The sequence below is a fragment of the Pantherophis guttatus genome, chromosome 4 (genome assembly GCF_059756535.1).
Source record: "Pantherophis guttatus breed Tessera chromosome 4, ASM5975653v1, whole genome shotgun sequence".
Taxonomy (NCBI): Eukaryota; Metazoa; Chordata; class Lepidosauria; order Squamata; family Colubridae; genus Pantherophis; species Pantherophis guttatus.
Window position 1 is genome coordinate 51,184,812 of NC_142066.1, and position 72,089 is coordinate 51,256,900.

At 38.3% G+C, this 72,089-nt stretch overlaps 1 protein-coding gene across 2 annotated transcripts; it reads left to right on the forward strand.

Moving 5' to 3' along the window:
• Positions 1 to 5,708: 5,708 nt before the first annotated feature.
• TNS4 (tensin 4) lies at positions 5,709 to 53,243 on the forward strand. 2 transcript variants are annotated; one of them, XM_034415760.3, is made up of 13 exons: positions 5,709 to 5,907; positions 13,453 to 14,040; positions 27,925 to 28,327; positions 29,931 to 30,355; positions 32,023 to 32,109; positions 34,479 to 34,619; positions 36,897 to 36,989; positions 38,302 to 38,379; positions 38,690 to 38,758; positions 42,969 to 43,137; positions 45,093 to 45,161; positions 48,060 to 48,086; positions 48,928 to 53,243. In XM_034415760.3, the coding sequence occupies exons 2-13, from the start codon at positions 13,569 to 13,571 to the stop codon at positions 49,055 to 49,057; spliced, it is 2,163 nt and encodes a 720-aa protein (XP_034271651.1). In that variant the 5' UTR covers positions 5,709 to 5,907; positions 13,453 to 13,568; the 3' UTR covers positions 49,058 to 53,243. The 2 variants fall into 2 exon arrangements, with proteins under 2 accessions (XP_034271651.1, XP_034271653.1); XM_034415762.3 differs by having other exon boundaries at positions 34,479 to 34,586.
• The last annotated feature ends 18,846 nt before the right edge of the window (positions 53,244 to 72,089 follow it).

Consider the following 72,089-nt stretch of genomic DNA (forward strand, 5'->3'; position numbering starts at 1 on the left):
TCTCCCTACCCCAACCAAATGTGTACAGTATGACAAAAATCTTGCCAAGAAAACTGCAGTCCAGCTAATCCAGCTGCCAGAAGTCAGTACTGACTCAAAGACAAAGAAAAAGAAAGAGGGGTATTGCCCAACTGGAAATCATATAGCTGAGCCAGGACTTTGTTTTTCCCGAGTATGTGTGGGTTAGAGATTTTAACTTGGACCAAGCATTTTTGTGCAATACCATTCTTGTGGCCTTTTGAAGACTTGATAAGGCCTGTTTGTTTCTAAAAGTCTCAGGAGCCTTGCTGAAGTCAGGTTAGCTTGCTTCAATTCATACAGCCTTCTGAAGATTTGTTAAAACTTAGATGTTTCAAAGGGAATTTTATGGGTTATTTTATAAAAACTCTTACTTGTGAATTATGCATTGAATGTACTCTTTTTATTAATATTGCAGTGGTAAATGGTTACTGTGCTCCTATTTACGGTATATCATTTACAGGTAGTCCTTTACAGGTTGACTTCGACTGGTTGCTTAGCAGCCATTCAAAATTGCAATGGATCCCAGAAAGGGGACTTATGACCTGGATTCAAAGTTCTGATGCTGGTCGTCCATCCGTCCGTCCCCCCCTCCCCCATGGTCACATGACCACACTTCAGGCACTTAGCAGCATGGATGCATTTATGGATGTTTGCAGCATCCTGCTGTCATATGCCCTTATTTTGCAATGGTTTGGTGAAAACCAGCACTTACTTTCAGTCTTCAGCAAAATGCACCCTAGTGAGCAATGGGTTCGCTTAATGACCAGTTTACTTTCTGATCACTATGTTTGCTTAATCAGAGTCATGAAAAAGAGAATAAAATTTGGTCACGTGACCAAACCATTTTGCAACCGTTAAAGCTTACAAGCATAATGCGCAGGCTCTATTATAATCATAACTTGTAGACTACATGGACAGCCATTCAGACTGAAGTAGTACAGTACATATATAAATATTATAAATAAATAAACAAGAATTTGAAATTCCAGAACAATTTCCTGCCTTCAGAAATATCAGAATTTTTCAGCCAATATGACCAATATTTCTGCAAGTCCAAGGGCAACTGCTCTAGACTCATACATTGAGAAAGAGCCTATAAGTAACGCAGAAATAAATTTTGCTCAACAGATTGCTCACATCTATTCCAAACTGGACTCCACACTGAGAGTCAAGTATGTTCAGAATATTTTGGCTGGCATGCATCCAATTTTAATGGATGAGTTTCTTTTTGTTCAGTCTCATACTTTTAGACCTGTAATTATCTTAGTTTATAAAAGATGCCAGAGGCAAATTGGTTGATTAAATTGCAGAGATTATAATCCATTCTTTGAAGGAGGATTACATTTCATTTCCACTGAAGGAAGCAATTATAAATTCTTTATTTTAAAACCTTCCACTGTCTCCTGATGACTAGACAACTATTGAACCATTTATTTATTTGTCTATGGCCCACTTTTCTATTGAAATGAATTCTCAAAATGGCTTCAAATTTCCCTTTCATGAATGGTTCTTGATTGATGGTGGCATACCTCCAGATTTATTGGATAAGGCTGATTATTTGAATCTTTATCAATCTAAATTTATATTAATTATCAGTCAGTTTTGGCTTTCTTTGCAGATAACCTACATTGAGAATTAGACATATGCTTCTCAACTGTATTTATAACATCAGCTAGAGAATAATAGAAAAACAGAAAAACAGAGTTGGAAGGGACTTTGGGCATCTTCTAGTCCAGCCTCCCTGTTCAAGCAGGAAACCGATATCATTTTAGATAAACGGTTGTCCAATCTCTTCTTAAAAACTTCCAGTGTTGGAACACCCACAAATTCTGATGGCAAATCATTCCATTGATTAATTGTTCTATCAGGAAATTTCTCCTACATTCTAGGTTGCTTCTCTCCTTGATTAGTTTCCATCAATTACTTCTTGTCCTGCCTTCAGGTGCTTTAGGGTTGACCCTCTCCTCTTTGTATTAGCCCCTTAGCTATTGCAAAAGTCTATTATGTTACTCCAGTCCTTCTTTTCATTAAACGATACATACGCAATTTGTACAGCTGTTCTTCACATGTTTTAGTTCCCAGTCCCCTAATCATCTTGTTCTTCTCTGCACTCTTTCTAGAATCTCAGCATCTTTTTTATATTATGGTGACCAAAATTGGATGCAGTATTCCAAGTGTGGTCTCACCATGGCATTATAAAGTGGTATTAACACTTACATGATCTTGATTCTATCCCCCTATTAATGCAGCCTAGGATGTGTTGGTTTTTTGGTAGCTATAGTACACTGCTGGCTCATATTTAAGTAATTGTCCATTAGGACTCCAAGATCCCTCTTGCAGTTACTATTATTGATACTATTCTATATCTGTGCAATTGGTTTTTCTTGCCTAAATGTAGAACCTTACTTTTCCCATCATTGAATATCATTTTGTTAGATAAGGGCCTTGAGCCTATCTTGAGCCTATTATCTTGAGTGTTGGCTATTCTTACCAGCTTGGTCTCATCTGCAAATTTGATGAGTTCCCCATCTATCCCCTCATCCAAATCATTGATGAAGATATTGAAGAGTACTGGGCCTAAAACAGAGCCTTGGGGTATCTTTCTTCCCTCCATGTAAATGCAGTTCCTTTGAGGACTACAAGTTGAGTGCAGTTGGTCAGCCAGTTACGAATCCATCTGGTGGTGATGCTGCATAACCCAGATGCTGAATTTAGATGGAGACAACATTTTATGGTGGTTTTAGTCATATTTCAGATAACGTTTCCAGAATAGGATTGCTAGGTATAAAAGATGCTCAAAGCCATCTTTTCCAGTCCATGTGGATTCATCTGAGTTTTACGTTCTCCCTCTACCCAGATTCGATGGAGAATTCATCCACAACTTTTGGGTTCAGTTATATCACTATATTCATGGTATTATGTGTATATCTACATTCGAGATACTGAAAGTCCTGAACCACTGCTGAATGCAACATTAAAATGAATCTGAGGAAAAATAAATTGCAACTGAATTGAGGTAAGCCTTACTGATCAGCAGACAGGCTAGTTAGCCTGTGATGGTGAATACAATCTCATCTGGATAGAAAAGCAGTTCTGCTGAATAAGCAGATATTTGGGGTGAGAGAATGATCCTATGAAAAATGGAATGGATTTTCAAAGGCTAGATGAATGGGGGGTGGGGTTGTCCAGTTTGGTTGGTATGCCAACAATATTTATTTATTTATTTATTTATTTATTTATTTGATTTGATTTCTATACTGCCCTACTCCCGAAGGACTCAGGGCGGTGCACAGCCAAACAATAAAATACATACATACAAAATTTAAAAGTGGAATTAAAATCAAATTAAATAGTTTTGGCCCAAACAAATTAAAACCCCAATCAATTTAAAACCAATTTTAAAATTTGAATATATAAAATACTAAAAAATATTAAAAATTTAAAAATCTTTTATAAAAGAGGGAGAAAATTAGGCCAGGCCCGCCTGGTGAAATAAAAAGGTCTTTAAGGTGCGGCGGAAGGTGCGCAGATCTGGGATCCTCCGTATCTCTGGGGGGAGCTCGTTCCAGATAGTAGGTGCCCCCACAGAGAAGGCTCTCCCCCTGGGGCCACCAGTCGGCATTGTTTGGCCGACGGCACCCTGAGGAGCCCCTCTCTGTGGGAGCGTACCGGCCGGTGGGAGGCTATTGGTGGTAGTAGGCGGTCCCGCAAGTACCCAGGTCCTGAGCCATGGAGCGTTTTAAAGGTGGTAACCAAAACCTTGAAGTGCACCCGGAAGACCACCGGGAGCCAGTGCAGCTCGCACAGGAGGGGTGTTACATGGGAACGCCAGGTCGCTCCCATTACCACCCGCGCGGCCGCACTCTGTGCCACTATCTTTCTTGAGGTAAAAGATCAGATCGTATTAAGTCATGCTGTAATTATGTAGCATCTAGTTTACAATAATGAACACGTAGAATTCTAATTATTAAAAATTAACATAGAATGTACTTCCACATGATGTTTACTTTAAGACCATATACTATTACATTTATCACATGTGCTTCTTTTAACTTGTTTCCAACTGAAGGGGCCTATTTTTACTGACAGAACCCTAAATAGTTGAGGGCCAAGATAGCAGAAATACTAATATCATTTGCACTTGTGAAAAACTCTGCTGTATGTCTCGTCATTGATACATATTAGATGTATAAAACTCCTATAAAGGAGTTTTGGTTACAATGTTTGTATTACAGCATTTAAGTCAGAAGAACCCTCTTTTTCCTGTACTTTGGGCAGAGAATATAGATAGTCCTCGATTTATGACCACAACTGAGCCCAAAATTTATGTTGCTAAGCTGTTAAGTAAATTTTGTGTCAATGTACAACCTTTATTTTCACAGTTGTGAATCACTGCAGTTGTTAAATTATTAACATGTTTGTTAAGTGAATCTGGTTTCCTTATTGACTGTCAGAAGATTGCAAAATGTGATTACATGATTCTGGGACAGTGCAACCGTCATAAATACATATCAGTTGCCAAGTACCCGAATTTGATCCCCTGACCATGGAGATGCTGAAAAATGGTCATAACTCACTTTTTTTCATTGCCATTGTAACTTCAAATGGTCAGTAAACAAGTGATTATAGCTTGTAAACACAATATTTGTTTTCAGTATAATTTTCTGAAAACACTCTAGTGCAGTGATGGCTAACCTTTTTGGCACCCAGTGCCCAAAGTACATGTGCATGTGTGTGAATGCACATGCGTGCACACCCCCAAAATGCAATGTGAGTGTCCCTCACGCATGCGCCCTGCCCACGCACATCTCCCACGCATGCTCACATTCTCCCACGCATGCGTTCGCATCCCTGTGCATCCCCATGCATGCACCCGCCCACCCTCACATGCACACGCAATCTTCACATGTGTGTGCATCCCTGCATGCACCCTGCCCCCCCACTCATGCGCAGCAGAGACCCAAAGACCACTGGCCGGCGGGAGACATGCGTGCATGCGCGGTGGAGCTGGGCTGGGGCGACAGCTGGCATGCCCACAGAGAGGTCTCTGTGTGCCATCTTATCATTATCATAAACAGCCATTTTATCTATGGCTGTTCACTGCCTTGAGTCCTTTGGGAGAAGGGCGGTATATAAATTTAAATATTAAATTAAATTAAATTAAATCTGTGTCACGTGTGTCATAGGTTCGCTATCATGGCTCTAGTGTGTTGTTTTATTTTTATAGTTGTAATTACAATTGTGAATAGGTTGCTTTACTTTATTGTCATGCTGGTTTTAGTTCTGAGCACATTATGTAGAAGAATGATATATGCTTATAGCATATTTGGGGAGGAGGGCGTGTGTGAAAAATAAAAGCTAACATAGTGCTTTATTGTTCCATTCAGTCTTCTAAAAATTCCAAGCCTGTTATAATAAACAAAGAACACTCTATACATGCTAAGGAGAAATTTATGCCTGTCAGGGAACTGAACAGAAAATTGTTTTCTTTCCTCCTTCCTTCATTAGAAATCCAGATAAGATTCTCACTCTTCTTTCAACTGTTCAGATTTACTGCTATATTGCTCTTGGTTAATTTTTCTTTGTGTGAAAAGATTTATGTTTTCCTGCCTGCTTAAGGTATGAGCTACGAAGGACAGAGTCTGCCTGGCTAATAGCCAGGTCCACAATCAACACTTTCAGTTTTTCCATCACTCCTGGATATAAGCCTAGAGACACACCTAACAAAAATCCAGGTGTGGTTGCCATGAGTTCACCTGGCATAGGCGGGACAGGGCTACCATTAAAGGAATAGTACCCTCAAGGCACTGAGATTTGTTCACACTTTCTTTTTGCCACACTTTGGAGGCTGAGGGCATCAGAGAAAAGAGCAACCACCGAGTTTAGGTAATGGAGAAAATAATTTTCGTTTTCTTTTCTTTCTGCTTGCAATCTGCTTTCTCCTGTTCTTCATAGTGACTTGTTACATCTCACTTTTGCATTTAACAGACTGTATACCATTTCTGTCTAGTAATGATAATAATAAATATCAGGTTTAATAATAAAATCAGGTTAAATGAATTGTAATCTGCAATATCACTTATTTAAAGTGTTAGCTTTTGTTGTTCAGTAGGGGAAAACATATTTTTTTGTGAGGGATGTTTTGAATTCAGAGATTTAAAAAGCACACTAAAATAAACCTTAGCTGAATGTTTCTCCTTGAAGAAGATCCTGCATTAAATCTGTATTGTACAAAAGCAGTACATAAACACTGCTTTTATATTTACTAAACCTAGACATTTTCTGAACATGCAGATGCCAGTCACATGAGGAGTCATTTTTTTCTGGACAGTACTTGTAAAACATCTGGATAATACTGACTCATATGCATAAAAAAGTTAAGCAGGTTTCAATGTGTATGTTGAATGTGCGAAGAGGACAAGTGAAATCTTAATGCCAGTTCTATCTCTTGTAGAATTGTGGGTTCATTTAACATCAGACATTTAATGAGTGTTTCTGCTCTAGCAATTTGTAGTATCATCCAGCCTTTACTGTAGCATTATACCACATTAGTGGTACTCTATGTTGTCAGTCCTAACAACTAATACAAATTACACAATTTGTTCTTTCACAGGATCATATAAAGTCTTATATGACATAACTTGCCCACTTTGATTTTACCATATAGTCATTGATTTCCTTACTAAACTAGCAAAGGTAGAAATTGGAGTTTGTCTTTTGTTTGTTTTAAAGCATTTTGTTATTATCGGTAGAATATAATCACTCCAATTCATACAGTGGCAAATGATTTTTTTTCTTCAATCATAACTTCAAAATATTTTAGCATCAATTAAAAGATCAGTTTAAAAAGTGGTAAAATGATGCTCTGCAAAGCCATTGGTGAATGTATACCAATCAATGAATGATCATACCAATGAATTATATCCATGGTGAAATCCAATTTTTTTTGCTACTGGTTCTGTGGGCATGGCTTGGTGGGCGTGATGTGGCTTGGTGGGCATGGCAGGGGAAGGATATTGCAAAATCTCCATTCCCACCCCACTCTGGGCCCAGCCAGAGGTGGTATTTGCCGGTTCTCTGAACTATTCAAAATTTCTGCTACCGGTTCTCCGAACTACTCAAAATCTCCACTACCGGTTCTCCAGAACCTGTCAGAACCTGCTGGATTTCACCCCTGAATTATATCCTTCCCTTCCTTTTCCCTCATCATGCATCAACAGCAGAAGACTGTGGGAAAAATTCATACAAACTTTTGATGATACTAAGCAAAGTTTCTCTATGTGTGTACTTGTCTCTATTTAACATACAATTCAATTGAGAACATTTGTTCAGGATCTAATTCTAGTGCAACCTTTTCAACCCAGGTGGTTTGAAACCACATTAGCATATGGACCAGAATATGCTGAGAAGTGAAGCTCATCTGGAGGGACCATTTAAGGAAATTTAATTTGGTAGTTCCATTTTTTCTTTTTTTTCCTGAAACTGGAGCTGCAGAGTTGCACAGATCCGTTTCTCAATAGCATAAAAGGAAGCTGGGTTGTGGGGGGGAAATGACTATTAGATTCCTTTGTGGCTCATCTTGCTGGAGAGGTGTGGCAGTGAAACTGAAGAATGTTAGTTACCACAGCTACCAAACCTTGTTTATGTTTTAATAGAAATAATAACTGTGTGTGTTATCAAGGATATAGTCTAATTATATAATCCTTAAGAGTTTCACATATTTGGGAATTCAAAGAATATTGAAGTATATGTGTGGGTTTGTGTAACTGGATGCCAGGCTTCCTGTCTGTCTGCCCGCAGATAAAAAGATGTTGAGCTAGATTGATTTATAAGGTAATCCTACCATTTAAAACAGGGAGGCTATTGCCTCACTGGGATAATTTGGGTGGTGTAGCGAGGTATCAAATTATCATTATTTCACTTATTTGGCTCCCTTAGAGGATGTACTTAGAGGAAGTATCATTTGCTGGACCTCAACTAGTTTAAATATGAACAAAGAGCCCTTGGATCTGAAAATACGCATGAAGTGTGTGAAAGTCAGGGACAATGGCTGCCTATGTGTGTCTATCTAGTAGGTTCCATTGTGCAATTAAATTAAGAACATGTCATCAGAAGAAGTACAATAAGTATCACCATATCCTCACTGAAATTATTCCACTTTCTTCACATGAATCACTAAAAGCCAGATAGTCAAACATTACAAGTATAAGGTAATAGGTAAGAATATGAACAAGGGGTGTCTAGTTCAAACTTCACCTCATGCTTCAGAAAAAGTTTGCTCTCCCAACTCAGTCCCCCTATTGCAATATAGAGATAATATTGTCCTATTGTGGAGATATCTGTATGGTATTAGCTCCTTGCTTGCATTATGGAAACGGATCCAACCCATGGAGAAGTCCAGACTTCTTCTTCCCATGGAGCCTGTCTGTAAGTGTACCTGTAAGGCTAGTAAACTCTTAACTAGAGAAAAGTCATTTCTGTTGTCTTTCCACCTGCTTTTGCCTTCTGCATGAGGGAGGCAGGGCAAACACACCCCAAATGTGATCAGAATTTGGGGTCCCTTTATAATGTCTAAAGAGAGTATGATGAAATTGAAAACTGGTTATGCTTGGTCATTTGGCACAATATATTTGTTTTGTTTTCACCTGGAAGGCCACATTCTTCCTGGTACCATTCCAACAACTTAACCACTGCTCCAGACTGAATCTTATGGGGATCCCATGAAAAAGAGGAAAAAATAAAGGCTGTGAGGCCTTCCTTTCTCAACTGGAATGAATGTCTAATTAACTGTGCTCTCTTATCTACGTATAAAAAACTTCAAAAACAAATTCTGTATTCCCAAAATGAGATAACCTACAATTAGTCTTTTCCTTGCATAGCTCCTTCTCCCAGTCAGGTTTTGATCAAAATTAGGATACATTTCCTAAGGACAAGAATCATCCACACTGTTTTGAATAATGGTGGTTTCCTTTATTAGAGGTATTTTAATGTGGCTTGCATAGCCAGCTTGGAGTGTTTCATTATGCATTTAGCATTGGGTTGGACTAGATGCCTCCAAGCGTAACATTCCACAATTTTGTGAAGTTGCAAAACAGCCACTTCCCATCAATACAAGAGTTTCCAAGTAATAACCATTTTCAGTCATTCCTCTTGACCCTTGTATATAAAAAACATGGAATTTATAACATGTAGACTAATAAATGTAGCCTCCTTCTGAAATCAAGTTCGACTCCTGGACAGATCAATACAGTGTTTTTGGCTCCCATTCAGTCTTCTTCTGGAATATTTTTTACTTCCCAGTCTAGCCTAGAGCCTTGGGGTGATCTCCTGTCTAAATGCAAACCAAATCCAGACCTGCTTAGCTTTTCCAGACCTGCTTAGCTTTTTCAAGAACAGCCAAGGACAGTTAAATGCTGCCACCTCTATTCTATTGCCAGGATCTGATCAAAATTCTCAGACAGTTCAGTCTGAAGCAAGCAATTGCATGCAACTCTATACATAAAGCAGATGATCAATTGTTGAGGGGTGGGCAGGAGGGGAGCAAGAAGGAATAAATTGGAGAGGAGCAAGTTTAAAAATTTGGTCCTCTCTCACCATCACTTCAACTCTTACCTGTTTAGCATACATATGTAAAAAGGCATGAGGAGTATGGATGGCCCTGAAAATGTACAGATTAACTTTGCAGATGAAGAGAACAAAAAGGAATTGTTTGTTCGTGGCCAACTGTTATATAATTCCTGGGACATCATGTTCTGACTGTTTCTCAAAACTTTACATTTACCTCATCCATCAGCCTCAAAGCAGTTAGTCACCTACTACTAGTCATAACATGTCTATCAAGAGCTTCTCCACCATGGAGGAACTATAGCCAGTCCATCACTAATTCATCTGCTTCTGAAGAACATACTTAAGTATCTGATTTTTTTAAAAAAACTATCATCATTAGATTTCTCTGACATTATAACGAAGATATTTCAAAGATCAAGGGGGCAAAGCAATAAAGCAATAATGCATACTATGGAAATTGATTGGGTAGGAAATGGATTCAGGGTAGTTGTGACCAGTTATGCTTCTGTCTTTGTATATTGTTGCACTAGCTTTATTTTTTTTTCCTGTGCTGTTTATGCACTTCTAAAAATATTTTTTTCCTAATTATTTTATAAACTTTCCACATCTACTTTTTGCTTACATGACAATTATACAATCTCTGAGGCTTAATGTTTAAATTTTGATCTGTCCATCAAGGCCTGTCTTAATTCCTCTGGGGCCTAACACTTGCCCTTTGGGATTTTCTTTAGTTTTGATTAACAATCTGTCCATTGGATTGGAATCTGGATCCAGAAGGTTCTTTGACAAACAAGCTTGTTCCATGAAAGGAGTTGTAACTCCATAGTGAACAGATTTATCTCTCAAATTGCATACCAGTTCCCAGAAACAATCATAATTTTTCAGTTTCATTTACTGCTAATTTTGCTGTGGCAGTCCTTTCCTGCTGAACATATTCATGACTTAGATATCCTGAGCTAGGCTCATAGAACAGTTGCATGGCAGTCATTCAAAATCTAAAACAACCTAAAGATTGTTCAAATGGCTTTGAAACACAGCAATTCTATTGATTACAGACAATTCCTCCATGAAGTCAGGATACAATAATTAAGAGATTTTTTTTGGTCTATAATAAAGGAAAACAGCTGCTTGTTTCCTTATTTCCATTTCTCTTAGGAATTTACATTGATTCATTAATTATAAAACAAAAGCAATATAAAATATAAAACAGCAACATTTAAAAGCCCAAGTAAATAAGTTTTGAGTATTTATCTTGTTTTGTGAATTTTAAAAAATTTCTTCCTAAACTTTGTAACTTCTCTTATGTATACTATTGGGATTCTTAAGACAGAATCCCAATAGTAGTTCCATAATACTTGCCTTGATATGAATAAAGTAAAATAAAGTAAAACATCTCATTAATGATCAGTGGATCCATGGCAATGAGATGCCTCACCTAATAGCAGGGAGTGGACTGTAGAGGAACAGACAGTCCCCTAAATAACTTGGATCTAAGCCATATAAGAGTTTATACGGTATTGTGAGTATCCTGAATTGGATTAGAAGGCTATCAATTATGAAGGAAGCTGTTTGAATATATGAGTGATATAGGACCCCAAAGAAGCAGTACTTATTGCATGTGTGCTTGGATGACTGAAGTTTTCAGAGTATCTTGAAGTGCCATCTTAAGAAGAGTGTATTTCCATAGATCTATCCTACAAATAGCAGTGCTTGAGTTCCTAGAGTGAGGTTTCTCTCTTTCAGGTACAGAACAGGGGCAGGTTTCAAAACCCGTCGCTACCGGTTTGCTCATGGACACATGTGCACGCACATGACGCTTCTGCTCATGCCCAGAAGAGTGGGTGGGTGGAGCCTCCCACCGCCGTTGCTACCGGTTCGCCCAATCTGGGGCGAACCGGTAGCAACCCACCACTGGTACAGAAATCTGACAGCTGGTAAAAGGCTCTCTTGCCTTTGAAAATATATGACTGTCCATTGGATTGGAATCTGGATCCAGAAGGTTCTTTGACAAACAAGCTTGTTCCATGAAAGGAGTTGTAACTCCATAGTGAACAGATTTATCTCTCAAATTGCATACCAGTTCCCAGAAACAATCATAATTTTTCAGTTTCATTTACTGCTAATTTTGCTGTGGCAGTCCTTTCCTGCTGAACATATTCATGACTTAGATATCCTGAGCTAGGCTCATAGAACAGTTGCATGGCAGTCATTCAAAATCTAAAACAACCTAAATTAAAATGCAATTAAAATGCAGTTAAAAGTTATTTTAGGGGCTTGGGGAAATAGGAAATTGTTCACCTAGTGCTAAAATGATGCTAGTTGTTGCAGTGACATCTTTGAGGAGGGACTTCCCTAAATGGTTACCACCATAGAAAAACTCAACCCTTTATAAAGCCCACCTTATCTCCTTTGGTGCAAGGACCTGGAGAGGCCTCAGTAGATGATCTTAAGATTCAGATAGAACATGTAGAAGAAGGCACTTCTTCAGGTATCATGGCCCTAAACTGTTTATAGGTTAAAATCAGTTAAAATCAGCACTTTGAATTGGATCTGAAAATGAGCAATCAGCCAGTATAAATGGGAAAAAATAGTATAATATGTTTATTTTAGTCAGTCCCAATCATTCTAAACTAACAAACTATTTTCAAAAAGAGCCCCATGTACAGCACTTTGCAAAAATCTAGCTGGGAAGATACCAAAGCATGAATGTTTTAAGTCTGCTTCTCTCCACATAATGCCACAATTAGTAAATCGCCAAAGGTGATAAAAGGCACATGGTGCCACCAAGATGACCTGGGCCTCTGGTGACAATGGAGAATCTAGGACCACTTTCAAAACTGCAAACTTGCTGCTTTCAGGAAATTATAGACCTCTCTGGGGCTCAGCTAGCATCATCCACAAACAGTATCTCTCTCTTTCACCTGGGTTGAGCCTCAGTTTACAGACCATTTCTGTGCCAATTCTGCACCTGAAAGCAGACTAAAAAGCATCAGGGTAAATAATTTTGCCTAAGATCTCCTGCAGCTTCAATATACTTCTCTTTCTTCCAGCTTGGCTAAAAATTGAATATAGAAACAGTTGAAATACACTGAATCCAAAGATGGCTCCTTAAGCAAGAACATTCCCACCACAACGTTGGTATGGATGACAGCAGTGGTGAAATCCAATTTTTTTTACTACCAGTTCTGTGGGAGTGGTGTGGCTTGGTGGGCGTGGCTTGGTGAGCATGGCAGGGGAAGGATCCTGCAAAATCCCCATTCCCTCCCCACTCTGGGGCCAGCTAGAGGTGGTATTTACCAGTTTTCCAAACTACTCAAAATTTCTGCTACTGGTTCTCCAGAACCTGTCAGAACCTGCTGGATTTCACCCCTGGATGACAGAGTCCTAACAGTCATCTCAGGACAGTCATCTCAGTGGTGTACTCAGTGGCGTACTATGAAGGAAACAGTTTCCTTCATAATGCGCCACTCATCCCCTGACTTTTCCTTTTCTTGACTTCTCCTGTATAGCTTCTGTTTTAACATCCTCCTACTTAATATAACAGTGCAACAACAATGAGAGATCCTTCCTTTAAATTTTGAACAAAGAGCAGACAACATGCAATTTTAAAAATTCAAATAGCAGACCCATAATGGAATCTTAAACTCCCAAAACTGTAAGGGGAGGAAAAGAGAGAACTTTAACATTTTTTTTTCCTGTACTGCATCATTAATTAAAAGTAATCCTTCAAATTCATTTTGGCAGAAAATGCATTGGTGCAAATAATTCCTATCCTTAGAATTTATTTGTGAACTATTTTCTTTCCCTCTCCCTACTCCCTTCTCTGAGACTAAAGTGCACTTCTTTCTTTCTTTCTTTTTTAAGGTCCTATGCACATGGGACTTCTCAATAAATGAATCAGGATCCAACTAAAGTTTACAGGTATTGGCAAAATTGGAATCAATCACAACATAAAGACAAGAAGACTTAATAGCTTCAGGATGTCAAAAGTCATCCCAAATCATGTGGTACGGGTTGGGCAGACAGTGTGCATTTCACCCAAAGAAGAACATGCCTGTTTGCAGCACCCAAATGATGGTTTGTCCTGTCACACATTGCCAATGCAGTGTTTTTATTATACAGTGGAAGGCTGGGACAGGAAGAACTTGTTGGCTCAAACCCAAGGATGTTCACCACCTAATAAATCTGTTAAATCTACTGCAATAGTCACACCTGTGCCTTCTCAACATCCTGAGGACAAACATCAACAGGAAAAATCAACAGAGCCAAATGAAGACAGCTATCCAGCCTCTCCTACTTTGGATATATCTATTGAGAACTTGAATCGCTTGATCTTGGAAATTGACCCAACTTTCAAGCCTCTGCAACAGCTGACTCAGGCAGACAGTCCCCTCCAAGCTGTTCCACAAAGCAACACCAGTGTGGTGGCAAAGCATGAACATGATACATCAGGTAAGATATGGAATCCCTCAAACATAAGAGATCACTCTAAAAGTAATTCTTTTTCCCACTATCTAGAGATTTTAGGCCTAGAGAGTTGAAATTGAGTGCAGAGAATTCAGAAAGATGCACCACTTGTCCTTAAGCCCTGAAAATTTATATGAACAATCAAGAACAGTTTCTAGAAGGTGGAGTGGAACCCTAATCCTAACCCTCTCAAAAACACTGCAACGAATGTGCAATTTCTTGCATTAAAATAATGTGTGTGGAAATGATCTTGCTACTAATAAAAAGACATCAAAACATATATGTTTTTTGAACTCTTGATGGATTTTGTCTGAAAATTATGGCAGATAAGTGAGGGGGGAATTACAAATTGAGACTTTGTTGCTTTGGCAACCCATTGAATTCTACAGCTAACATCTGGCAATCATGTAGTAAAAGTTTTCATTCTACCAAAGACTATATATGAAGGACCCAAACCCTGCTACTCTTCCTCTAGTCATTTAATGAGACATAGAATGGCTATTCAGTCATATGCTGGCAATCTTTTAATCCATCAGCTGCCACAAAGCTGCCTGGCTACTTTCTGCCTTTTTAATTATTTTACCATGAAAGTGGAGGGAATCAGCAATGGATTTTTAGGGTTTCCAGAATTATACTAGACCAGGGATCTGCAACCTTAAAACACTCAAAGAGCCATTTGGACCTGTTTCCCACAGAAAAGAAAACACTGGGAGCCATAAAACCCTTTCCGTGACTATTTCTTGAGCAGCCACAAAACTAGCAAATGTAGTTGAATTAAATGTACTGATTTCTTCTGAAACTTTTTTTTCTTGGATCTATCCATGGTTGGCCTACCAGGGGTTGAAAAGCTCAATAAATCACGTGCCAGTGGGTGTCACACATTGGCGGTTGTGACACATATTCTGAGTGACAGGGAGCTGCAGAAGAGGGATGAAAGAGCCACATGCAGCTCCAGAGCCGCAGGTTGCTGACTCCTGTACTAGACAGTCATAGGGAAAGAATCTCTCTGCTCCTTTTTCACCATAAAAAGGGAGCAGGGATGCCCATAAGTGAGTCAACATTTCACAATGCTGCAAAACCCCAACCCCAACCCTTTCTATGGGTGTCCTGTCTATAAAGGAATGAAAAGACTCAGGGTTTCAATTTTGCAATTACAGTCATTTTAGGTTTATTTGTTTTTTTACTTTCCCCAGGAGATGTCCCTAATACTAGGGGTGAAATCTACTAAGGACAAGAGTCTCCTTTTTGGTTATCTCTGTTTTGGAAATCAGGAATGTCAGTTTAATCCCAGTAAAGGATCTGACCCAACAGGGAAGGAGTTATATTTATTTACTACTTTTATTTATCAAATTTATTTGCTGCCCATCTCAAGGTTCAAGGCAACTCTGAGTGCCTTATCAGGAAATGAATTAAAACCAAACTAATCCAGGACTATTTGGGACTACATTTAATATTTGTTTGTTTGTATCCCACCTTTATTATTTTCATAAACAACTTACAGCAAGTATATCCAACACACCTTCCTCCTCCTGTTAAATTTAATCCCCTCTGGGTTGGCTAAGGAGGATTATTATTTTTTTTTACAGGTTAAAGAGTTCACTTAACATACACATCTTGTCAGATGTAAATGCCTTATTCTCCAATGTGTAAATAATGTATATATGGAACATCAGAGGTTAACTTATTCTTTGGACTTTAATGTATTCATAACTTACCACTCCCATTCCTAGCTCCACCCCTTGTATATATAAGGAGCCACCCTCACCATTCTCGTTGCTTCTACCTTGAATATTCAGTGAATATAGAATGCCTATCATAATTAAAAAGAAATATATTTAAAGCTTTAACTTCTATTATCTTTATTGAGTCTGATCCTGAAAATATTGCAACAAGCTGGTAGCAGAGGATGGTTAATTGACTCAATAAGTAATTAAAAATGTCCAAGAAAGATAGGCCCAACACCAGGGCCTACAGCAAAGAAATAGAAACTGATCAAGAGATGATCAACGAATCCACCAATGCGATTTCGAGAGAATCCGAAGAATACACCACTGAAGAAGAAGAACTAATGAGTGAAAATAATGACCAGAAAGAAATCGAAATAGAAAATAACGAACTCAGGTCAGAGATATTAAAGATACTAAAAAGCCAAAAGAATGATGAAAGTCTCATCACGGACCTCCAGGAGATGCTGAAGAACAGCGGAGCAGCGAGAGAGAAAAACGTCATTAAAGAAAAACCCAAAGATCAAAAAATCGTAAGTGAGATGACTACTGAGAAAATAGTTGTTAAAAAGAAAAGATGTGATCCCGCGCGAAATTTTGAATGGCAGCCATCTTGGTTTCAACGAACTTCAAAAGAGAATGGAGCAGAGCCAATCAAAACGCTCAGTTCAAAATTTCTGGCGCGAAAAACACTATCAGACGAAGAAAGTGAGAAAGAAGTCTCAAACTCTTCAGATGATCCAAAATCAGAAAGTGAAGACGATTTAACAAAATCTCAAGTAAAATCAGCAATGAAAACGCTTTTTGCTGCTTTTGGGCCAAGACTGAAAATTACCAAGACATCTACGAAGAAGCAAGAAATCAAACCGGCGACTCAAGACCTGCACGCTCCCATCCTGACTTCGAAAGCGACGACGCCCGAGCCCAGAGAGCCATGCCGATTTCGCCCTACACCACAGACAAAATTGAATACCAACGCACACAAAAAGAAGAAAAGAACCGTCACCACCACCAGAACCCCAAAAACCGAGCCAGAGACCGACTCATCTGAGGAGGAGCGGATCGAGAGAGCTGAAAGGGATAGAACCTTCCACGACGCCACCAAAGAAGAAATGAACAACGCGCATGTGCGAAACTACGTAGACGACCCAGAAGGGCTTGAACTGGCCAGAGAACCGCGCAGACTCATTGCAAGCATCCCAATGCCGTTCTGTAATTTCCTGCACTTGAGAGATCACGGACTGCCCCAGGTTGTAAGTAATGGACAGAATAATGTAGGTAACTTACCCAGTGACTTCCCAAAACTTAGAATTGATGGCATTAATTTACAAGAGTGGTATCAACAGCTTCAGGTTATTTTCATGAAAGAAAATTTACTATTCTTTATAACTAGCCCTCCAAGAAGACCTTGGACTTTAAAAATAGATTGTTTACATCATAGAGCATTTTTCATAATAATATCTAGCGTGTCTCCTGCAATGTATCATAGCATCAAACCAAACCTAACTGTATCAGAAATAATTCAATGCATGTTTAATCTATTTCACAGCGATAGCGTAGCTACAACCACAAGAATGTCTAAGGATTTCTTTTCCTCTAGAGTAAAACCAGGGATTTCTATAAGTGAGCATTTGATAAATCTAAACAAAATAAGAGCTGAGCTACAATTGAGGGGGGAAGTGATTTCAGATCAAACAATGAAAAGTGTTATTATCAATTCACTTGATCCATCATGGGATAGCTTTATGTCACACTTAGATACCATTAATCTGGGATATTTATCCATAGAAAGTCTATCTAACAAATTGATAGCAGAAGACAATTCAAGAAAAAATCGATCCAGTAACCAAACAGACCACAAACCTTTTAGGAAAGTAGTCTTTCAAGATAAACATAATGAGGCCTTTAGATGCTACAATTGTGGATCCAGGGAACATAGTAGAAGAGACTGCTCCAAAGTCTCAAGAGAGAGACATAGACCAGAATATAGGAGCAAATATGATTACAGACAATCTTCCACAGATAGACACAAATATAGAAGCCCACCAAATTACAAAGAAGGTAGAGGGGGTAGAGAAAATTCAAAAGAGAGGAAATCTGGGTCACTGAATGGGCTAAATAAACAAGACAGCACCAGAACACAGCAGGATGAGAATAACAATTGGCTTATTGATTCTGGTGCAACAAATCACACCACCAACAACAAAAGTATATTATCTTCATTTATAGAAGATAAGTTTGTGATAAAGGTAGCTAATCAAGAAAAGGTTCAAGTACTAGGCAAAGGAAATGTGACCTTGCCTGGTCTAGGGAAAATAGAGGGGGTATTATTAATCCCAGAAATACCTCACAACATACTAAGTGCCATAAAATTAAGCAGAGAATCTGATATCAATATAGTTTTCTCAAAGGGGAAAGCAACTATAGAAAAGAACAAAACAAATGTAGGTACTGTAATGATAAAAGGAGGTCTACCCTATTTGATAACTAAAGAAAGATGTTTACATAACATTGATTCAAATATGGAAGATTGTATTGAAGCAGATGATGAAAATGTCAGTAACAGTGACAATGATGAGTGTAGAATAACTCATGATCACAAAAATACATACAAGGAAAAGAAACCAAAAATAGGTAAACCAATTCATGATGAGTGTGCTCACATCTTACACAGGAAGTTAGGACATGCAAGCTTTCCTGTAGTACAAAAAATGACTGAACACGCAGAAGGTGTCAAAATAAAAAATTGTGAAAATTATTTGGAATGCTCAGTATGTAAGTCCACCAAACTAAAAACCAGTCCCAGACCAAAAAAATCTAACAGATCAACTAACAATATTTTTGATTTGGTACATATGGACTTAGTTGGTCCATTAAGTCCCTCAATTACCTATAGAAAACGTTACTTCCTAACTATAGTGGATGACTACAGCCGATATGGTTTTGTTTACACATTAAAGCACAAGGATGAAACATTTCAGAAATTTAAGGAATTCTACAAACGTATAGAAACACAACATAATATCAGAATAAAGCAAATTATGACAGATAGGGGATGTGAGTTCATGTCTAAAGAATTCTCCCAATGGTTAAAGGATAGAGGAATGTTACATTTCACGTCCAATCCTTTTTCTGCATTTCAAAATGGAGTTGCAGAGAGGAAAAATTCCACACTACAAACCATGATTAGGTGCACATTAGAGGATGCTGGTTTAGGCAAACAATTTTGGTCAGAGGCATTACATTATTCGAATTACACTCAAAATAGAACCTGGTCCAGTATTGTGAATAAGACACCATATGAGGTGATGTACAATAGAAAACCCAAATTATCACACATGCACATATTTGGAGTCACTGCAGACGTACACATACCTAAACAATTGAGGAGAAAGGGAGAAAACGTATCCAGGAGATTAAGATTCATGGGATACGAAACTGGAACCAAAGGGTACAGATTTATTGATAGTAATAACAAATTTATAGTATCCAGAACAGCTGTGTTCCATGAACAGGCCAATTGGTCAAAATTGCACCTTAATGAAATATTTCCTAATAAATGTAAAGATACGATATCTTGCGAGGAAGGAACAACAGAAAATCAAAATATTAACAAAAATAAGAACAAAACCAAAACTTGGACTAATAGTCAGCATAAAATAAAGACAGACACATTAACAAAAAAGGAAGCTAGATATTTGCATGATAACCATAGCAAGCCTGAAAGAACTATTAGAAACAATAGAAACCAAATACCAAATAAATACAAAGATTACATAATGCATATGAATGGAGAACAAATAACACCTAATACATATGAAGAAGTATTGAAACTTCCACATGAAGAAAGAGAAAAATGGGAACTAGCTATGGAAAAAGAGATGGAAAGTTTACAAGGATTAAATGTATTCACACCTGCGATCGCACCTAAGGATAAAACAATTATAGGTACCAGGTGGATTTATAAAATTAAGAACTTAGAAGGAGGCAATACCTTATACAAGGCTAGACTAGTTGCACAAGGCTATGCACAAAAATATCCAGAAGACTATACTGATACATATTCACCCACAGTGAGAACTGAGAGTGTCAAAACAGCCCTTGTAGTAGCATCTGCACTCAATCTGGACGTATTCCAATATGACATACAGACCGCATACTTACATGCAAAATTAGATAAGGAAATATATGTAAGAGCACCACACAGTCAATACACTAATAAGAACGAAATTTGGTTATTAAATAAGAGTCTGTACGGATTAAAGCAATCCGGCAAAAGATGGTACGATTGCTTGGTAAAAGTACTTAAGACCATGGATTTCAGCGCCACCACTGCTGATAACTGTTTCTTTGTAAAAAAGAGTAATGATCATATTGAATTTGTATTAATTTACGTGGACGATATTTTATACATTGGAAAGCATAAAGAGAGCAGGGAAATCTTTGTAAATAAGTTAAATGAACACTTCTCACTGAAATCTCTGGGTAAAGTGAATAAATACCTTGGTGTGCAAATTAACAAAACTAAAAGGGGATTCAAACTTACACAGAAAGATAAAATCATCGAACTCCTAAACAAATGTAACTTAAATAATGCTAAAACCTGTGACACCCCTATGCAAACTGATTTTCTTAGAAACACTGATGAATCTTCCCCTGAGTTTAAAGACAACACATTTTACAGATCAGTTATAGGTTCACTCCTTTATATATCTAATTGGACTAGGCCAGATATTGCATTACCTCTCAATCTATTGTCAAGATATGTTAGTAAACCAACCTTGTATCATTGGGAAGCTGTCAAAAGAATTCTAAGATACCTGAAGGGTACATTAGATTTTTGTTTAATGTTGGAACCCAATAATGACAGAGAACCAAAAATTACTTGTTATGCTGATGCAGATTGGGCTGGTGATACATCATGCAGAAAGAGTACTTCTGGTTATGTTTTTCTATTGAATGATTGTCCAGTTTACTGGTATACTGGTAAACAAGAACTAGTAGCCACTTCTACTACAGAAGCGGAATATGTTTGTTTGTCCAAAGCTGCAAATAACCTTGTATGGTTCAATGATCTGATCACTGATGTTTGGAAGAAACCCACCTTACCATTTATTATGCATGAAGACAATAAAGCGGCCATTGAAATATCCAGATCCGATGCAATTGGACAAAGGTCCAGGCATATTGATATAAAGTTTAAGCATGTGAGACAACTGTCTCAAGACGGATTCATTAAAGCAATACATTGCGATACTTCTGAACAATTAGCTGACATATTAACAAAACCCTTACCTTCTAAACAACACAAATATTTAACTTCTAAATTATATGTATTATATTGTCCTGAATCAGAATGTAATTGGTGTTGTGTAACGAACCGGCATTTAGAGGGGGATTTGTCAGATGTAAATGCCTTATTCTCCAATGTGTAAATAATGTATATATGGAACATCAGAGGTTAACTTATTCTTTGGACTTTAATGTATTCATAACTTACCACTCCCATTCCTAGCTCCACCCCTTGTATATATAAGGAGCCACCCTCACCATTCTCGTTGCTTCTACCTTGAATATTCAGTGAATATAGAATGCCTATCATAATTAAAAAGAAATATATTTAAAGCTTTAACTTCTATTATCTTTATTGAGTCTGATCCTGAAAATATTGCAACACATCTCTTGTGTATGAGTCAGTCAAGTATTTATGCAAACAGGGCCAAAACGTTCCAAATAATGTAACTTTCTCATAAAAGTAACTCAATCAAATCTTCACCAGGTGGTCCCATCCAAACTTTGTACTGTATTTGATGTGTTTGAGGGCAAGTTCTGTGATGCAGTCTCACATGGTTTGCTGTTATGATTCTGTCTTACAAAACAGATTGATTTATTTCAGTTCCAACAGGTTGGATATGCCAGTTTCTTTGTGTCTTCCCCTTGGGGTTTGGCTGGCCCTAAGGCAGGGGTGTCAAACTTGTGGGCCATGGGCCGTATGCGTCACATGCTGGCAACGCCCACACCCAGTTTAGCGAAGGGGGGAAATGTTGCAATATGTCACATGACGCCGCCATGACGCCATGAGTTTGACATCCCTGCCCTAAGGCTTATTCAGACCAATCTTCTTATACAATGAGATCCCAGTGACGCCTCACAGAGTATTCCAAGTGGCAATTGCCAATGCCAGCAAAGAACTAACTCTTAACTTCCTCCATAATCTATTTGTGCATGAACATATTGACATGTAATCCCACAGGTTGGGAAACTCTCCAGTTTGTACAATATTTTTGGCTTTGTAGATACAGATATTGCATTAGTTTACTTTTTTAAAAAAAATGAGCTAATAAATGCTTCAGCCAAGCAAATTTCCTGTAATTATTCTAGAATGGAATAATTTTTGCACCAGAAAAAGCAGAGATTCAGAAAGTGTAATATATTCTATGGCTCATGATTGTACTATTAGAATTTCATCCAGGTTTGGTCATCCTCACTAAAACAATGTTGGTTTTCACAAAGAAGCCTTACTGATTTCAATGACATTGCAGTAAATGTGACTTTCTCCTAATCAGTTAAATTTTGCCATTGTTGTAGATCATAATAACATTTAAGAATTTACTGTGGATAAGGCAAAAGATCCAGCTTTTGTCCAGATACGCAATGTCCATCATCCATTTGTCAGTAATAGCATGCCAGGTACACACACACACCCTCAAGCAGCCACAAACAGGATATGAAAGCAACACAACCCCACCTCAAGAACATACCACAGACTGTCAGTAAGATAGTTGCAATATTGTTTTTATTGTTTATCAAATGGCAAGATGCTATACTTTTTATTTTGGTTTGGCCAGCATAGGAAATTATTGTAGCACACATAGTACTTATGTACACATACAGACACCACTCTAATGGCAGAAAGCGAAGAGGAACTAAAGAGCCTCTTGAGCGGGTGAAGAAGGAGAGTGCAAAAGTTGGCTTGAAACTCAACATTAAGAAAACTAAGATCATGGCATCTGGCCCTCTCAATTCCTGCAAATAGATGGGGAAGAAATGGAGGTAGTGACAGATTTTATTTTCCTGGGCTCCAAGATAACTGCAGATGGGGACTGCAGCCAAGAAATTAAAAAACACTTGCTCCTGGGGAGGAAAGCTATGGCAAATCTAGACAGCATACTAAAAAGCAGAGACATCACCCTGCCAACAAAAGTGCATATAGTCAAGGCGATGGTTTTCCCAGTTGCAATGTATGGCTGTGAAAGTTGGACCATAAGGAAGGCTGAGCATCAAAGAATTGAGGCCTTTGAACTATGGTGCTGGAAAAGACTCCTGCGAGTCCCTTGGACTGCAAGACGAACAAACTGGTCAGTCTTAGAGGAGATCAACCCTGACTGCTTCTTAGAAGGTTAGATCCTGAAGATGAAACTGAAATACTTTGGCCACCAAATGAGAAGGAAGGACTCACTGGAGAAGAGCCTAATGCTGGGAAAGATTGAGGGCAAAAGAAGAAGGGGACGAGAGAGAATTAGGTGGCTGGATGGAGTCACTGAAGCAGTAGACGTGAGCTTACCATCCAGAGGATGGTAGAGGACAGGAAGGCCTGGAGGAATGTTGTCCATGGGTTCGTGATGGGTCGGACACAACTTTGCAACTAACAACAGTACTTTAAAAGTCATTGTCATATGGAATAATCAAATCTTCAATAACTTAAAGTTTCGTTATGTGCTTTCACTAAGCAAAATTAGTCTCTAATGCTGGAATCCAAGCTGCAGATGACTGCAATTCTCATTCTAGTTGTATAGACCAGGTAATCATTTTCAACCTATCAATCCCCACCAGTAGCCAAATCCTTAAGGCAAGGCAGGAAGATAAGCATGACTCATAATGCCATGTTAAAGTTTGTACTTTGGCATAGTTTTTGGAATGCAGAATGCCTGTGTATGACATCATTTGCTAGGGTGTGCTCTTCTTATAAACAGCTAAGTTGGCCTGCACTGCAAATATATGCAGTAATTACCAAGAAAAAGATCATGGACACAGCCACTTTTTTATAGGTGCTTCAGGCAATATATGTACATACTATACTATACTATACTATACTATACTATACTATATACTATAAAAGATAAAACATCTTTATATTTTCAATTTAGGATTCTAGCTAATATATCTGGCTAGATATATGAAACAGATCAAGATCAAGTTTAATTGGTATGTCTTTGCAGGTTTTTGAAATCAACATGCTTTAAAGCTGCCTGATTCCAAACTGAACTATTGATCCTTCTGAGCCAGTATTCACATAAGAGTCATTTTACATCTTTTGCATGTACAAAATGTGATCTACTAAACGTGGGTGCTAAGTAATAAAGGAAAGAAAAGGGATGACATGTTCAGGTGTTCTAACTGAATTACAGGTCATTTGTCCCTGGAAAAACAAAATGTCCCTTTGTAGATCAGAATGTGTTAAACCCATGTGAGGCATTTTGAACAGAAGAGCAATCCATTAGGAAAATTACCTATCTCTTATTTTTCTTTGTATTCTTTCTTCAAAATCATATCCATATAAAAGTTTCTTACATGTATATTATATACATCTAGCATATTATACATTTTAAAATCTTAACTGCCTAGATTGGTATGTCTTGTGATATCAAATTTAAATGAAAAGGCTTTAAGTGGTTTTTGAAAATTAGTGTTGGTTCTTCTTTTCTAAAGCCAATTGCTAGGGGAAGTATTCGCAGCATTAGCAGTAATATAAATTAACCTTTTTGCTTTGAAATGCAGTTCCGCGTTAGAAAAAAATTGAATGCATATTTACTAATTGTATAACACATATTGGTAAAGGTCAGCATGAGATCATTGCTTGGTTGGAGTCAAAAGCGCAAGGAGATGGCCTTGTGCAATCTCCTTTAACTTGTATCTGATATGTTCTTTGGGAGTAACCAGATGTTTCTCATTTGCTGTTAGAACAGGCAGGAAAGGAGAACAACTGAAGCTTGCATCCCCACCCTTTTATACAGGTGCCAACAAGTAATGGACTCATTGACATGAAGTTTGCTTGGATGACTCTACAAAACACATTGTTGGGAGACTCTTTGACTTCCACGTCTGGCTAGAAGGTTATCTGCACCTGGAAAAAAGAAGAGCTTGAAAATTGTATTTATCTACCTAGATAATACTTCTAGCTTCAGTATTCTTGTGCTGGAATGAAAGACCAATCACAAGCATATAAGATTGTCTCACAATGAATCAGACAAATGCTGTATCTGCATTTACAAGCTTTGTTCCCCTACTAATGATTGTTCTTTGTAGAAAAGGCAGGTTATAGATTAACTTGAAATAATGATAGTAGATGTTCTAATAGAAATGGTAATAGGGTTTTACAACTCCCAGCATTCTTAGCCATATTTCTGCCATGTCGGGGAAATGCCATACTATAGAAGGCTGATCTATGTACCAGCAGTTATGATGACCATTAATCTCTGCCAGTCTGACCAACTGTCAATGCTAATGCGTATGATCCAAAATCTCTGTAAGGTTAGAGCTTCTTTCTTTCTTGGTCTGTCTTCAGTAGACAATCCAGTACCCCTTCTCTGCTTTGAAACTACTCCCGCTGCCACTGTCATTTTCACAGCCCCAGCAAGCATGGCCATGGATGATGATAATTGAAATGCAGAACATTTATTTATTATTCGATTTTAATCCCACCATATATTACTGATATATGATTAGTATAGTATGGTATGGTGTGGTGTGGTGTGGTGTGGTGTGGTGTGGTGTGTGGTATGGTGTATGGTATCGTATGGTATGGTATGGTATGGTATGGTATGGTATGGTATAGTATAGTATAGTATAGTATAGTATAGTATAGTATAGTATAGTATAGTATAGTATAGTAATAGCAATAGCAATAGCAATAGCAATAGCAATAGCAATAGCAGTATACTAATGTAAAGGAATGCAATGCAACGCAACGCAACGCAATGCAACGCAACGCAACGCAATATAATACAATTGTATCGGGTATCTGGTTCTGAAGGAACTGGCAGATGAGATCTCAGAACCACTGAACTATATCTTTCAAAGATCCTGGAGCACAGGGGAACTGCCAGAGGATTGGAAAAGAGCTGATGTAGTTTCCATCTTCAAAAAAGGAAAAAAAATAGATCCAGGAAACTACAGACCTATCAGCCTGATCTCAATACCAGCAAAGATTCTGGAAAAGATAATCAAACAATGAATCACCGAACACCTAGAAGCAAACCAAGTAATAACCAAAAGCCAACATGGGTTTGTCAAAAACAGATCATGCCAGACTAATCTTATTGCATTCTTTGACAAAGTGACAAAATTAGTGGACCAGAGGAATGCTGTCAATATAATTTACTTGGATTTTAGTAAAGCATTTGATAAAGTAGACCATAACCTACTACTAGATAAAGTAGAAAAGTGTGGGTTAGACAGCATCACCGCCAGATGGATTCATAGCTGGTTGACCAACCGTACTCAACGTGTAGTCCTCAATGGAACTGCATCTCCATGGAGGCAAGCATCCAGGGCTCTGTTTTAGGCCCAGTGCTCTTCAACAACTGCATCGATGACTTGGACGAGGGGATAGATGGGGAGCTCATCAAATTTGCAGATGACACCAAGCTGGCAGGAATAGCCAACACTCCAGAAGATAGGCTCAAGATACAGAAGGATCTTGACAGAATTGAACATTGGGTGCTATCTAACAAAATGAAATTCAACAGTGAAAAAAGCAAGGTTCTACATTTAGGGAAGAAAAACAAAATGCACAGGTACCGTATATGTGGTACCTTGCTCAATAGTAGTAACTGTGAGAGGGGTCTTGGAGTCCTAGTGGACAACCATTTAGATATGAGCCAGCAGTGTGCAGCAGCTGCCAAAAAAGCCAACACAGTTCTGGGCTGCATAAACAGAGGGATAGAATCAAGATCACGTGAAGTGTTAATACTACTTTATAATGCCTTGGTAAGGCCACGCTTGGAATATTGCATTCAGTTTTGGTCGCCACAATGTAAAAAAGATGTTGAGACTCTAGAAAGAGTCTAGAGAAGAGTATCAAAGATGATTAGGGGACTGGAGACTAAAACATATGAAGAATGGTAGCAGGAACTGGGTATGTCTAGTTTAATGAAAAGAAGGACTAGAGGAGACATGATAGCAGTGTTTCAATATCTCAGGGATTGCCACTAAAATGAGGGAGTCAAACTATTCTCCAAAGCACCTGAGGGTAGAACAAGAAGCAATGGGTGGAAACTAATCAAGGAGAGAAGAACTAAGAAGAAATTTCCTGGCAGTTAGAACAATTAATCAGTGGAACAACTTGCCTCCAGAAGTTGTGAATGCCCCAACACTGGAAATTTTTAAGAAGACGTTGGATAACCATTTGTCTGAAGTGGTGTAGAGTTTCCTGCCTGGGCAGGGGGTTGACTAGAAGACCTCCAAGGTCCCTTCCAACTCTGTTATTCTATTCTATTCTACAATGGGTGGTTTGCATCTTCTTCAATCTCAAGCCCTCTACCAGAGGCCTGCAAGTTTGAGGGTTCAGTGCAATATCTTAGCTGTTCTCTGCCCTCTTCTTGACAGAAATGTCTGATGTTTTTCCTGGGATCTATTGGAGCCACTCTCCCAACTTAGGAATCACAGCTCTGAGTGCTCCTACCACCACTGGGACAAGTTTGGCTCTACTTTCCACATCCTCTCCAGTATTCCATCAGGTCCTGGTACTTCACTCCTAATATCCTATATAATTTTTTCTTCTTGAACACTAAGATTTCTAGCATTCTTTTTCACACGGGACTTTTCATCAATTCCACAAGTAAATCTCTCATCCCTCTTGTATTCATCATATGAAAGGCATATTTTCCCAAGGCTTCTATCACGTTAGTTCATTTGTTAATTTTGATTGCCCCTCCCCACCTATGTGCTGCTGGTTATAAGGTATTGACATGCATTAAGTACTAGTATTCAAAATCTGCTTTTATATATCTGTTGCTTTGTAAATGTAGTAAAGAAATTTATATACTGTCTATGGAGAATGATTTAGGACTGTTGAACCTAAAGGGTTCTAATTGATTTTGTGACTCTTGCGATTCGTCTTATTTTCTCTTGTTGTTTTTACCAGACATAAAATATATTGAAATGTCACCAAGCAAAACCAAGTATCAAGAGTCTTGGCAGAGCTCAAGAAGTCCTTCCAGCACTCCATTTTCTGTGTCTTCCCCAAACCGGGGTCATTTATTTCCACGTGGAGGCAACCTTGGCTATAACTGCGATGCCGTTGGTAATATTTCTGGCAGTGCACAGCATTTCTCCCCTACAGGAAGGCAGTCACCAACTTGCATCCAAGTATCAGAGAGTATCTCCATTCCACAACGAGATCAGAAGAACTTTGCATCCTATGGTTCAAATTCTTCCCTAGCTTCCTCTCCGGGCATCCTGCAGCTCAGGAGGATGGCACAACGATGCAGTGAGGCATCAATGCTTTCAACAAGTCCTGGGTCAGACACCAGTTACATTTTTGGAAGGTAAATGCACTATATAAAAGGGATTATCCTGTGTGATTATTTTATGTTTCTCTGTAATTAAGTATCATTGCCTGAGCTACTTTGCAGTTGCTGGCTTACAAGAAGACTATCAGGCAGGAAGGAGGAAGAAAAAATGTATAGCAATGATGGCAGGAGAAAATGGTAGCAATGATGAAAAACTCAGTCAGAGCAGAATAGTGCTGTGAACAGACACCTTGGCCTGGTCACACTACCTCTAATCCAGCAACAATTGTGCACATTTAAAGATGGTGGCTGGAAAAGATGACTCAGAACTGGGAAGTGACAGGAGAAAGTAGGTTTCACCTATTGACTTATTTGGTTAGAGAAGGTGTATTTCAAGGCAGCTGCTATGTTATTTTGTTTGGGCATAGCCAAAATTTTTAGTTCCTCTGCATCCCTCACTATGTCAAAATAACTAAGAATCAGTTTTATAAAATCAAGGTTAGGAAATGCCAAGAGCCAAATCAATACATACCTAAGCAAATCCACTAGTGCACCAAATATCTGCTGCTTAAATCCAGCAGAAAGATCTTAGAGTTGGAGGGACCACATAGACCACTGAATCCAGATGCCTATTTGGTTCTATTAATTCTGTTCACGTGCCTTCTTCTTCGGAAGGTTGATGGCCAGAAATCCCACTTTGTCCGCATTGACTATGGAATAGAAATATGTGGTTAAAGCCTAGATCACTTGCACATTCTATCATTGGCCAAATCCAGGTTGGTTCATCAGTTTTAGACCTGTTTTTCTCATCCCAGGACAAGAGAGTGCTTAGAGACTCATTTGCGCAACTTGCTATTGAACACATTTTTTGTTTCCTGTACTGAGTTATTTAGTCTTCATAGAAGACCATAGTGCCTATTACAGCAGAGTCTTTAGAAAAGGTCCCAGGAAGTAAATCAGAAACATAAATTTGACTTTCCACACTGGATTCAATGCAGGAATTCAAATAAAGGCATTCCCTGTAGATTTAGTGAGCATATCCACTGCGGAGGAGCATATCCACTTCTCTAGGAATTTATTTCTACAGCCAAACACTTCAACTGTTTGGGTTTCTTTCCTAATGTCCAAGTGGAATCTGCCTTCCTATAACCTAAGACCATTATTTGGTTTCTCGCATTCTGGAATAATACAAACTATATGTTTTCTTGATATATTTTCCTGCTTGAGCGGAGGGGGGCTGGACTAGAAGACCTCCAAGGTCCCTTCCAGCTCTATTCTGATTGATTCTGATTGATTGATGATGCCCCATTAGTTGAGGAATATTGTCAAAATGTGCCCTCTCCAAAGAAATATCATCTACCTCCAGTTGTTTCCATTTAGAATTTTGAAAAGATGGGTGTTTAAAGAAAGCACCACTAAATAGCTGGTCACGGGAAGATGGAACAGTGGTTTTATCTAGATGAGCTTCTATTATTCTTTTAGACATGTTTAGCAAAACTGGGCACTACTAGAGAGTTCTAAAATCTTGTGTAGTGTACCTAGCATGCATGATTTGCTCCCATATGAATATTTGGAACTAACAATAGTACAACCCTAGTCTTCTCTAACTATTTTTGTACTTTTTGTTTCTTTTTTGCAGCAGCAGCAGCCAGTCATTGTCCAACCATGAATCTGACACACCTCTAACTAGGTCAATAGGAAGTCCCTCCTCTGTTGAATCCCTGACAGGGAGTTATGTTACATCCAACAGCCCTGGTTCTTCCTACCCCAGAGCCACATGCTCCCAGAAACAGAATTCTCCTCTAACTCAGCCATACCAGAAAGGACAAACCCATACCTACACCCACTCTCTTTCATCTGTTACAAACTCCCCACTCCCAATCCCTATAGTGCTCATCAATGGTCTCCCAGAAGAGAGTGTGACAGCTACTCAACTTTCCAGGGGCTGCTCCAGTTCCTTCAAAGATAAGATGCCTAAGACCAATTCCAGCAGTTTTTCAGGAGTTAATGGTTTAAACAATTCCTATTCTGACAACTCAGGTTCCTCCACTTCATCTCTGGATGGTAAGTTGTTCCATCCCTATGGCTTCTTTATTTCCAATTGGGCTGCAAATGAATCTTTTATTTGAAAAATTGGAAAGGAATACAACTTTTTGGAACAAACAACCTTTCCCAGATCATGTAATAGGTGGTTCACACAATCTAAATTGCAATTCCTTCCCCAGCCAACATGGATGATGGTAAGAATTCTGGAAGCTGAGGTCTACATAACTAAAAAGTACCAATCTAGAGGATGGGTGAAATAAAATTTTCCTGCTGTGAGTAGTAGAGGAAATAATTCAAACTAAAAATGGCAGTGTGCCTGCTCATTCAAAAATCAGGGAATAAGGCCAATCTGTATATTATCCAAGCAAAGCATCTGTACAATCAGCCTGCTTAAATTTCCTAAATTGACCACATATTCCCTATTTGTTAATTCACTACCCTCCCTCCTCTTCGCCTGTGGGCCTTTTGAAATATTTCAAGAAACCTAGTGAGAGAAAAAGCACAAATCAAGATGAAGTAAATTCATTTCAATGCCCTTTTTCCTTGTATCTTCCATCTGACAATCATCTTGACAAGGAAGCTAACGGGGAATACCAGTATCAGAAATGGACTTCCTTTGCTTTCTCGTTCTCATACATACTTCTCTCTGCTACCATCTGAACAATATTACCCCAATCAAGGAGGAAGGGGTAGTTGCAGACTTGCAGTTTCAGTCTGTATCCTCTTTCCAGAAAGTAGGACTATCAGAAAAACAAAGTGGCTGATCAGGGACATCCAATCAATAATTCATCCAGAATGGCATATTGTTGCTTAACAGTAGCCAGATGTTCTAGGAAAACACTCTGTTAATATTAAATCCTGACATGTAATATTGGGGTTTTGAATGTTTGCTAGGAAATCTAATTAAACAGTGTTTACTTTTGAGGGAGAGGAGGGCAGTACAAAATCCAGAAGCTGGGTCCAAGACAGAAAAATTGATTTAAAATGCTGGCATGCGATTTAAGGAGATTCAGTTTGCGGATTCATTATGAATATGAAAGTTGTGTTTTTAGCTATCACAACTAAGCAGTCTCTTTTAAAATTAGTTGTGTCACCATGTAAAAGAAAAAAAACTTTTCTAGCCTTATAAAAAACCAGTATGATGACAGCTACCCTCTGAACATTCGCAAAGGACATTAAAAAAAAATCCCTCAAAATGAAAGCTGTAAAGAAGCGATGGAGCAATAGTATGTGCAATGTATGTAAACATAGAGTATGGTTTTCATTGAACCATCTATTCATTGAACCATCTTGATTTTTAAACCCTTCCCCAGATACCTGTGTGTTAATTGCAAAAGAAAATCAAAGGAATTTCAATTAAGTCATTTCTAACTTACTGTCTGGACTTCAGTGAACCTAGGATCACTGGGAATTTGGAAGGATTTGGATGTCTGCCATTATCTCAGTGTGGTCCATCCATCTCAGTATTTGTAGACTGAAACGGATGGAAAACAGTGAGATAATCTCTTTTTCCACTCCAGCTTCTTTTATTTTATAAAACCTCCCTTATATGCAGATTTTTTTCTAAAATTAAAAAAACCCTCCATGATAAAAAAAAAAATCTTTCTGATTGTTCTAACCACTTTTCCTTAACCTTTTTTTTTTTTAACTTAGATATATATATATGACTCTTTTTTTTCATGCAGGGTATTCCAAAGAAGCCCAGACAACTATGAAGTTTGTGATGGATACCTCTAAATATTGGTTCAAACCCAGCATCACAAGAGACCAAGGTAATCTAAGGAACAGCAGGCAACAATATACAAAATGAAGGCAAGGCAAGAAAGCTAAAAGACTAAAAATGTGACCTGATTCAGACACAGAGATAAATATGATAGTTATATGAATGAGCTGCATGAGCTGATATCTCTTCCCATCTCTGAGGAAAGAATTTTATTAGTTTTTATGGATCCATAGTATTGTCCAGCTTTTTAATACATATCATTCCCCTTGGAAAGCAGGCTAGAGATACTTACTTCCAAGATCCATTTCAGAAAAAAAGAAGTTGCTGGCAGCTCCATTAAAGGCTTTGCTTTACAGTATTGGACTAAACAGTGCTAATAAACATGCTTTTGGGGGAAAACAAAAAAGGGATGACAATTCTGTCCTTTCAAGGCTGTTGTTGTTAAATGATACATCTTGCTGGGATGGCCCACAGGATCCTTGGAGAGCACTTAAGTCACAATTTCAAATCCAACAACCATCTTTTGACTTCTTCACCATAGGTGTGGTTCAAGTACACACTGAACCATTCCTTTATCTTTCTTCTAGGAGCACATGTTAGTATTTGAAAGGGAGACTTCCAAGCTTGCTTCTGATGTAAAAAAAAGGGGGGGCAGAAATTGTAGTTGCAGGAGAGAAAAAAACAACCAATAGAAGTCAGCTTCCATGTGCTTTTTCTCCCTTTATTTTTATACTTTTTCTACCCATTTTCTTCATTTGGCTCAGAATATGGGTGTAGTGAAAAGGATAGTGGGGAAAGAGTTATACACCAAAATAATTTCAGAGAAGTGTGTTTAAAAGAGATTTCTTCAAGCATTTGGGTACAATAGGAAAGTTGTGCACAAATGCTCCATATAAGATATCAACAAAATTTGGTGTAATTTTTTAACTGATCTATTAAACTAAAGTCTGTAAAAAAAAAAACTGAATCAATTCCATATAGATACAGAAAGGAACCAGATTTATATGGATTTACATCTCCATTCTGGAGAAGAGTCAACTTGCAGAATGAAGCGATAAAAGGATTTAATCCTTTCCCTCCCTTCCTCATTAGGAACATGGAAGCTTCTGGAAATGTAAATGAATGTTTGGAGCATTAAAAAATTGGTAGAGTTATTAGATGAGACAAAACAAATGTCTCTCAGTTACTTTTCCTTGCCTTGATTTACTAACTATTTATCTACCTATTTACCTACCTTATTTTGAGGTAGGTTTGAAATTTTGAAATTCCAAACTTTGGAACAACTTATTTCTGTACCCTGTTTCCCCTAAAATAAGACATCCCCTGATAATAAGCCCAATCAGGCTTTTGAGTGCATGCACTAAAATAAGCCCTCCCCGAAAATATTTAAACACATGCGCAGCCAGTCCCCGCCATTTCCTCTGGTTAGGGTTAGGGAGACAGAGCTGGAACTCAGGTAAGATGGCAAGAGGAGCCCATCTTGCTCCATGCACCCCAAAGTAATAAGGCATCCCTGAAAATAAGGCCAAGCACTTATTTTGGGGTAAAAAAAAATATCAGGCAGGGTCTTATTTTCAGGGAAACACTGTAGTACGATGTAAGTTTCAGCCTTACGTATAGGTATTTGCTGCATTCAAATTGAGTTGATACCACTGCTCAAAATAATTATACCATTTGTCATCTACTTTCTTATTTGTAAAACAAAGTTCCATTGATAAAGACTGGTATCCAATCACACTCCCCTGCCCTGACATTTTAAGAGATGTTGTCTATATAGCTACTATTTGCTCACAGCTATTGTTTAAGCTTTTGTTGCACATATTCATGCTAAATATGGCATTTTATTTGTTCTTTCTGATAATTCCCACAATTTTCTTTTGTGAGATGGACTCTACATACGAAGCCAGTAGTACCAGGCCATACCTGGAAAAGGAAATTTTTCCCAGATATGGTTCTGGTACTACTGGTTTTATATGTAGCTGGTTTATTCCTGTGGGTCTCTGAAAGGGAGAGCTTGCAAACTGATGAGCATAAAATAGATCAAGATATGCAATATGATTGAGGAGCAGACAGTATTTTCTCCCTAGGACCTTCAAGCTGCTCAATTCTTTCAGATATAGAGCCTTTTTAGTCTTATCTCAGGTACCGAAGAGCAAAGAGACTGAGCTGTAAATCAAAAAGCTGCCGAATCCAATCTGGCCTCTGTGTAACTTGGTCAAATAGCCTTAAGTAAGCCATTATCACTCTTTGCAACATATGACCACAATATTGGTTTACTTTGAAGGTTGCCAGCTAAGTAGCACACATGAAGTGCTTTGAACACAGAAAACAGTGTTTGCAAAAGATACAAATGCTTATTAATCTCTCTTTATTTTTTGATATGTTGACACTTTGTTCTTTGGGTATATATCTTAACAGCTATCCAACTGCTAATGGACGAGCCACCGGGTACATTTATTATGAGGGACAGCACATCTTATCCTGGCTCATTTGGCTTAGCCCTGAAAGTCTTCAGCAACAAAGCAGGTACTCAGAATTCCTGCTTCGAACTGCAAAAAGGTGATAATAGAGAGGGGCCAAAAGCAGCCTTCTCTTACCTGATGCTTTCCAGATGTATTTTACTATAAATTGTAGAATTCCCAAGCAGAGGGCCAGTTGGCTGGGAAGTCTGGAAGTTGCAGCTCCAGTATATTTGGAGGGCACTACATTGAGAAAACCTGCTCTGGTGCCAAACTGCAGAAACCCCTCTTAAGGGATTCTTTATCTTCCACTTGCATGTTCCCAGTCTGAATACTGATGAGACCTAAAAAGGAAGGGAAAGATAGCAGACTCCCAAAAATTTCACAGTTGCAGTGTTGGAAAACAAGAGAGGCTACTGACTCTCGCAGAGAGGCAGCACATTTACTTCTCCTAAAGACTGATGATGCAACTGCAGCTAATGCAGAGAGGTGATAGTTCCCTGCATGGCCAAAAGCTCCAAACTCATGGCTGTAGTTAATCATTCAACATATTGCTCACTGCATGTTCCCAGTTGCCTTGTGGCACACAGTTAAGGAAATTCTGCAAAAATGAAAAACAGAGCTCTATAATTGGTAGAGCACAGCATCTCCATAAAAGCAACCAATCGTCATTACATCTTTTAGAAATCAAAACCGAACAAATCTCAAGTTTTTTCACACAGGAAAGCAATGTTGGGGGAAAACCCAGAGGGTAAACCAGCAGAGAAGTGAAAGAGGAGAGGAGAGATGACTGATGAGGCGTCCAAAGGAACTGCGAACAAATAAAAAAGAAAAACAATAGAAAGTTGGCAAATAGCTATATTCAGAGTCTTTCTGAGTCAAGGGCAGTGTGAAATTCAAGTCAGAGGAAACTTAGTTTCTCACATTGGAAGCAACCTGCAAGATGTCGCAGGGGAAATGAAACAGAAACAAAGCAAACCTAATGTACTGGAGCCTGTCCATGCAAGGATTTCAGGGTAAAGTACTTGCAAGCCAGGACAAGCAAGCTTTCTGTGACTTCAGCATGGATCAGCTTCAGGGAGGGGAATGCAGCTGAAGGGAAATATAACTTCTCTATTAATTAACTATGTGTGCCCCAGTTGGGTTATGAAGCACAGAAGAGATGGAAGTTAATGATCATTAAGAGGAGTGGAGCAGAATGTTCCATGTCATTCTACACAACTTTGAGTTTCTCCAATTTGGCTCAAATAGAAAATTTTGCTGGGTGGCGGAAATAATATATTTAAAACAGAAGAAAGCAGTGAGAAATTGAAAATAATGTGATCAAATATTGCAAGCTTTGTTTTAGTGTTAAAAAATTAATATTTATTTCTATTATTAAAAAAACACTAGAGTAAAACTGTGCCATGCCACATTGATGCCTTCTAAATATATTCAGTTATAATTCCCATTAGTCCTACTCAGCCTGGTCATTGGGAATTATGGAATTTGTATTCCAACCCATCTGAGGACTCTGTGCTGGAAAAGGCTGCAAAAATGCACATATCCCTGTACACAGAGAGAGGAAATATAGGTTAAAGAATATCTGCTCATTTGCTTCTTCCCAATTTTGTTTGGTTTGCATTGCATTTGCAGGCCAAAAACAATATTTTCTCTGTGATTGTTTGTATGGGTGAACTTTGTAGAAGGCATTTTCTGTTGTTGTCGTATTCTGAAAAGGTTCATGATTGTGATAAAGATCAGGAGTGTCATTTTGGCTCCAAATTCTATTGTTTATGTAAATTATATTGTTATGTTTAGGACTCCAACTCATCATTAGCTTTCATTTGAAATTCAATCCAATTCTCACATTACTGAATTTGCAATCACATAATATTTCTTTAAGTAGAGGATTTTAGGCCCATGAATTGCTGAGAGACTGTGCAACCCGTTTCATGAGACATTGAGTTTAGTTTTTTAAAGTTTTAACTTTCACATCTCTGGAAGAATTCCACTCTGAGTCCATCACTGATTTATATTCAGAAACACTTTGTTTCATGAGCTGAAACTATTCTCAAAACAATTCTGCTCCTTCATCTGGTTTCGATTTATAACAAAGAATTTCCATAGAATTAAAAGTTGATAAAAGCATCGGAAAATCAGAAAAAAAATATGTGTGTTACCTATTTCTGTATACAAAACTGGGTTCAGGAATTATGTCTTCATTGTCACATATCATAGCCAACATTAAACATAAACAGAATCAAAATCAGAATTAGAGAGAAAGAGTTGAATAAAGCCTTTAAAAATCCAATTTTAAAGCTCTTTGGAAAGCTTCCAATGGAAGGTATTGATTTTTTATAGGTTGCATTTCAGTTTGTTTTGTTTTGCTTTAAAGGAGAAGATGCTGGTAACCACATTAGACACTTCCTCATTGAGTCTTCTCCCAAAGGAGTGCATCTTAAGGGCACGGAAGAAGAACCCTATTTTGGTAAGATTGTTCATCTAGTTGGTTTCAGCTACTTATGCTTAAGCTGTGACTGTCATATATTCATGCATATAGTTATTAGCTGAGGTTGCAATTAGCTGAGGTTGAGGCGGTTGCATCTTAGTTGCTTTTTGCTCCTAAAAAAGTGCCCTTCCCATTTAATTCAGCAAGGTAAAGGGAAAAGTTTTCCCTTTCTAGTCGTGTCCAAATCTAAGGGGCACTATTCATTTTCATTTCTTAGCCAGCAATCATGTGACTGTATGCTGATGTGTATGGAACACTGTTACTTTTCCAGCAAAGTGGTACCTATTTATCTACTCACATGTGCATGCTTTCAAACTGCTAGATGGGAGAAGCAACTGGAGCTCAGGCAGCACTCAGGTCTCAAACCTGGGCTGTCAGCTTTCCAGCTGACTAGTTCAGCATCTTTAACTATTGAGCCATCATGCACATGCACACCTCTTTGAAATAAACTCAGCCTTCTATTTCAATTAAATGGGACCAGGTATCTATGGAAAGTCATAAATGTGACAGTCTTGTCACATTTCTACAATTCTACATAGTCTACAATTCTAGAATCAATAAACAGAGAGGCACACTACATGAGATATCTTACCTTTTACTAGTAATGTCTTATGGGGGAAGAACAGGTAATCTTTTCCATCTCTTCCTTTATCTTGAAAAGTGAATCTTACCATTTCAGATTGGATCTCTGATATGCAGCTGGTTTATTCAAAAACCAGTGTAGCTTCTTAAAAATCCTCCTGAAAGTTGGTATGGGAGAAACATTTTCTAAAGCATCAGAAATGCACACATTGTGCAAAGGATCTTTTCCTAATATGTGTAAACTTTTGTATAAACCTTCCCCTTATACATTGATTTTGTTATACACATCTTTTTAAAAAAAAGTATGGGCTTTTGCAAAATTTAATAAATATATAGTGTTTTACAGAGTGCGTTCTAGTTTGGGATTAGATTTAGCAAGTGAATTTGCATCAATCTTTTTACCATTTTCATTCATCCGTTATCATTCTATTCAAAGTAACAAGGGAGGGAGGGAGCATCCAAATAATGGAAAACCACCACCACTTCAAGAATTGCCTTCCTGTTACTCAAAATCTCGCACCCCATTCTTTTCAGACCCACAAATGTGTCTGTTGGTCTCATAAATCTCCAGTTTCTTACCACTGCTACCCCAGTTGTTGCTGAAAATGAATAATTTAGACATGTAGTGTAGGATGAGAGATAATAATGTGGAATATAGAGATGTTAAGAACACTTTGTACAAACCTCATCCGTTTATTCTTTATTACAGGGAGTCTCTCAGCATTTGTATATCAACACACCATTATGCCATTAGCACTACCCTGCAAACTGATTATTCCTAGCCAAGGTACGTTTAGAATCTTGGACAAAGAGTTCTTGCAAAGATCAGAAGAATAATACACAAATTCTTACAAACCTTATAGATACCAGCCAACAACAATTCCTTTTTAAACCCAAATGTATTTGCGAATGAGTAAAAACCCCAATGAAAAGGATAAGTAAATAACTATTAATGTATTTAAACCGAACTCTGCATCATATTGAAATTGCAGATTTGCAGAGATCTTTCCAGTAGAGGATATGGTTGTGCATCAAGACTTTCATTTAATATGTTTTGTAATGTGATTGTAATTGGTGTGCTGTTATACCTATCTTAGCTTTTCTCAGTGATGAAAATCCAGTCCTTGGTTCAGAAGCTGCTCTTCCTTTGTCCCAGAAAACTGCTGGTGAGTATAATGAGAGTAAGCATTTTTCTTCAATTAACCAGACCATTTTATATCCTAAAGGTTAAGGTAATAAATAACGGCCTGCAGTTTGGTCTACATGTTTTGTCTCCTTTCAGTGTTGTCACTTTTCTATGAAGATGTCATTTTGCTACCATTCAGACCACAAGTTCCTGTATCTACACAGAGATATTTTTTGGGCATGGTGGTTACATAATAGATTTTAATCCTCTGTGGTTTGTGTGTATGTGTGTGGGGGAAAGAGAGGAGAGGGAGGGAGGGAGGGAGGGAGGGAGGGAGGAAGGAAGGAAGGAAGGAAGGAAGGAAGGAAGGAAGGAAGGAAGGAAGGAAGGAAGGAAGGAAGGAAGGAAGGAAGTGTTGGAAGAAATGCCCATCTGGGTTTAGTTCCAAGTGGGGAAAAAGACACTGGAAACATGGAGACTGCTTGGAAAGATGGTTTAATGATGGACAGGAATCACATGGTTTGAGTTCCTGAACAGGAGCACATGGCTTGTAGCTTGAGGCTTGAGCTCCTGAGCAGAATCACATGGCTTGAGTTCCTGAGTAGAAAACAAAGAAGCCCGAGATGCTGGGACTGCCTTGGTTTTATGCCCTCTGTTGGGCCCCACCTCTGAGTTTCTTGTTCTTGTATAAGAAATGTATCCTGATTGGTTGTCAAACTCCCAGGTGGTCTAGGGGTCTCAGCTAACTTTGTAGGTTGTCTCTCAAGCTTGTTTGAATCTTGCCATGTGGTGAGTTTCTGTTGCTAAATGGGTCCTATTCAGGGGTGGGTTTTAAAATTTTTTACTACTGGTTCTGTGGGTGTGGCTTATTTTGTGGGTGTGGCTTGATGGTCATGTGACAATTCTTTAGGATTTAGCAGAGGTACTGGTCTACCAGGCTTTTAACTGCTTGCAGAGCTGTACTGGTCTACTTATTTGTTTTTGGAGGCACCGGTCTACCCATTTGTTTTTGGAGGCACTGGTCTACTCATTTGTTTTTGCAGGCCCTGATCTACTCATGTATTTTTGCAGGCACTGATTTACACATGTATTTTTGCAGGCACTGGTCTACCCATTTGTTTTCTTTTAACACTGATCAGCTGTAAGGCGGCCCTTTGAAGCCCGCGGCAAGAGTTTAAATAGTTTTTTTCCTTCTAGCCAATCAACTGGGACTCAGGAGGGAGCAATAGATTGGGGGTGGGGCCAAATAAAAGGTAAGAATAACGTGGGGGAGGCGGGGGACAGAACCGGTTCGGTGATGTCATATCGTCACCGCTACCGGCTCGGCAGAACCAAGGCGAACCGAGAGGAACCCACCACTGATATAAAGTATATACTCATTCTTGTTCCATCACTGCAATTTTAACAACTTGGCTGGCAACATCTTTGTTTTCTTGGGTCGTCTCTTAACGTAACCTTCATTTCATGCCCAGCTCATGAATGAAGCAACCTTAGGGCTACCTCACAAGTTTTAATGTTTTCTTCCAGCATCAAGGGGAGTAAAATTTGTTACACTCTTATCATTCATTACTTAATACCTCAGTACAGATAAGTCTTCAACTTATGACCGCAATGGGGCCCAAAATTTATGTTGCTAAGTGAGACATTTGTTAACTTAGTTTTGCCCCATTTTATGACCTTTTTTACCACAGTTGTTAAGTGAATCATTGCAGTTATTAAATTAATAACACTGTTGTTAAGTGAATCCGGCTTGCCCATTGACTTTGCCTGTTAGAAGGTCACAAAAGGTGATTACATGATCCCAGAGACATGAATATGAACCAGTTGCCAAGCATCCCAATTTTGATCACATGACCATGGAGATGTTACAACACTCATAAGTGTGGAAAACTATCATAACTCATTTTTTTCAATGCTGTTGTAACTTTGAATGGTCAGTAAATGAACTGTTGTCAGTCAAAGACTAACCTGTACAGAATTCAGGCATGTATTAAACAATGTTTTCAAGATAAGATTCATATCAGCAATGGGAATTGCAAACTTCATGCCCATATATACTGTATATATATGCTTTAATATCATTTTGTCTCTTCTTGTGCTTCTTTCCTAGTCCCTTTCTATGGCTCTAATCCCCTGATTTGTTCTAGATCTCTTCTTTTGCTTCTTTCGGTATTTCTGTCATATGCTCTTGTTTTGTTATCTATCAAAACTTCTCACAGCCATGGGGGCATCCCCTGAGTGTCATTGCAGCATCCTGTGAGAATTTACAGCTGCTACAAAGCACATCAGATTTGTAATTAATACAAATTTTTATCTAATCTCACTTACCACAAAAGCTTGCTAAGGCTGCTTCCTGGTTCAAATGATGAAGACATAAATTCTGACAAGCGAGGAACATATTTTGATGATCATTTAGTTTTTCAGGATTGCTGTTGTTGATGTTTTTGCAAAAGCTCATAATTACTTTTGTGAACAGGGTTTTTAAAAAATGAGAAAATGAACCCTGTTAAGTTTTATATGTAAATGTTTTGTTTCCATCATAATTTTTCATATCACTCTTAATAATGTTCAGATAGTACTGCAATTCAGTGTCTATATATATTTAATTGTAGTTAAGAAAATATATACATTTTTAAAAACCATGGCAAGATGAAGCGGAAAGGAGCTCAAGAACTTGTAGCCATTGCTAACTTCCAGACTTTTAAGGTGCCAGAAATCAAAAACCTTACAACAATGGCAGAGGCAAATGCAAATGGGGTACTTTCACTACTGCATCTGTGTAAGATTATGCAGCAAAATTTTTATGAGTAGCCAAAAATATGATGATATGATCACAAAGAATGTTAATCAACACTCCACTCTCTTCCGAAGCACATATTAGTTCCTTCTAATTGAAATCCAATATCTTCTCTCCTGTCCTCTCCTTAGTTAAAAAAAATGATTTGGGATGTTATTTTTTTTTTTAAAAAGCTATCATAATTACAGTTCCAAATAAAGCTTCATTCTATCCAATGTGATCTGGTAAAATGTGAATTTGTTTGATTAAACAAACAAATCTCCAGCCTGCCTTCTGCTTTTTCACATGTTTTATTGTATTTTTTAAATATACTATGCAATCTTAGTGTAGAAATAGACCAGGGGTGTCAAACTCAAGGCCTGGGGGCCAGATCCAGCCTGCGGGGTGCTTAGATGTGGCCTGTGGGGCTGTCCTAGAAACAACAAAGGACCGGCCCGTGGTGCCTCTACCAGCAAAAACAGAGCTCAGGAGGGCCACATGCGGCCCTCCCAGGCTCCGTTTTCAGCTGCGATGACCTCCTGCCGCCCTCTGCCAGCAAAAACGGAGCTCAAGAGGGCCTCCTGAGCTCTGTTTTCACTGGCAGAGGATGGCAGGAGGCCATCGTAGTTGAAAATGGAGCTTTGGAGCCTGTTTTCACTTGCAGAGTGCTTGGGCTACCACAGATGCCCCTGACATGAGTGATGTCAAGCTGGCCACGCCCACTCTGGCCATGCCCATGTCGGCCCAAGGTCAAACACAACCTGATATGGCCCTCAAAGAAATCGAGTTTGACACTCCTGAAATAGACTTTTGTTTATTTATTTATTTATTTATTTACAAAAATTTATATGCCGCCCTTCTCCCTAAGGACTCAGGGTGGCACACACAGTTAAAAAACATACAATAATAAAAGGAACTATAATTAAAACCAATTAAACCGCAACGAATAAATAATAAAACCCAGGAATCAGAATCAACCCATTTGTTGAAACAGCCAAGTCTTTAGGACTCGACGGAAGGAGCGGAGGTCAGGCGCCGTCCGAAGCTCGGTGGGTAATTCATTCCAGAGGGCAGGAGCGCCCACAGAGAACGCTCTACCCCTGGCCATCGCCAGGCGACATTGTCTGGTCGACAGTACCCTGAGGAGGGCAGCCCTGTGTGAGCGGACAGGACGGTGGGAGGCGGGTAGGAGATGGTCCTGCAGATACCCCAGACCTAAGCCATGTAGGGCTTTAAAGGTAAGTACCAGCACCTTGAAGTGGATCCGGAGGACCACTGGTAACCAGTGCAGCTCGCGTAGGAGAGGTGTTACACGGGAGTAACGGGGAGCTCCCGTAACTACATTATGAGTTAATGTCTCATAACTCTTGATTTCCTTCCATATTTTTCAAAAATGTTTCATGTTTTTTAATTTTTCAATGATAGCCACCAGAAATAACTTTTTTCTTCTTTTTTTGCCCTTTTTGTCTTATAGTATGTAATCTCCTGTATCTGCACTCGGTGACTATGGAAACTCTCACTGGCAAAGCTGCAGTTCAGAAAGCTGTATCTTCCACTTTTGAACAAGAGATACTGCCTACGCCCACCATTGTCCACTTCAAAGTTACTGCACTAGGAATAACTTTGACTGACATCCAGAGAAAGTAAGAAAGATGCCCTGAGGGCAGGGAGCCATTTTCTGTAGCCATCCCTATCAGAAAAAAAGTTCAAATGGAAAAGATGGCATATTTTTTTCAAAATTTATGGGAAAATATATATATATACTTTTGTATGGATGTGCGATGGCTCAGACATTTAAGACCCTGATCTTGTCATCTGGAAAAGTAACAGCCTAGGTTTGAGACCTGAGTGCCATGCAATGGGGCGAGCTCAGTGGTGGGTTGCTCCCATTCGCCCCGGGTTCAGGCGAATTGGTAGTGGCAGTGGCAGTGGCAGGAGGCTCCACCCACCCGCTCAGACATCATCAAAAACGCTCTGCGCATGCACAGAAGCACCCTGTACTTGCAAAGAAAGTGAGTGCACGAGCGCACTACCAATAGCGAACCAATAGCACCGAGATTTGAAATCCACTACTGGGTGAGCTACCGTTACTTGTCCCATCTTCTGCCCACCTAGCAGTTCAAAAGCATGCAAATCAGGGGTGAAATGCTACGGACCGGTTCAGCCAAACCGGTAGCAATGGCGGTGGGTGGTTCAGAGAACCAGTAACGATGGCAGCGCGAGGCTCCGCCCACCCATCCGGTTGTCATTACTTCCTGGTTTTAACCAGGAAGTAAACTTTTTTTTACGTGGGTTTGCGCATGTGCAGGAGGTTTCCACGCTCACGTGACACGCATGTGTGTGTGAGCGAAGCGAGTGCACAAGCACAGCACGTGCACTTCCAAACTGGTAGGGAAGGTAAGTAGATTTCATTCCTGATGCAAATGCGAGTAGATAAAGAGGCATCACTTGGTGGGAAGGTAACGTCATTCTGTGTGCCTTGATGTACAATTGTGCTGGCCACATGACCACAGATGTCTCTTCAAACAATGCTGGCTCCCTCAGCTAAGAACGAAGTGAGACATGACTGGGCAAGGGAAATCTTTACCTTTTCCTTTACTTTTGTGTATTTTCCCTGTGAAGGGGCCAGGCTGGTCCGTTGCATCCAAAGTATTTGGTGGAAAGCTGCTCCTTTATAACTCCAGCTCCTATCATTAATATAAGTACAGGTTTTGGGGCCTGGTTCACACACCACATTAACCCAAATGTGATTTGTTTACTTTGGTTTTAGTGCAGCATTTGAGCCCAGCCATTGTCTGCTTTCATGTTGTATATGAAATAGGCCACTATGAATTATTTAGCAATTCATAATTTAAAAATTTTGGCTTGGCACTATATTTGAACACAACGTCTGCCTGAGTCAGTGATCAACTTTATGTGTCATGCTATTATGGCATTTAGGGTTTGCCTTAACTTATATAGACTACAGTCTTGAATAAAGAAATCAGTCATGTTTTATTTCTATTTAAATCAATGGGACAATTAGTCATAAATAAATAATGAGCTGTTTACTATATTTCAATGAATTAAATCATGAGTCATTCACACTAGATCCAATTCAGTCTGACCAGCAAAAAAAAAACCATTCCTGTGAAATTACAAATACTTTGAACAACTTAATCTCCTTTATCTTAAAGCTAGATTAAGACGACCGGTGTTATATCCCAGTGATTTCACAATGACTTTACTGGAGCTAAATTACAACATTTAAGGCTGCTGTCGTATAAACCCATACCTGGATTACTACACATATTCTACACATTAAATATAAGTGGGATCATTGAAGTAGGGTTAAGAATTGTTTTTATTGAATTCATGCATTGAATTACATTCAACATGTAATTTTTCCTTATCTTCTTGACTAATTGCATACATTTTTAAAATGTGCATCCAATATAATATTCAGTGGTCATCTCAGCTCTTAGCCTGAAAAGCATCGACTGGGGTCACTTCACCATAAAATGGCATGATAGTTCTTGCTAGTGGGAATACAAATATGTTCTCTATTCTTTGAGTCTCTCCATTGCTTTCTTCACACGTAAATACCCCTTTCCTACAGGATCTTTTTCAGACGGCACTATCCATTGGCTACCATCAGTTTTTGTGACATGGATCCTGAAAATCGAAAGTGAGTACTCTTCAGCTTAAATCTTACAGCAAGTATTGAAGGCTGATTTTAAGACATATTTTCAAAGCAATTTCAAGATGTTATGCACAAGAAAAACTAGGGACAAGGAACAAAGAATGTCATGTAATCATTGCCATACCCTGAGCTGTAGCAAGCCCTTGTAAAAAAAAAAAAAATCCTCCACCACAAGGGAAATTATAAAATGGATTGCATAATACAGTCCATCCATGTCCTTATTTCATCTTATATGCATTTATTCAATTGTATGAACACACATAAAAAAAATGATTTCAATCTTGGGAAGCAGCTGAGCTGCTAATTTATCATTCCCTTGAAAGGTCTTCTCCTCATATGGCTAATATCCAGGGATTAAGATGTAAGGGAAATCAAAAGTTCTCACAAATACTGAAATATACGTAGTCCTCAACTTACAACCGTGAGACAGTTGTTAAGTGAGTTTTGCTTCATTTTACGACCTTTTTTGCAATAGTTGTTGAGTGAATCACTGCAGTTGATAAATGTTAAGTGATATGACTTCCCCATTGACTTGCTGGTCAGAAGGTTGCAAAAGGGATCATGTGACCTTGGGACTCAGCAACAGTAATAAATATGAACCAGTTGCCAAGCATCTGAGTTTTGATCTCACATGATCGTGGGGATGATGCAAAGGTTGTAACTGCAAAAAACGGCCATAGGTCACTTTTTTTCAGTGCTGTCGTAACTTTGAGCACTCACTAAGTGAACTGTTGTAACTCGAGGACTACCTGTAATTTTGTACAACTTTTATTATTCAAATATTTATTTATTTATAATTTTTTTATTAAGAGTTTTGATAAAAGATAAAAATTAGCAAGGACTACTAAAAAAAGGAAAAGAGGGGAAAAGATATAAAAAGTATAAGCAAAAAGAAATAGAAAGTAGTAGCTTCAGATTTGCTTTGCAACAAATATAAGTATAATTATGATTATTTTAAAAAAGGGGTTTTATATATATATATATATATATTGTCTACTTTTTCTAGTCCTCAGAGTTATAAACCATAAGTCAACTTTTTTTCTGCTTTATGCAAAAAACAAACAAACAAACAAACCAAAAACCTATAAGGGGTTTCCAGCCAGCAATAAGCATAGTTTTGTTAGACCAGAGGTCTTCAAACTTGGCAGCTTTAAGACTTGTGGACTTCAACTCCCAGAATTCTCCAGCCAGCTATGCTATGTCAGCCAGCTGGAGAATTCTGGGAGTTGAAGTCCACAAGTCTTAAAGCTGCCAAGTTTGAGGACCCCTGTCTTAGACAATACAATCACAAGCCAATAACAAACTTCACAGAGCCTAAATACTTTTTTTAAAAAAAAATGACTTGTTTAATGGGGGTTTCAAATATACCTCAGCCAATCCAGTGTTTGATTCTACTGCTGAACCCAGATAAGGCAGTAGATGCTGATTATGGAGTAGTGCAAAAGCTTCAGAATGTTGAAGAATCTTCAGGTCCTCCCATGATTTATTTCCCCGAAATGTTTTGTTTTAGTAACGTATTCAAAATATTTTATCAAAGTTACTTCTTTTCTTCCCACATATATGGTCTTTGGAGGGGTAATGATACACTCTGTTATTTTCCAAGTGAGACTATTTCCCAGCAACCCACTTTATCGTTTGCCTGCACCTGGAAATAGTTCCCAATGAATTGTTTTGTCAACATAACAACAGAACTGAGGTTCTGTTGATGTTCTCTTGATGGCATGTCTGGAACTCAAACATTTGTTGTGATGGTGTAACTTTAAAGGATGGGGTTTTTTTAGCACTGCTGAAATGTATGCTCTTGTACAAGTTTAAGAAAATACAGAATTTGTTTTTATTGCACATTTTTTTGTACAGCAAATCTCTGGTGCTTGTCACATGATTAAAAACAAAAGTGTCTGAGTAATAATGAAATATAATTGCAAATCCTTAGTGCATTTGGATCTACTTTCTGGAAGCAAGAGAAATGTAATAGATACTATTCATTGTTCTGGGGGGAAGAGATCTAAACTAGTGGCATGGATCAAAGCACGAAACTTAATTGTATGGTTGGGGTGGATCATAGCATGGGATAGATCACAGCATGGGAAGCAAAAAGTTATAGCATTGACATTATGGCAGTTCTGTTCAAAAGCAACAAGATTAATAACTGTATTTTATTGCCAAGATGACAATAGTGAGCAACATTGCTGATGAGATACACATCAGGGGCATTTTGTTAATCCAAAATAGTATATGTAAATCAAGCCCTTTAAAAGGAAAATAGTTTCAATGATTTGGTAATAATATTATCTGCATTCTTCAATAACTGATTGAACCCATGATATCAATTTCAGCTTGAAGAGGCTTATATGAAAGAAACTTATATTACTATCTAAACCAGCTTCTCTTTTTGTGATTTTTTTTCAATTTCCATAGGATCTGAAGTAATTTTGAAATCCATAGTACTCGGTGAGCTAGAAGTACATCAGATTTTCAACTAGGCTTCCAATATAGACATTTAGTGCAGGAAATTTGGGGTTATTCTTGAGTAAAATTCTGTTGGGAGGTACAGAAAAAAAATCTTGAATGTTGAGAGAGGTTAAAAAGCTATTCTGAACACATTTAATTTTTTAATGCAATGTAACATCAAAATTGCAGGAAAAAGGTCAAAATATACAGAACAGAATTGTCTCAGTAAGAACGTATGATTTTTTAAAAAAAGTTCAAAACCTGGGAATATCACTTATGTTTCTCCTCATTCCATTTCTTTTCACCAGGCTTCAGCAACAGAAGCTAAGCCTTTTTTTCTTATATGAATTCAGTTATTTCTTTGGAAAGTTACATTAAGAAAATGGTGTGAGTTCGTGTTTATTAAATCTAATATCTCTTTTTCATTTTAAGGTGGCAAAAGTTTTCCAAAACTTCAAGGTAAGCTATATGGATGGCATGAATCAAAGATGGTAGCCTTGACTGCATAATCAAAGCCTTTTTTATATATATTTATATATGTATATTTATATATGTATATGTATTGCAGATGTAAGGCAATTTAGATAAGGGAGGGGGGCCTTGATTGTATAGAGTAGACATACCTACCGACTTAATGTTTTTTGACTCATATCTCTTCCACAGTCTTTCCTGTATTAGATATTAGTCAGGGAGCTTTTTAAGCTATTGGCTAAGTAAAGGTTAAAATGAAAAAAAAAAAAACAATAACACAAATAGAGTTTAAAGGCATTGAAGTTGTATAAATGCCTCCTTGTTGAACCAACATCTACATTCTAATAATGTTTACTACTTAAATATAAATTCCATTAATTTCAAAGGAGCTGCTTGTACATACTTGATTAAGATTACAGCTCATGTCCCATTTTGTACTTACACTCTTAATTAATTTTGGATCTAAGCTTTAATCTTTATTGTTGCACTCTGCTGCTTCTTAAATGACTTACATAATGAATCAATGAAAGGAAAGAGGAAAACTGAGTGCATAAGATCAGTGAGTCAGTTTGGGTATTGCCTCTTCCTATTCCTTAAAAATTTCAAGCCCAGACCAGATACTATTTGAACAAAGGATTAAAATGCTTTTCATAGCATCCTGCCCCTCCTGTGAAATACCAGAAGCAAAATGTATGATGTAAAAGAAAAGTAGTGCAGTATAAAACTTTCTCCACACTCTTATCGAAGCCGTTTCATCATCATTAGTCATGACTATAAAGTGTTAAATCTGTTATTTCAAACACTGCTTCCTGTCCGTCTTCCACCATAGGATCTTTGGTGTTGTTTCCAAGAGCCCAGCTGATTCTGAGAATATTTGCCACCTCTTTGCAGAATATGATGCCGTGCATCCCGCTTCTCACGTAGTTGACTTTATCCAGAAACTTCTCCTTGATGTCTAAGGCTGCCACAGTACTGAAATGTCTGTTTCTAACAAATTCTTTGCCTTGTGCCGTGTGCCAAATGATGTTACCTCTTCAAGCTGCTGTGTTGTGTTTTGAGGCTGCATATTGGTTTTCATCAATAGGATACTACTTAAGATTATTGGTATCAACCTTCATAATCTCCAGACAAAAAATAATAATCACTGGCTGGGGAGTGATCGATCTGAAACAATATCTGTTAATATCTGTTCCCTCTGTTACAATAGAATAGTTGCAATGAGAAATAAGAGGATTTTATGGGAATAGTTTAACAGAGAACCAGAACATGCTCTGTCCTATCTGCAGATAGACTAGCATTGTATTTCCTGACCTTCTGTTTTCTCAGAAACCTATCTGTCTTATTGGAAAAGATATTTTTACAATTGATGTTGCTTTTTTTTGTAACAACTCAAATACTGGGAATAAGAGTGCTGATAGTGATGTAATAGATTATTGACACCGTTTCAATGCCTTTTTGATATTATGTTTCACTTCTTCATTTATTGTAATGGCCAGTGGGGAAGTCCAATAAACTAAATTTGCAAGCTACTTTGCGCTGAAATGAAATTGAAATGTAATAAAACATGCAATTTTACCCTAAAAACAAAAAACAAAAAAAAATCAAAAACAGGAATCTGTCGTGGCAATACCTGTTGTGACTTCATCATTAATGAATGAAACAACTCTTCAAGCTTGTGTTTCCCCACTTTGTAAGGAAGTTTTTTAAAAACCCAGGGTTTCAAAATAATTTTTGTTGTTGCTGTTGTTTTGTTGTCAGAAAGTTATTTCCAACATTATACAAAATACTCAGCCTTTTCTTATTGCGTCAGTCTTTCACATATACTCCTTTTTGCCTGGCCATTGGCCTCAATAATGCAGCAGAGGACTGGGGATGCAATGAAAGAGCAATTCTTAAGCATTAAGAAAAGCATGAATGTAAGAGTTTATCACTTCTTTCCATCCTGCATGGAACTTGTTATAATTGATTTGCATCAGGCATAGGCACTCTGTACCATGAAAGCTGATGGACAGAGAATGAAAAGACAGGCAGTTTGAGCTGCAAATGTGACACATATAGGTGCAAATCCTCCTTGATTATACTGTAAATTCAGGAGATATGAGAAGACTAGTTCAGTGCCTTGACTCTGAGAGGTTCAGGAACTGAATGCTGCTTTAAGTCTACCTCTCTCCCTGAGATAACCTTTTTCATTACATCCTATGGCATTTTGAAAATAATTAATATAATTATATTTCTTGGTTTCCCTTGATCACTTTAACTGCTGAACCATACTTTGAATGGCGTATACTTCATTGCTTCCACCCATGACTGTCAAATCAATGGCATTTTCTCAGGTACACCAAATTGTTCTCCCTCCATACTGTTAGACAGTCTTTCCACCTGCCCAACAGACCTGATTTCAGCTTGTGTCCTTGAAAAGGAAGCTGGAGTAGGATAAGAGGAAATGGAGAGGGAGGGTCTCAGAATGAGAACAGATAAGTCAATTATTTTCACTGTAGAGAGATAATCACCTAAATACCATTGCACTGATTTCATTTATGTTGAATTATTTCCCCATGCAAGAAAACATAATATTAAAAACAACATTTCTGGGGCTTGGAGCACTTTTTAACTCTTAAGCTAACACACTGTGTATGAATTACTTAAATAAAGAGCTGACTAGACTTAGTTCTATTGCATAGCTTCATAAAGGTGCAAGAGGCCATCCTGATTCGTGTGGGAATTGAAATTAAAACATCCCAAACAGAAAGCTGTCTAGCCTCCAATGAAAGGATACCTACTTCTTTTTACTGTCAAACTATTCTTGTCCTTAAAAAGCTTTTTTCAACACTCAATAAGACTGTGACTTCCTGTCACTGAAATCCAGTCCTCCATATCCTGCTTAAATAGGGTTTGCTCAATAACCCACAAGCGTCACAGTTCACAAATCACAGAAACAGCAAGCATAATTCAGAAACTTTTGTGACTGGGTTCTCACAGGGCATTAAGTCAGGGGCAAGCAATCTTTTTGAGTTGGGTGTTATATTTGAAATGTGGAGACCAGAGAGGTTTGCCTCAATGGTTGTGGCCAATTGGCAAACTGTCGTATGCTTTCTATTCAGCTAAGTCATAGTTATCAATCAGAAGAGAGCTGGAGGGGACCTTGGAGGTCTTCTCATCCAAGCCTCTGCTCAAGCAGGAAGCTCTACACCATTTCAGATAAGGGACTGTCCAGTCTCTTCTTAAAAACCTCCAATGATGAAGCACCCACAACTTCTGAAGGCAAGCTCTTCTACTGGTTCAATTGTTTTCACCGTTGGGAAGTTTTTTCTTAATTCCAGGTTGCTTCTATCCTTGATTGGTTTCCATCCATTGTTTTTTGTCCTTCCCGCTAGTGCTTTGGAAAATAAGTTGACCTCCTCCTCTTTGTGGCAACCTCTCAAATACTAGAACATATCATATCCCCATTAGTCCTTCTTTTCTTTAGGCTAGCCAAACCCAAATCCTGCAACCGTTCTTCATATGTTTTTGTCTCCAGGCCTTTAATCGTCTTAGTTGCTCTTCTTTGAACTTTTTCTAAAGTTTCAACATCTTTTTTGTAATGTGGTGACCAAAACTGGATGCAGTATTCTTGGTGTGGTCTTACTAAGGATTCATAAAGTGGTACTAATACTTCAAGTGATTTTGATTCTATGCCTCTGTTTATACAACCAAGGATTGTATTAGCTTTTTTGGCTGCTGCCATACACTGCCGGCTCATATTTAAGTGATTGTCTACTGGGACTCCAAGGCTAAATAAACTCAAATGAGTTAAATTAAAATTGAGAATAAACTCAAGTCCATTCAGAAGATCTTTCTGATTTCAGAAGCATGATAACTGGGTGGTGGAGAATGCCTTTTCCTGCTTTGTTTCCCAATTATAGGATGTGCTCTTTCATGAATTGTGCTTGACCATCAGCTCTGCCTTTAGAAGATAGATCAATATGCTTATATTTTGCTAAATAGCAATACCACTTAGACTTATATACCACTTCACAGTGCTTTACAGCCCTCTAAGTGGTTTACAGAGTCAGCCTATTGCCCCCAACAATCTGGGTCCTCATTTTACCCAGCTCAAAAAGATGGAAGGCTGAGTCGACCTTGAGCCAGTAAGAATCAAACTGCTGAACTGTAGGCAGCAGGCAGGCAGCAGAAGTAGCCTGCAGTACTGCATTCTAACCACTGCACCACCATAGCTCAGAGCTTTTTAATTACATTGATCTGAAATATGTTGCTTCATTGAATTAATGAAAATATATTTACAAATGCAAGGTAAATCTAAGGAAACCATATTATGGCTTTGCATGAGGCGTAATGGCTTCAATGAACTATGTTCAGCTCAGTTTTGATTAATGTCTGATCATCTTAACTTTTTATTCCACGACCACCAGTATGCAAATGCCCTCCATGGCTGTTCCTGAAGAGTCTTTAGAGGTCTCCTTTCATACAAATGACGGTAGTTCTGATGGCTCCCAGCTCATTTATTTTTATGCCCAGTTCATATTGTTAGCAGTAACAAAATGTCATGGTCTACCTAGGACAATTGGAGGAAGGAGAGCCTCTTTCCATATAGTATATCCCTGAGATTGGTATGGAGGGCTTCTCCTGAACACCACTGCATGCTGAAGTACTGCAGTAGCTTCTTTAGGAGGAGAGAACTTTTCATTGATCATCTTGTGCTCCTTCTTCTCAGCTTTAAAACATGCTCTGCAAGAGATGTCTGTTATCCCCATTTTGTTATCTTTGAGGTACTAGGCAAATTCCTTCTTTATCCTCTAAGACTTCACAATTCCTTTCTTCTGCTGTTGCATAATATTCTTTAAGAATCATATCTCCCGTGCTTGTTTTAATCTCTGCTGAGTTTAAATTGCTATGTTAATTGATGTATTGTTTCACTTCATGCATAGTAGATGTGTTTGTGTTTCATTATGCATTGTCCTTAGAGCTATCCAGGAATTTTAAAAAATAAACTGAATAAATACATTTTTCCCTCAACTTGAGCCCAACTTCCAGTGACTTCATGAACACGTCAATGTTGTTTTCTTGGCACCAATATGAAAGTCATTTGTTTCTTCTGGGAAAATAAACAAATATATAAACCAATAAAGTGTTCAGAATGAGCTATAATTTTCTGAGTTTCCTGTTATGCTTTCCTGTTTTGTGTGTGTTATCAGCCCATCTGGAGTTAGTTTCTCAGCTATCAATAAAATGAAAACTTCTTTATATTGCAAAAATCCTTCTAAAAACTATTCTTTAGCTGCTTAGGAGCTGCAACGCATGAATTGGAAATGTAACAGGGTATACCTTAACTTTATGTTCTATAAGCCAGTTGGGCTGGGGTACATTTCCCACACAGATTCCATCCAGTTGTGTCCCCAAGTCTGATGCAATTCACTCTTTATTACTAGTCAATATACGTCATTAAAAGTGGCAATAATTTAATGAGAAGGAAAGAACTGTTTCCTTGGCTTCATTGATGAAGAAAATTTTATAGAGTAACAACTTAGTAAAATTTCAGCCACAAAGGAAGGACACATGTTTATATAAAACTGCTCCGATAACTCCACAGCTTTTTCTTCTTTCCCTCATTAAAACGAATTGATTTAGAAGATCACAGCTTGATGCTGAGAAACTAAATTTACTATTCTTGTGCTGCAGAGGGAGCCAGTGAGTTAGATTTCTGCTCTATCCTACTTTTACTCACTAGTTAGAACATTTAACATGGGTTTAAGTTCCTGCCGAATGCAGACCGGTTTTGATTAAAATAAAATCTCTTGCTAATGTTCAAGTTTGCTATTTTTTTTTCCTGGCAGATTACAATCTATTTCTCTGAGGGAACCTGGAAAGTCATGAACAAAGCTCTGCTTTTTAATTTATGATAACTCCACCTCATTAAAACACATTTATAATGGTAAAGGAAGTTATGAAGAGATGGACATTTTGATTTCCCAGATATCAATAAAATCAAAGATTTTCTAGATTGGCTCTTTTCCCTGACTTTCATTTTGATCTTTTTTTATGACTTGAATTAGAATTCTTTTTTCATGAACCAAATTTGCAGAAAAGGAGAATTTAGCATCTGTATTCAGGTTTCAGCCACAAACGAAGGAGACATGTTTCGGATCTTAGTTTAATTTAGAAATATATATATATATATCAAGTCTAATCCCAGTTCTATTGAAAAAGGCTGGATAATGTTTTTCCAAAAGGCTCCAATAACATCATAAGCACTATTATAGTAATCTTCCCTAGAATAGAAACAAGGGTAGATGTACAACTAGGTAGAACTGTAATCACCCCATTACAGATAGTTTGCAGAACTGTAAAATGCCAGTAGAAATGCTGTTATCCCCAATCTAAATGAAACTCCTAGAACTCCTCAGAGAACAATAGTTGGCTATTGTTAAGAATTCTGGAAATTTTTCTAAAAGGTGCCCAAGGAAGGGAAAAATAGTACAAATGATTACTTTTTGTACTATAAAAATAGTACAAATGATTACACCTCTCCTGCGCGAGCTGCACTGGCTCCCAGTGGTCTTCCAGGTGCGCTTCAAGGTATTGGTTACCACCTTTAGAGCGCTCCATGACTTAGGACCTGGGTACCTATGAGACCGCCTTCTGCCACCGGTAGCCTCTCACCGACCAGTACGGTCCCACAGAGAGGGGCTCCTCAGGGTGCTGTCGGTCAGTGTCAACTGGTGGCCCCCAGGGGGAGAGCCTTCTCTGTGGGGGCACCTGCCCTTTGGAACTAGCTCCCCCCAGAGATACGGAGGATCCCAGATTTACGCACTTTCCGCCGTGCCCTCAAGACTTTTTTATTTCAACAAGCTGGGCTGGCCTAACTCTTTTTAATTGCTTAATTTTAATTTTAATTTGCTTTTTAAAAAGTGGGTGTTTTAATTAGTATGGGCCAAATTTGTTTAATATGTTTTAAATTGTTTTTAAATTTTATATTGTATGTGTTTTATTTTTGGCTGTTCACCGCCCTGAATCCTTCAGGAGAAGGGCGGTATATAAATCCAAATAAACCTAAACTTAACGGATTCTCCCTCGTTGTTATACAGGTAGTCCTCGACTTACAACAGTTCATTTAGTGACCGTTCAAAGTTACAATGGCACTAAAAAAGTGACTTATGATCATTTTTCACACTTAACAACCATTGCAGCATTCCTATGTTTGTTCATAGGGTTAAAATTCAGACACTTTACAACTGACTCATATTTATGACAGTTACAATGTTCCAGGGTCACGGGATCACCTTTTGCAACCGTCTCACAAGCAAAGTCAATGGGGAAGCCAGATTCATTTAACAACTGTGTAACCTAGCAACTCCAGTGATTCACTTAACATCTGTGTCAAGAAAAGTCATAAATGGGGCAAAACTCATTTAACAAATGTCTCACTATCTGTATTGTGTTAAATGCAGACTAAAGATATCTTATTAACATCCCAGCCCACCATGAAGGTGAGATACTTAAGAACTTGGTAATTCCAGTTTAGAAGTAAAAATTTTCCTCGGTCATCAGGCAAGTATTGTTCTTTGAACAATGAATGATACCTTTACTGTGATGTGTTGGTTACATGGTCTGCCAGTTCCCATTAGTCACCTGAAACTAAAAAAGTTATAACTCCTTCATGTCTGGATACTGTTTCCCAGGATTGTTCCGCTTTTAGCAATGCCAGAATCCAGCTCTTTCAAGCTCTTTTCTTCCATCTCTTCCCACTTTTCTTCCAGCCAAATCCCCAAGCTTCATCTCGGATGCAGGATGCATTTGGAATGAAATTATTTTAGTCAGTCCACCAATCCCAAGAATGAGGGGGGGGCATAGGGGAGAGGGTAAGTGGCTCTTTAACCCCCAGTTCTCCTGGATCAGAAAATTGGGGGCTATAACTGATAAAGTAGAACCACTTCCCCCCCACCCACCCCCCACATACACACACACATTTGCCAGCCAGTGGACTCATGTTAACAGACCTCTGGAAGACTGCTAGATATTTGTCACTGCTCTACAGGCTTTTCCAGGGAGTTGTTGGGCATGCCCAAAAAAGCACAGCTCTTATCTTGCGCTCTACCAAAACATTCCCCACTCAAGTTCCTTTATCAAGTAGAGCCTACCCAACCAACACAGTTGGGAGTTTAATTCCTAGGGGAAGGGGGTTTTTTTTGGGAAAGCATTGGGAGAGTATAGCCAATTTTACCAAATAGAACCACACTCACATACACATAAACACATCCATCCTACCTGACGGATCAGCATTTGACCCATTGTCTACCCATCTATTATGGCTTGCCTCTTGATGGCACTTTCCCCCACCAGTAAGCAATCTGGAAATCCAGTTGTGTGGACAAAACAACAGCAGCCAGCCTTTTTGCTGAAGCAGAACAGGGTTCAGCCATGAGGACAGGATAAAGTATGCCAGCAAGTATACACTGATATCCTTTCTTTGGACTGGAGAAAAACAGATTAATACCGCTTTAAGGAAGAACCATCGATACAGGCATAAAGAAACCCATGCATCATCTGAAGTTAGCTTTCTGTTAGTTCACCATTTATGCTTTCAAAAGCTATCACTAATGCAAGCATAACTTTACACAAATGGATAGCCACTAGGTATATCCAACCTGAAGTTCTCAGAATTTTCAGCAAACAGGGCCAAAATTTATGAAACGCACTGAATTGGTGAGATTGTCCAATGTTTGCTTATCTGAGTCTGTTCCTCAGTCAGGCCAGAGGGTTGTAGCTGGTAAAGTAAAGAGCTCCAAGAACAGTAACAGTGATGTATCAGGTCATATTGAAATTACATGAATGTAGCTTTCTTCTTATCTTGATGGAGATAAGATTGGATTCTTTATGATCCCAAAATTATGAAAGTGGGTGAGAGAAACTGACATAAGCAAAAACACATTTAATTTTACTAGCCATTCTTTCATTCATTCATTCATTCATTCATTCATTCATTCATTCATTTTTTAAATAGCACATTTTCCATTAAATATAGCTGATTGTACCAGTACTTGCTTACTTAGAGACTCATTTTGAATAAATAGTTTACCTTTTCCTATAAGAAAATGGAACGAGTCCTTAATTAAGGACTAGGTAGGATGTGGGGATGGCATAACTTTAATGGGCCCCAGAGAATTTTACCAAGATATTCCAAAATTGGGGAAACATGTCAGTGCTGCCAAGCAGATTTACTGTGTACTGTAAAGCAGTGTGGCTGGATGTGAGTTCTGTGAGTTGCTGTCCATGCCTCTTAAAATGCAAAGATTGAGAAGCACTGCTGTTAGGCATGAAATAATAAGTATAGGAGGGAAGAAAATGTGGGTTTGGAGTAGAGACATCTAGGAAGGGTTAAGACAGAGAGGCAAATGACAAAATAAGCACTCCCCCGTCACTCTTTTTGTACATGCATTATGTACCTTGCAGAAGCCTCTAGTGTGGACTTCATAGCTTAAGTGATATACATGCCTATTAAAATTCAAAGACTAAAACTGCTTACGTCCATCTCTGTACCCAGAAATGCTTAGGACTGCTGGACAAAGGTATAGATCCCTGAAGTCAACAGAATTAGAGGACATGGTATAGATAATAAAATATAAGGAAGAGGAAGGGTAGATACTGAGAAGATAATTCATTTCCATGTCATTTCCATGTCATGTATTTCCATGTCGAACTGTATTTCCATGTCAAACTACCGTATATGAAATTTAGTCAAATCCTGTTTCAAGAATGTTGTTTGTTTCTTCAAAGTGTTCAGGGCACTGTCTTTACTTTGGGGGATTTCAAAATAGAGTGGTTTTTTGAGGGGCAGCTGGTGAAGAAAATTGCTTTTCTTAATCTTAATATTTTCTTCTCCTTTACACTGAAGATTTCTGATACAGCAGAAAAATTAGAATCAGGTAGCCAAAGAAGCAGACACAAGCCATATTGTAGCATTCACCAATATTTCTGCCAATACTCCTTCAGCTTACATCTTTGAATTGATTTGATAGCCAACTGAGCCTCGAGAAAAAGCATACTTGAGACCATATTTGACAAGTGCCACAAAGTTCTGTCAAAAAAAATAAATACAAATTCAAATCAGGGAAATCAGATTAGGAGTACACTAGGAGAATTTGGAAGGTCTTGGAAGCTTAATGGAAACAACTTATTAGAGGGCAAACAGCAATATCTTCAACAATGAATCCCTAAAAGATATTCATGGAACTTATGGTACACTTCAACTCAGGAAATTTAGACTGTCCAAGGATTGTTTGTTTATTTGTTTGTTTGCTAAAGCTGCTCATCTCAAGCAAGAACAAATAACCCTCCTCTCCCAGAACTCAAAACTGAACTTTGTCTCTAAGATAGATGGCAAAGTTTGAGTCAAGATTTGAAACTTGGCATTGCTCTGATCCTGTCTTTAAGCCTTTCCTGTAATTGTTTCCCATGTAATTGTGGCGCATCTGGCAACCTCTTTTTCTTCTGCAATATGCCCCTGTTGTTGCCTTTATCTGATAAACAGATTGGTGAATGTTTTCCCACTGGCTGTTGATGCTTGGAGAAAAATAAATCCAGCAGAATCTAATATCCCTGTCCTCAGTGAGTCTTATACTGTATACCACAAATAAGGACAGCATCATATTCCCCTGCAAGGACATTTAGGTTTATGCTCATGGTATAATTTTATGTCTGTTCAAGCATTGATTGACAGCATTATTGGCTGAAGAACATCCTTCCTTCCCTCTCTCCTATCTGCTTAAAATTAAGAGCAGGGCACATCATACAAATTGATTCTGCATCAGCTTAAAAGCAGTTCTGGACTTCTTTGATTCCATAACTCCAGCTGTTTATATGAGTGAAGCCAATTCACTCCCAGCTCTATTTTGTATATTACAACAAAGTTATGTTTTCTTTTGGAACACTAAACTTCTAGACAGTCCAGTTTCCCCCACTAGCAGGGACTCTTGCCTCACCCACCTCCCAGCTATTGACCTCATGCAGCATAAGATGTATCACCAGCATCTCACATTTCAAGAACTGGCTAAAAGAAATCTTAGTAAAAGCCTGGCATTTTCTTCCATGCAAGGAAAGAGGAAAACAGAGAGAATTCCTTTCAAGGTCTCACTGGTTTCCTTCATCTGCACTCCAGTACACCCAGAACATAGTTACAAGATCTGGATCAGTGGAAAGCAGTCCCAAATCATCCAGATTGTGTTCCCTCACTTCTGCTGCCACAGCAACAAATAAACATGGTTTAGAGCTGTTGTGAAAAACTCCTGATTAGAAAAAATGCTAGCATGCTGTTCTTTCTGCTTCAGAACTCACAGAGATTTTTTAAAAAATAAAAACAGAAGAAAAGGCACATTTGCAGCTGGATAAATTTTCATCATAGCAGCCACTCAGATTCCACACAGAATCTGAACAGCTGAAGCTGTTTGAGGTATGGGTACCTGACCAAACACTCTCTTTTATTGGTCACTTCAAGGGAGCTCTTCAATGCTTTGGAGAAATTGTTGTACAAAACATCACAGCACAGAAGTACCCAACTGCCTTCCTCTCCTTCGACAGCATTCTGCGATACTTCAGTTTATATGAAGTCTTATCCTAGTACCTTGTGACATGATTCTCATTTGTACTGTCTTTCTCAACCTTCCAAAGTCTCTTTGAAAAGATTCAGGAAAAATATAATAGGTCTTAGCATGTTTTAGAGTTTTCTTAAAATGTAAGCAAAGTCACAGAGTCACAGGCTATTGTTTTCCTCAGCTTTAGAGCAGTTTTCCCCAAGTCTAAATTTTCCAAATGTCCTATTGATTGGAAACTGAGGTTCCAGCAGATCAGACCTAAGTACGTTAGGAAAAACTTCTTGAGGAGATGTGCTCTTTCCTTACCTACCTTTAAGCTTTCCACGTGATGAATTAAAATGCAAATCTCTGCTTTGTTTTCCACCTCCCTTCCCACCAAATGCAGTTAAATGCTATCTGATTCTGTAATTCTACCTGGCTATGTCATCTGTCCCCAATGTACTGAAATGAAGGAAGCTCAAAAGATTTTTAAAAGTGCATTGGCCACACTGAGGGCAGTTACACTTTCTGCTTGGCCCACTGCTACTATGGGCCATTCACTCCTTCCTAAAGTGATCTCTTTAACAGATCATCTCACTCTCTCATCCCCAGTTCCTTTCAAATATACCTTGCAGCTGTGTTTTTCACCCCCAGTAAAACTGATAGGACACAATACTGCATATTGTATAAAAATCCAGTAAACTTTCCTCTCCGTTGCAGTGATGATGTTACCTATACTTGTAATGAAACTTCTGGAAACCATTAAGCTCAGAGAACAAGAAGACTTTATTGAACCCAATAAAGTCTTTCTCATTTAATCATTCATTTTATTTTATCAATTTGTATCTGCCCAACTCCCAACAACTCTTGATAGTTCACCAAAAAGAATGGGAAACAACATAGCAACAACAAACCCCAAGAACAAAAATGCCAAACCTAGGCAGCAACAAACACACACACCATCCTTGGAAGAGGCTATTCTCATCCTAGCAAAAGGCCTGGGTGAAGAGCCAGATTTTCAAGACCCTCCAAAAGGCCAGTCAAGTGGGAGCCCCCTCCAGAATTGGGGTGGGGGAGTACCCTCATTCCAAAGGGCAGATGCTGAGACCAGTTAGTTTAATGATTCTGTCCAAGGTCTGTTGTGGCTAGGAGGATGCAAGGTAAAGAGGAAAGGGATATGGTAACTCAGAAAATGAACCTGAAGCTCTTTGAATTCAAATGAGTACAAAATGCTATGTAAATAAAGCTGCCTGCGCATTTTGTTGGGAGAAGCTTCACTGAACACAAGAGGGCTGTCTTCTACAAAAACCACAAAGGATCAGATCGAGTATCTTCTAATTATCAGTCCACCCAAGTACAGGTGTACAGCTCATCAATGCACAGCCCACCAATTTATCAAGGTACTGCCAACTCTGAAGCAAACCTGGCTGAAGCCATCTTGTACTGCCATATGCTTTTGCATATTTTAATAAAAAGAGCTATGGTGCTGGAGAAGACTCCTGAGAGTCCCTTGGACTGCAAGGTAATCAAACCAGTCAGTCCTAGAAGAGACCAACCCTGACTGCTCTTTAGAAGGTCAGGTCCTGAAGATGAAACTCAAATACTTTGGCCACCTAATGAGAAGGAAGGACTCACTGAAGAAGAGCCTAATGCTGGGAAAGATTGAGGGGAAAAGAAGAAGGGGACAACAGAGAATGAGGTGGCTGGATGGAGTCACTGAAAAGTCACGATGGGTCAGACATGACTTCGCAACTAACAGCAAACGACAAATAAAAAGAGCAAAGCAAGAGAAATTTCTTCCATAGAAATATCAGTGTAAAAAGTTTGGAGAGATGGTAAGCATGGTACCAGATTCTGGCATGTTAGGAAGGCTCCCTCACCCATGAGGTCTAATAAAAAAAAAGTGATGACAAAGAACAGGAAATTTAGAATGTGAAACGGAGTCCAAGGGCTTTAAGGCTGGAATGTTTGCTCTTTCTTGGCTTTGTGCTCTCCTTAATCGCTTTTTGAAAAGAAAAGAAAACAGTTTAAAGATGAACTTAAAGATGGGAGGCCGGGCCAAGGCCCCACTCCATTATCACTGGCTGCAAAACCCAGCTAAGGAAAACATTTGTAAGGGAAGGTTTTTGTGTGTATCTAATTTCAAGGGTCTATTGTAAAAATAGAAGTCCATCTCAGTTTGCAGCTTATCCTGCTTTTTCTTTTGTTATTGCTGTTTGCTGACACTTCTTAGATGTTTAAAAATGGCCTGCATATACACACAGATGTCTATATGCTTGAGTTCAGCTTGGAAGAATAAAAGAAAAAGAAATCAAAATATGAGAGTTCAGGAGCATTTATCCACCAAACAGCCTGAAGTAACTTTTGGGTCTCACTGGAGTGAGTGGTCTTTTTGTTAACACCATGGCATTATCCCAATCCATACAAATAGCTTATTCTTCAATGAATCTTTACAGCCAAAAGGATTTATATTCAGAGTAAAGGTGAAAAAGAGATATAATAAAAGTGTCCATGGCTGACATGTCTTCTGTCCTAGAAACTTTTTCATAAAACTTTCATTTGCCTTGAAAGCTGACTGTTTACTTTTCACAATCAGTCACTTTTATAGGAAAAGGGGGCAAAGAAAACTCCAGCAATGATAGGATACCTAGAAATGCTTTTGGTTGTTTGCAACCTCTCCATCCTCCCCTTGTTTCTAAATCCAAAAAATAAGATTATTTTAGCATACAATCTGGTTGCACTCTGTTCTTCTAGTCTGGATAGAAGTCTTCAAGAGGGCTTTCAGTTGATCTGCATTTGAAAGGTCTAACTAATAAAATGGTTTATCATGAAACCAAATTTTATTGAACCTTCAGCAAAATCAGATTTTATCAGATTGTATCCTCAATCCATTAATTTATCTTGAATCCATCTCTGGATACGGTATTTCAAATGGTACTAATCTACTCCATCATTTCTATCCACATTGGTTCTCTAATGAATAATTAGATAATAATTAATTATAATAATAATAATATAATAATTATTAATACTAATAATTAGGTTTTTTACAGTTTTAGCTCCAGTTTTTCTAGTTTTAGCTCCAGTTCTTAGTTCTATCAAGGAAGGATAAGTGTTCAGTTCTGGGCTTGAGAATTTCTCAGACAAAATGCTCTTAAAATGATTGACCTCTTCCTCATTACCACTCTTGTCATTTTGTTCTTACTCCTCTGACCTGTAAGGAATCTTTGTGCAAAAAGCTTTTTGCCATGGGAGCACAAAGCCATTTCACATAGCAGCTGTAGCTTTCCAGAAAGTGCTTCGTTTTCCCTTTTCTTCCACAAGCACATGCACAGATGCACAGAGCAGTAACTGGACAGGCCCCCCAACTGGCCCCCTACAATGTATCAATGGCCAACTATCATTGCCATTGTTTGGCATCCCATGACATGGTGATTTTGTGTAGTGTGCAAACTGTTCATGTCTTTGTGGCAGCCATGCACTTATTTGTCTTTTCATTGCCATTAGGATCTCAAGTGACACAGTGGTTAGAATGCAATATTGCAGGCAAATTCTGCCCACAGCCTGGAGCTCGATTCTGATGGGGCTCAAGATTGAGTCAGCCTTCCATTCTTCTGAGGTCAGTAAAATGAGGATTCAGATTGTTGGGGGCAATTTGCTGACATTATAAGCTGCCCAAAGCACTATGAGGTGGTATATAAGACTAAGTGCTGTTGCTACTGCCATTCACCATTTCCTAGGAAGTGGATAAGGAACATTTCTTGCTCAATCAGACAGAGCAGATAAACTGGCAGAAACACAAAGAAAAGCAGCAACATATGCCTTTCCCCCTTTACTGTAATATAGGCCATGGCAAGTGACCTATCATATGCTATTTCCAAAACTTCTCCTATGATTGGCTCTGCAACCTAACAAGACAAACACAGACTTCAATAGATAATTAGAACTGCAGAAAAAACAATTGCTACCAACCTGCCTTCCATTGAGGACCTATATACTGCATGAGTCAAAAAGAGGGCTGTGAAAATATCTACAGACCCCTCACATCCTAGTCATAAATTGTTTCAACTTTTACCCTCAAAAAGACGCTATAGGGCACTGCACACCAAAATAACTAGACACAAGGACAGTTTTTTCCCGAATGCCATCACTCTGTTTAACAACAAATTCCCACAACACTGTCAAATAATTTACTAAGACTGTATTACTATTATTCTTCTCTTCCTTGCTAGAATCTACTGTATCTCTTCCCACTTATTACTATAACCATGTTGCTTGTATCTTTCAATTATATTGTTTTTATTTGTTTCCTAGTACGATTTGATAGCTTATTAGTAACCTTGACTATCACTAAGTGTTGTATCTTTTTAATCTTGATGAATGTATTTTATTCTCCTTATGTACACTGAGAGCATGTACACTGAGAGCATATATACCTAAGACAAATTCCTTGTGTGTCCAATCACACTTGGCCAATAAAGAATTCTATTCTATTCTATTCTGTTCTATTCTATTCTATTCTATTCTATTCTATTCTATTCTATTCTATTCTATTCTATTCTATTCTATTCCGAAGTTTGCAATCCCGCTAACCCAGTGTGGCCCTTTTTGGGACAAACTTCTGAATGAATAATCCACTCTCGTATCTGTCATTCCAATTTAACTGAAGGATTTTCCATCTGAATTAGAGAGAATACCTTTATAGTTCCCTACTATGGCCACTCATGCTGATTAGTATTGCTCTAATCTTGCTGAAGTTCCCATCCAACATTTCTAATGGAAATGTTCCAAAAGCAATTCAAAATGGAAAACATTAGTCTGCAGACAAACTTTATCCTTCTATTTTCCTGAAACTTCTGCATTTTTAGAAAGAGAAGAACGGGTAAACCCCCACCCTTTTCTGTTTTCTTAAGTTGTATAAAGATACAAGATAATTCCAAACTTTATTTCTGGCTAAATGCTCTGTTTCAGTGGGGGCGAAGTAGGGAGGGGAGGGGAGGCGGAAAATTATAATTTTATTCACTTCAGCCTTGTTCAGATTGTTACCAGGATCCAGTTTCATGACATCTTTGTGTCCTGTTTGGGTAGGAACAGGCTGTTAACTCCAAATAGTGAATGATGTATCCTCACACATTGTGTTGAGCACCATGTGAACAAGAGTTTATTTTGGAGGACCTTAAACCCAATTCAGGACCAGAACAAGCCTTAATGCTTGGAGCAGATATTTCTGATGCTGCTGACCCTGGCTCAGATATAGAGCCATGAAAATTTACTCAAGAAACAGTGGATACAAGAAGTCATAAAAATGAATGAACAAGATTAACTCCATACCATATAGATGAACAAGGAGTGAAAGAGCAAGGGGAAAGGCACTGTACCTTGTGATTACTGTCTATTGTTAGTAAATGTGCCACAGTATTGTTTCAATATCTGCTAATCAGCCAACCCACATTAAGTATCATTGTTATGCACATCATCAGTAAAAATGTTTCCCTGCCTCTACCTTAGAAATACTGCTGGGTATATCTATTTTATGTGCTGCCTGGATTTGCCATCTGTTTATTGTTTTATGTAGATCGTTATTTGTGAAGTACCTGGTGTTCGCTGAGCTTGGTTGTTTGCTTGCAGCTGTTTTATTATCCAACTAAGTAATATTTTCAGTATCTAATAATTAATTACCTATTTATTTGACCAGTCTTTCTCTCTCCCAGCTCTAGAAACCACCACACTCCACAATCTAAACCTGAACTACATATAGTCTCTTGGATTGGATTTTGTTTTTATAAAGTCTTGTACTATGAGTTGTCCATCGTCATAAATATGAGTCAGTTGCCAAATGATCATGTAACCCTGGGGATTCTGCAACAGTCATAAGTATGAAAAACACTTCTGAATCATTTTTTTTTAGTGCCATTGTAACTTTGAACAGTCACTAATGAATGGTTGTAAGTCAACCATTGTATACTTTAACACCATTACAGCTAAAGACAATTTAAACCTAACTCACAGTGGGTCTGATCAAATGATGGAGGCAATATCATGGGACCATTGCAAAAAAAAAAAAAAAAAGAGGAAGAAGACTTTGTTTATATCATGGTTAGGTGAAAAAGGTCAATATACCATTCTTCTTTAATGGTATACTTGCTACTTGCTTTTTTTCCAGGTTAATGTGAGCATTGGAATGACTATTTGTTTTCTGTGGCCAGAAATCAGATCATTTAATAAATAAGGGTATTTGCAGGTCTGGAGTAATTAATAGGAATTCTTTGTCTCCCATATACTGTATATTTAACTTTAGAAATGCCATGTCACCCTGTAGTGTGAATGGCTTTCTCAAAGGAGTCAAAGAGGCAATACTGAGGGTACTTTGGATGCTACTGAATGCAAGTCCCATTATTCCCATTATGGCTAATGAAGCAGAGTTAGGAAAGGAGTTAGGAGAGCACTTTAATTGCATAGATAAGAGTTCTTCTTGCTGTTACTGTAATGAACTATCAGCCTTTCTCCAGCACAATACTTCCCCTCTCCCCTTTCCAACAGAAAATTATATTCTTCTGTTCAGTCTTACCCAGTGTGAGACCCAAACTGCTTTTTGCTCCTTTAAGGTTCCCATTACAAGAACACAATGGAACAACAGCTGACCCAATTTCAAGGCACTTGGGATGTTCATTGCATATTTCTGCAGTTCATTAAGATAAAATATGTAAAGAGAAAAGTAATTCACTGGGGTTGGGTAGCCAATAAATCTGAAATAATAAATGTAATATGTTTTAGATTATTCTAGATTCTGCTCAAAGGGATTTTAAACCAATGAGGTGCTCATTCACTGGTCGTGTGAGAGTTATACATCACACAGGCATTGTTGATATCAACCCTTTCCCAGGCCAGTGCCTATCATTCTCACAATAAGAAGAAAAGAATATGGGGAAAACCTGATTCAGATGCTGATTTATGCCACTTAAAGATGTTTCATGTCACTTCTGGTACAGTTTTGGCACTATCTTTCTTATCCCACTTTTACACCATCGTTGTTTGCACACTCTAAATTCTCAGAACCAGTTTGAAGACAATTTGATTCAAACTGCTTAGGAGATGAACAAGCAACAGTGATCCCTGCCCTTTTCAGAGCTACAGAAAGTCCTACAGTAACAAAATAAAACTCAACTTCATCACTTTCTTTACCTAGTAAGAAAGAATAAGAAAATATTAATAGCCTTTCATTCAGTACATCAACAGGAGGAAAAACAGAGCCACCTCTGTAAATTTTATTTCTGCTCCTTTGTCTGAATTGAGGCTGGGGAGCTACAAAGCTGTTAAGCTAGCCTTTCTCTACTTACCTCTGAGGAATCCCAATGAAGAAAAGACTGATCAGATTTTGACCCCTTGTAGTCTAGCTAACTATAAACATTTTTCTTACAAAATCAGAAGCTTGGAAGTTGGGAGCAGGAGGCAAATATTCCTCTCAATGCAGGGCCGGATTTAGATGAAAAGAGGCCCTAGCCTATTCCACTTATGAGGCCCTTTCACCTATAGTGAAAGTGTAATTTTAATTTTGCTAACATTTGAATGTAGGCCCCTCTTGATCTTGAGGCCCTAGGCTGAAGCCTAGTTAGCCTGTAGGAAAATCCGGCCCTGTCTCAATGCCAAAGTGAAGCCATACTATCTCAAATAGCAAGTTATCTTCTCAGCAAGTCCTTTATTTGAGCATCTGGCTTTAAACTGGGGCGGAATTTTGAATAGAACTGAACTTGTTTTACAGGGCCATTTGTTTCTGCCCCAAATTCATATATTAAGTGTACCATTTTTATCCAGCTTAATAAAAATAAAATAGTGTAATAGCTATCAAGCAGTCATGCTCTGAAGTCTAAAAAACAACACTGGGTTTTTTTCCTGCGGTTAGTTATGTGCAGGTTATCCATTGTCATGATCTCCTTGCAAGTCATAACAATTGCTTCTACAGTGGAATATAATACAGAGTGAAGTTTTTGCCTTAACATAAAATAAAGGAGCCCCGCTTATTTCTTACTATTCCCACATAAAATGTATTCTGAAGGCTGGTTTTCTGCAACATTTTATTCTTTTATCTATAACTTCTGGGTCAGGAGTCCAGAAAGAGGACAGCATTTGTATATTATTCTCCCAGAAAACTAGTAATTACTATTAGTCTTCTGGAAGGGTCTTCTGGAAGGGAAGAGGTATAAAATTCATGAATCCATAAATTCACAAATTACATAAAACTTTGCCTTAAAGTTGTGCTAAAGCATAAGCAATAAGGTACTTGAGGAAATAGTTTTTATGATTTGGAAATTGCCCAGGTTACTTGCCAAATGACCCTTCCACAGCCTGATATCATTTAGAAATTTAAAGACTGCAACTTTTAGTGTCCCAATATGAGAATGATGAGAGATGAAGTCCCAATTCATTTTGAAGACACTAGGTTGGGAAGGACCCAATGTAGGTGAAAGGGGATGTCTCTCCTTGGTTTTGGCTGTGCTCCTCAACTTTTCCTGCTAAAGTTGTTCTCCTTTGCTACTGTTGGCAATTGCACCATTCCAGGTCCCAGGCTCCCTTGTAGTTCCCCACGTTCTTCCTTTTGTTTTCTTTGTAATAACTGAACCTGGAGAAATTTCCAAGCCCTTCTTACATCAGTCCTTATGAAAACAAAGAGCCATATTCCCTGCTGATGATCTTGTTTTCATAGCTTCATGCTCAATGAGTCAGAAACGCCAAATGAGATGCCCCCAATGAAGTGGAGGGGGGAAATTTGGCTTAGGTGTGGAATCCTATTGCCTTCAGTGTTATTGTGGATGGAGGCATCTTGGGCCAAAGCCAAGGAATGACTGATCTTGCTGCAATTATTTGACTTTAAGTGGTATGTAATGTTTTCCTGCAAGATTCAGCTTACAAAAAAACAAGATTTGACATAGGATCTGCTACAGATAGTTGTCTATCCTTACACAATTGATATTTTTAGTAAATAAGATCATGGATCCCTTCTTCCAGTACAAGAAATAGAAAAGAAAACTCATTATAATGATAAATTTATACACATCTTATGGCAACCAAAGGCTGCAAGTTAATATAAAGTAAGAAGGAGAAAAGAAGAAAGAAATAAAAGAGAAAGCTAAAAATGCAAGAAAGGGGGAAAGTAAAAGAAAATTTGAGAAGAAAAAAAGAAAATTTGAGAAGAAAAAAAGAAAATTTGAGAAGAAAAAAAAGAAAATTTGAGAAGAAAAAAAAGAAAATTTGAAAAGAAAATACAGATGTAAGTAGTAGATTCAGATCTTCTTTAGAGCAGTTACCAATACAAAGGTAAATTTATCTGTTATTCTATGGTTACAGCATAGCTCTCTTCTTTCTATAGTCTAAATTGAAAAATTACCAAAACCATAGTTCATACGTTTACTTTTTTCTGTTTCATACAAAAAGAGTTTCCAATCACCAGTAAACATAGATGTTGTTTTTTGTCTAATTAAGGAGGTCAATTTAGCTATCTCAGCAAGTTCCATCACGTTCACCAACTATTCCTCCATTGCCAAATTTTTCCATCCTTATGAATACAATAATCTCACCCTGCAGTTATCATATACAAAACAAAGTCCCATGAATTTTTTCCACTGTTTATCCATCAATCCTCCAAAAAAAAAAAAAAACCCTCTGGTTTCAATTGTATATTAAACTTTAAAATGAATGTATGTATTTGAATCCAGAATTTCTAGGTTTTTTTATATGTCAAGGCGCATATAAAGGTGGCGCAGTGGTTAGGGTGCAATACTGCAGCTGCTTTAGCTGACTGCTAGTTCAGCAGATCAGCGGATCAAATCTCACTGGCTCAAGGTTGACTCAGCCTTCCATCCTTCCGAGGTGGGTAAAATGAGGACCAGATTGTTGGGGGCAATATGCTATTTAGTATACTGTCTTTGGTGTAAGCCGCACAGAGTCCTGGGAGAGTGGACGGCATAGAAATATGAAAAATAAATAAATAAATAAATAAATAAATAAATAAATAAACCAAAGTTGATAAAATATTTTTTGTTGTTCACATTTCCAACATAGATTTGAAGTGCCTTTATATATTCTAGACATTTTTAAAAAACATATACAATTTGTAAATCATTTCATAAGAATACATTATAACATACTGTAAATTTCAATCCTTTCAATCACATATTTTTCTCAATATTCGCTTTGTATATTATAGCTAAATTTTTCATCCAGGTCTAAATATAATAAGATTTCATTCACCCATGATTTAATGGCAAATGAACATGAATATCGTTATACTGCAGGTAATCCTCAACTTCTGATTGCAATAAAAACCTGTCCATTATCAAGTTGCAATGGTCATTAAGTGAAGTGACCACTTGATCGCTTCCTTTAATGACTCCCATTCCAGCTCTACCTGATGCAGTTGTTAAGCAACCATGCAAAGCGTTAAGCAGGGCACGGGGGGGGGAGTCTCAGGGTGTGGGAGGATATGGGAGGCCTAGCATAGGCCCAGGCCTGCCTGCCCAGACATCCCAAGGCCTCCAACCTCTGAGATTGTGTTGGAAAGAAGAGCAGGAAACTTTGGCCCTGGCCATTCCTGCAGGCCACATGGTGCCCTCCCAGAAGTAAGTGCTATTTCGGATGGCCACAAGCCAAATTGCATGGTTTGTAGTATGTGAGTGTTTCCACTGGACCTTCCACTGTTGTGATTAGTTTTGCCAGTGTTGTGGGCTTAGAGCCAAGCAATTAAAATGTGTTGCACAATTCACCTTATCAAGATAGTATTCATTGGAAATGAGGGGAACAGCAAACCAACGCACCTTTATACATGCATAAGAGCACCAGTGTGTCCTAATGTTTCCTCTATTTGTATCTATTTTATGTATTCAATTCATGCTTATACTTATCTATATTAGCTAATATGTTCTTGACAAATAAATAAAATAAAATAAATAAATAAAATTATTGGAATAGTGCAAAGTAAAGCTGCTGAAGAGAAATCAGAAATGTTTCTTTTTTCCATGAAGTAGGAGTGAAAAAAAAATTTTTCCCCCCTACAAGATTTGTAACAGCTCAAGGACATAAAATATTTTTTTGTTCCTTGTATTCAGCAATAAACGTCTGGCAAGGGATGTTTTTGAGAGATTGGGAGTGGAATGGATGCGTCTTCAAGGAGAGGCTAAAATGATCACATGATCAACACATATTAAAAAGGAGCAATACTTCAACTGTGCAATCACAGCTGGCTTCTAGATTATTATTATTTTGACACCTCCCTCCCCTCTATAGACACTCCTGAAGTGGAAGCAGTGGTAGTCTAGAAGTGCTATTGCAATGTTGCAATATTTTACAAACTTACTTGTAGTATTTCTTGTGAATGTTCACATTGCATGTCCCAGAATTTGAACATTCACAAAGCCAAAGTCCATTTCAAAATTCTTCTTCCATAATCTAAAATTGCTACAGCTTTCCCATGAGTATTTTAGGTTACACTGTCTGTCATAAATTGGGGTTTGTGACAGCACTGTGAAAATGCAGGATGTGGCATTTGGTATAAAGTTCAACCTCTCATTTGAGGAGTTTTATAGCTTTATCACTGCTGTGAGTATGAAAAAAATGCAAATGGCATCTGTATTTTTGAAACGAAGCCGTAGTGGTAAGATTTCATGACAATGGTAAGGCAGGCAAGGATTCAGGTGATGGCTTCATATTTTGAATAGCTCTTTGCCCCACCTCAGGATTACCCCATTAAAGAAAAAAGTATTAATACAATAAATCAGTCAGTGAAGGGTTGGATTGAATTTTAGGAAGCATCTCTCTCAAGCCATTCAGTATGGTATAGCATCACTCTCATGAGTTTGGGAAATCTTATGCATTATGAGTTCCTCCTTTGGAGGCAGATCTATTTTAAAGGGATAAGAAGGAAGGGGAATATAATGATTCAAGCAACATAAGGCTTTTCCACTGGGTCCTGTAGAGCTTAGGGGGCACAAACACCCATACAAGGATGGTCAAGAATAGACTACTGTGTTTCATGCCAATTTGAGCCATTCTTGTGCTCAGATAACAAGACCTGAAAACTTTTTACGATATTCTGTGTACACCAAGAGTGGGGGGTTATTTTCTGGGGTGCTCTCCCTCTCCTTCAGGGACCTTCCGTGTCCTTCGGGGAGATTACATGTAAGGGAGCAACAGTTTGCAGGCCTTTTAAATCTTTCTTTGGTAACTAAAGATTTTTCTATTGTTGTTTTTTTTCTGGACTGCCCTAAAAGGCTGTTGCCAGAGGTGAAGAGAGAAGACTTAGCAAGCTGTTGGCTCCTGTTCAGAATTTATGTTGATGGGGCCCTTGGCCATCTGCCCCCATCTTGAACATCTTTTTCTCTGTGTGTTTATCAGCTGAGTTCTTCAACAAAAGTGGGTTGGGGGGAACAAACAGTCT

Coding starts and splice junctions, on each gene's coding strand:
- TNS4 (XM_034415760.3), top strand. CDS start 13,569: ATGTCAAAAGTCATCCCAAATCATGTGGTACGGGTTGGGCAGACAGTG. Junction 36,990..38,301: donor GGAAGAAGAACCCTATTTTG/GTAAGATTGTTC, acceptor TCTTTATTACAG/GGAGTCTCTCAGCATTTGTA. Junction 48,087..48,927: donor AAGTTTTCCAAAACTTCAAG/GTAAGCTATATG, acceptor CTTCCACCATAG/GATCTTTGGTGTTGTTTCCA.